This window comes from Mixophyes fleayi, chromosome 11 (assembly GCF_038048845.1).
Source record: "Mixophyes fleayi isolate aMixFle1 chromosome 11, aMixFle1.hap1, whole genome shotgun sequence".
NCBI lineage: Eukaryota > Metazoa > Chordata > Amphibia > Anura > Limnodynastidae > Mixophyes > Mixophyes fleayi.
Genome location: NC_134412.1, coordinates 14,745,793 through 14,817,881, shown reverse-complemented (window position 1 = coordinate 14,817,881; position 72,089 = coordinate 14,745,793). Strand labels below are relative to the sequence as shown.

Genomic DNA, 72,089 nt, shown 5'->3' with positions numbered 1-72,089 from the left:
TAGGTCTCTTTATAAGATATCATTTCCACTGTGGAAATGCAAAAGTAGCATCAGAAAACACAGTCCTTGACAAAAATGGGAGGTGGTTGTAAATGATCGGAAAAGCAAAACAAAAATGAGAAGAACCCAAGGAAGGTGAATAGGTCAAACGGAGGTCCAAGCTGAGAGGTTGGTCACAGTAAGGCTGATCAGGGGAATGTGAATCCATGATGCTTTTTAGGATAGTTCCAACTACTTCACCTCTTGTCATGGTGCCTTGTGGGTGTGGCTGCACGTGTGTAGGGTAACCAAGGAGGAGGAGCATTGGTGACGGTCAATTCCTCCTTGTTCTTGTTAAGACGTACTAAAAATGGCAGGTCTCCAAGCTGGATCTTGTTGGAGAGGTCTTGGTTGCAGAGCCCCCCTGAGCAGCAGGCTCCTTTGATTTCAAAGTTAACTCCTCCCATGGTTAATGTCTGCACAGCGCACCGATATCTTATGGAACAGCTCTTGATGGGTATGATTGTAGTATCGTTACCTGGGTAAAAATATAAAACGTTATATAATTATCAGCTATGATACGACCTGAGGAACAATAAATCCTAAGCAAAGTTGTTTAGACATTCTTGGAAGTAAGGCGGTATAGGTGATCCTCTAAGCCTAAGGACTTTCAGAATTTCCATGCATTGCTAACCAGATGAAATCCAATGCAGGGAAATTTATTGGCCAAGCCCCTCCCACTTGAAACCAGCCTATACATGGACATGGTCAAGTTACTGAGCTAAATTACTCTGTGTGGATAATAACATTCTAACGCTCTGATAGGCTACAGGTGTTTCTAGCTCCACCCACTTCATTTCCTGCATGTACGTGTGTACCCAGTTTTGAAGAATGAGTAGTTTGGGCGTTCTGATCCTAGTCAAATGCTTCAAGAAATGTTGTTATGTGAATGAGACCTATGGTTCTAGGCTATACTGGTCTTGAAGACGAGACTATCTTTCATATCTACTGCACTTTTTGAGACTATAAACCAGTAAAGATCAGTCATATATTCACAATTTCCTTTATGTTTTGGTCAAACAATACATATTTTTAAATTTGCTCATGTGAAATGATGTTGCCTTTTTCAGGATCTATATAAAATTCATAGGAGGATATTGAAATCAACATCCTTGAGTTTTTTAAGGATTACTAATTAATGAATGAATTAATTAATTAAACTAATTAATAGAAATAGGTGAAACAATACATTTTAATAGACTCATCATCTATGCACTTGTTTATGTCAGCAAAAGACACATATGAGGTAGCGATATGGTAAGATGGTGAGACAAGGGACCCCCTCAAATTCTGCTAACATAGGTCCATGTCTGTGAGCCATCAAAATCATAAAAGTGATCTTACAAGACTTCTCCTGAGCCTCTCCCAACCTATGGAACTCCCTGCCTTGCCTGATCAGACTTTGCTACAACCTCCAATCCTTCCAAGTCTCTCTCAAAACCCCACCTCTTCACTATAGCTTACCAAACCCCCTCCTAGACTACTCCCTATTCCTTCCACGCCTGCTCTTGTCCCAGCCGCTCCTACTGCCTCTGCTTTCCCCCTGCCCTCTAGATTGTAAGCCTTCCCCACCTTATGTCTCTTCTCTGCACAAAGTCTATCTCGATAGTACCTGCTCTTATGTTCTTATGTTTGGTTTGAGTATTACATTTTTATGTTTATTTGTACTTGTTGATTTGTACGATTTGTACTAGAAATTTGTATGTGTATGAATTTGTTTATTATGTTTGTTTATTATGTTGAATATGTGTTGTTGAGATTTGTATACTGACTGTCCGGCGCTGCGGAATTTGTGGCACCTTGATGGTGATGATTGGCCACCTGCAGAGACATATTTACCAATGGATACTGTGATATTCCCATCAAAGCAGTTGGTGTAGATATCGTAGCAGTCCATGACGGGAGGATTAAACGGCAAACAGTCTACTTTATCCTTTCCAATACAGCTGTAGCATTGCTCATTATTGGGCACGTGAGTTGTGTTGTCTGCAGGTAACAAACATACAATAACAGCATAATTAATGGGATACAATGCAAAGAAAACAGTTCAGTTCACCCTGTTCTGCCCATACACAGCATAAACTTGAAAACAGTTTTGTCAGATAAATAGATGTCTTGCACAGGAACCTGTTTTTTCTTTTGAATTTTTCAACCATGGTGGCAAAACAAACAGGTATTGACATCACAGTAGTCAATAGGGCACATATAATAGTTGTTACTGCTGGAAAAATGGGGTTGGTGGACTTTCTCTGAGATATGGCAGCAAGTAGTGAGCAAGGAAGGGCAATAAACTACAATTAACACTCACTCACACTTTATTTAACAATTTCGCTTACAATGTTGGTGGTCTAGAAGGTAGGCATTACAATAATTACCAGCAGGGGCAAGGGGGTACTTTTTCAGATCCATGTTAGTATTACACAAGCTGCTGTTGCACTGATTAATCTGTATAAATATGGACATCCCGTGGAATGAAATGGTTTCATCCAGCTTCGTTGAGTCACCCATTGCACAGCCTTTCTTCAGGATAATGTGTTGATCGTGGCCTATTGAATGACAAAACTTTGTTAGTATACTGACTCAAACAAATTCAGGTCAGCTGATTCTGTTGGATAGAACAAGGGCAGTATATTTTCTCTGAACCGTTGGCTGTCACTTTTGAATTTGTTGCACACGGCAAAAGGCCAGTTCTGACTTCCTAAAAGTGCATACCTCCCAATATTTTGAGACACTATATGAAATAGGAGGGTGGTCACACAGGGTTCCTTGGAGGAATGTCTAGTGCTTCTGTAGTGTGAGACCTCTCCAAAGACCCCCTCACCTGCCTTAAATCATACTTGCCAACTCTCCCTGAATGTCAGGGAGACGCCCTGAAATAGGGGTGATCTCCCTCACTCCCTGAAGAGTCTGGCATTCTCCCTGATGCTGAGCCAGTACAAGACGTTGTTGGCTTCGCCATCTGTGGCATGATGACACATTTCAGAAATTGTGTCTTATGTCCATGTATTGATGCCTATGGAGGTGGCCATTTTCATGGAGACCAAGATTTAATCAAAGTCTAACAGGTAAGACAACATGACTTCAGTAATGGAGACAGAAATGTAAAAGACACTTCGGTCTCTAGTGATTCATTAGCTGCTTTTCTTTAACGCATAGTTGCCTACTCTCCCGAAATGTCTTGGAGACTCCTGCATTTCTGAGAGACCTCCCGGTTCTCACCCCTGCAATAGATAAGTGGCGGGGAGCGTGGATTAATGACGCAAATATCGCGTCATCTTAGCCCCGCCACCTGCTGTAATAGGCCAAAATTGGGACAATCGTTTAGGGGGTGTGGTCAAAATGATGCAATTTGTTTTGCAGACACTCCTTAGTGGTAGGTGTTGGGGTAACATATGTAAGAGAGTAAAAAAACAATAGTAATTTAGTATGTGGCACTAAAAGTTCCAGCACAACATGGAAGCCATTAACTGGTTGTGAATGCTGGTGCTTTTAGAACTACAAGCGTACCCAATAAATAAAACATCATAGGGATGAAATGTAAAAAAAACCCCACAATCTGGGCCATATTCCCAACTGGATTTAAACATACTTGTCTTTATGGCGCTAATGACCTCGAGGCACACGTTGTGATCCGGGGGGCAGGTGACGTTCACAGCATTTTCTGGTGAGCAGCCTCCGTCACCTTGATCTGTGCAAGTGTAACAGTCAATGGGCTGAGACTGAACACCTGCAAACAAACAGAAGAAATGATGATAGTGTTTATATATCTAAACATCAATGTATACCACAACACCAACATTATAGATAAATGAGTATAGAGTAAGAACATAATCAGATTGCATAGTATATATATATATATCTAATATATAAATGCTTAGTGGCGTCTGTCTGTCTGTGTGTGTGTGGAAAAAAAAAACAAGTTGCAGCGCCACCTGCTGGGCAGAGTTATACACTGACCTACTAAATTCTTAGTGTGTGTGGGAAAAAATTTTCAAAAAGGGCTGAAATTTGGTAGGGCTCAAACTCATTTTCGTGAGGTAATTTTACCTTATGAACACACATGTGTAGAGGCGTGCGTTAGTGTGTGTGTGTGTAAAAAACTATTTTCTCAGAAAGGGCTCATCCAATTGACCTGAAATTTGGTATACTGACATTATTTGACAAAAAAATTAGAATAGTCAAGTCAGTTAACTTCCATCATCCCCCCTTCCCCCCGTGGGAGGGGTAGTAAAGGCTAAATTTACGAGTTGAGGGGTCAAACTCATTTTCGTGAGGTAATTTTACCTCATGAACACACATTAAAAAGGGCGCTTGCGTCGGGAAGTAACGATCTTCCCCTGAGGAGGCCTGGGCTAGGCCCAAATGCATGACAAGAACCTTTTTAAGACCTTAAGTATCTTGATTTGACTAGAATGCATGAGTATCATGCACGGGTTAACTTGTGTATATATATATATATGTGTATATATATATATATATATATATATATATATATATATATATATATATATATAATTTAATGCACAATAGAAGCTGCTACAGCACTATTGCTACGAGCCCCTCGCTTGCTTCAGTCCTGTCTGGTTTCACTGTTAGTTTTTACTATGTCCCTGCCTCTGAGTCACATTAAACATTCGTCTACATCTTGTCTCATACTTGCCTACTCTGCCGGAATGTCTGGGAGACTCTCGAATTTCGGGTAGGTCTCCTGGACTCCTGGGAGAGCAGGCCATTCTCGCACATCCTGTCCACTTTCACCCAGTGGTGAAATGATACATTAGCAGCATTGCATCACAGGGGATAGGGCAAAAATTGCTGAATCTTATATAGACAAATACAATTCAGTTTCCAAAATGCAACTTAAAAAAGTAGTGATCAACCACATATTCCTCAATAGCATGATGAAGGGCAGCCCATATGTCAAATAAAGCATTCTGTCACACAGAGAAGTTGAGGAGATGAGCATAAGCCCAATGAAAATGCTGGACATAGGCCTGTTTGGTATCAATAAGTTGGCAAATTCATAGTGGATCTATTAATAATAAAATTGGGTCTGAGTGACGCTCCACAGGAAAGTTGGGTCACATAGTAAAATAGGGTAGTAAATCAGGCAACATGCAAATGGTGATTGCAAACAGTGTCACAGACCACAACCCCTGGAGGTGGGGTAAGGTGTAAAGGTGTCTTTTTAAAAAGTTGAGACCAGTTACAACAAAATTGTCAGTCTTTTGGGAAAATCAATCCACATTGATAAGCTGTCCATCTTCCTAGCCAATTTCCCATGGCACAGATTATACAACTCATGTAAGTTATATTCTGAAACTTTGCCTTTTTATTTTTAAATCTGTTTTGTTATGTATGTCATATCATCTTAGTTGTTTTTTTATAACCTGTAAGCATTGTACTTTTTGTATATTAAATCTAAGAATTAATAAGTGATGTCCTTTTTGCTCTAAACAAATTCATTGTCTGTCTAGAAGAGAGAGATTGCTTGGCTGGGGTTAACTCTGTAGAAACCAGTGTGTGAAGTGTTAACTGTTTAGCTACCAGAGCGCAGAGTGTGCGCATTTGGATAATTAAGTCATTGGTTTGATACGGGCCTTATACCTAGCTGGCGGCATTTGCGGAGAGGTGTGAAGGACATATCTGTGTTGAAAAGGCACCAGCTAAATCTGTAGCCTGAAAGAGATAGGTACGAGTGAGGTTTAGGCTGAAATCGTGTGTTCCCTTACAGTAAGCTTCCAAGTCGCGAGTGCGCAGAGGGCGGTTTGTGACAGATAAAGGGGGTCAGGAGAGGTTTCCTGACAAATTGGAGGTGATATATTGTTTGACTGTGTGAATATATGATGATATTAAATCAGAGAGTGGCTAGAGTTGGCTATTCCACACGCAGTATGAAAATCTCCAAATGATGCCCACGTGTGTATATGACATGAATGTGTTCTTTCTGTAATGGAACCGATCAGTGTTTTTTTTTTACTCTTCCGAGCTATAAAATAGTAAATTATAATTATTTAATGCTGAATCCGCCACACCCTGTAATTCTACTGCCCTAGGTCTGGGTGTAGGAGGACTTTCCATAAATCTTAATGTCTCTGCCACTTCTTGTGATAGATATTGGGGTCCTGACTAGTTGTCCTCGCAGTCACCCACTCTGTGTTTTTTGACACCTGGGGGTAAATGTATCAAGCTGAGAGTTTTCCAGCGGGTTTGAAAAGTGGAGATGTTGCCTATAGCAACCAATCAGATTCTAGCTGTCATTTTGTAGAATGTACTAAATAAATGACAGCTAGAATCTGATTGGTTTTTCAATCCCGCCGGAAAACTCTCACCTTAATACATTTACCCCCTGGAAGAGGTTGGCTAGGATCATTCTATTCACTCCTGCACTTTGGTGGCTGTAGAGTAGGGTTGCTTTGTAGTATAAGTTTCATTGGGTCGTTTTGCCGATTGCTCCCGAAATAGGAATACTAAAGTATTTTTGCAGATTACAGTAGTCCTGATAATGCCTTAGCTCATGTTTCTTAAACATTTCATTTTTATTGATAGTTATTTTTAGGATGTCAATGCCTACTTCTTTAAACCGTACCATCACCTGCACACCATACTTCGGTGGCAGTCATTATTCCGACCCTGTAAATGTTAGCAGGCTAAATGCCGACACTTTTAGTGTGTAGACATGGATCTGAAAAGTAGGCAAGTATGGGGGCAATGTACATTATTCCGACTCTAAAAATGTCGACACTTAATCTGCCGACATTAAAATGTCAACACTTTCAATGTGCAGACAAAGGGAGAATGTCGTCAGTGTGATTGGTATAGACTGTTTATATGTCGGCAGGTTGAGTGCCGACATTTCTAGGGTTGGAATTATGTACCCTATTCCCACACTTGCCTACTTTTCGGGATCTCCTCTATGGGATCTCCAAGGGACAAATGTACCAACGCATTTTGCTCCATCGTGGCCCCGCCCCTAACTGTGCCATGAATCAATTTACGTCAATGTGCATCAAAATGTGTCATCATAGCCTTTCATAGAAAGGGAAGTGGGATTTTGGAGGGCATCTTACTCTGTTTTGAATCCAGGAGGACTCCCCAAAATTCAGGAGTCTCACGGACTTTGTGGGAGAGTGGACAAGCGTACGGGGACATAAATCTAGGCACACCAATGCAAACCGAGTCACATGATATCGCGAGAGACTATACTGCGCTGCGTCTAAGCCGTCATATGATCTCCAGTGACAACACTGTAGAGCTACTTGAAACACAGAGGCAAACAATTTGAAATCAGAATTCCACACGCAAAATATTGTCATGCTAAACATCAATATTGTTCATATAATTCAAACCTTTTAATACTTATTATCAACATCAATGGAATACGATTACAGGGAAAGATATTTTATTGACTTTCGGTTGCCTTGTTACTTGTAAAACGATACTTGAATTGCAACATTCTTTATAGTATTGATGAACAACTTTAGAAAAAGGAGACAATATTATATTTGTCAATTTGCAAGTTAACTATACTGAGGACAGCAGTTAAGAAAATAGCCAAGTAGCCCACAGGTGTTTGAGTACTTAGTGTCAGACGGCTACACATTTATGGGCTAGATTTACTAAGCTGCGGGTTTGAAAAAGTGGGGATGTTGCCTATAGCAACCAATCAGATTCTAGCTTTCATTTATTTAGTACCTTTTACAAAATGACAGCTAGAATCTGATTGGTTGCTATAGGCAACATCCCCACTTTTTCAAACCCGCAGCTTAGTACATCTAGCCCTATGAGTGTTTAGACCATGGTGCCTATCTGAGCTCCATTGTGTTCAGCATTGAAAAGACCAGACTTCATTTCATACAGGAATCATTGATTCCCTATGGCGATCTCAAGGGCCATTCACATGGTCGATTTGGGCAACACTGGAAGAATGCCGGACAGAACACTGATTGGATATAAAAAAATTAGCAGAAGATTGTCTCATTTTCAACCCTGGATTATTCCTGCATAGCCCCAAACGTCCATGTCAATTGCCCTTGTGATCATGGCTAAATAACACTTTTCAAGCCACGTTTGGGATGTATTCTTAACTCAGTTTAGACGGGGGAGAGGGAGCCTCATCACCCAACGTGCTTGCACCCTTACAGACACACATTAACACATAATGCAGCTTACTATACAAAGCTAATGACACCACACAACTTAATATGATACACTAGAGCTGAAAAAAGACGCTAATGAGAAAACAAGTGATAGATCCATAAGGTTCTTTAGTCCAAGGTCCAGGGAGAGAGAAAGGAATACTTAGGTCGTAATGGGGATACTGGGAGGCATATATTAAACCCCAAAAACGTGGAGTGCAAAACAAAATTGATTAATTTTCCTGAGGATATTAAATAGCAAATAACTTTACATCTAGGCAGGGAATGAATTGTAGCAGTAGGATGTAATTTGCATTGCAGACACCTGCAATATCTGCTTTGCCTTTGCCTATACTTAGATAAGTGGGGGACAGCTCACCTTTTAGTCCTGTGGTAGAAATCAAATATATGATTGTTATAGTAAACCCTCTCCAAGCTAGACGGGATATCCACTTCATCCTCGGTGCTGTTTGTCCCCCTGAGAGAATTATTCTGGTTCCAACCATTCACCTACATGGAGTGATCTGTCGCTTGTGTCTTGGTTTCATCAGCTGTACTTGGATCGAGTCCACAAATCATAGGTGCGGAAACTCCCATTTAAACATCCATCATCAACGACACAACATGCACAACACGTCAAACTTTCCCTCCAGCACTTCTTACTGTCACAGTCATTCAAACTATACGCTCAGATTAGTCACCCTCATTAATGCTGCCAAGTGGTATCATCTGTAAATCCAGTTTTATAAGCTTTACACATTGTGGTCACTGGATAGTTATTAAAGAGTGATCAACCTCTGCTATTTCATAAGACCAAGAGTCACAGCAATAATACTATCTGGTTCGCATTTGCAGACTCCTGTGCTAAATTTATTAACTGAAGTATCAAAAAAACATACATTTCATCAATTAATTAATTGAGCAGGGTAGTGGCAATAATTTGTTAAGTACACCGAAATAATTAGGCTTGATGGTTTGTGAACCTTTTAGAATTTTCTATATTTCTGCATAAATGTGGCCTTATATGTTTTTCCTAAAAGTCATAAAATAAAGATATCCCAATGAATCAATTATAACACAAAAGGATATACTTTTTCATTCATTTATTTATTACAATGATCCAACATTCAATTTCTTTGTATTTTTGAAAAAGTATGTGAACCTATGCTCTCAGTAACTGGTGTGAACCTCTTGAGCAGAAATGACTTCATTTAAATATTTAGAGAAGTTGGTGAACAGTCCCACTCCTCCTTACAGACCTGTTGATGGGCTTTCTTACATGAACACCGAATTTCAGGTCCTGCCACAAGATTTTGAATGGCTTAAGGTCTAGATTTTAGCCATTCAAAAACTATAACAGTCCTTCTGTTTCCAAGGGCAAAGGCAGGATTTGTAGAGGGGGGTTTCCACACCACGCCGCCAGTGGGCGTGACAAGCATGCATCGGGGGCGTGGCTATAATTTTAGACAGTGCTTGGCTGCTCTCCAACTCTTCCTATCCCCATAATATACATGGGCAATGATGCGTGCATTACTGAGCTGTGTGAAGTGGGAGCAGAGTCCAGCCACTTCAATTATACAGTGTCCCAGGCTTGGAGGGGGGTTTCCAGGCACTAGGAACCCCCCCCTCAGTTTGCCTATGTATTTCATACATTTTTTGTAGACTGACTTACTTGTTTGTTTAGGGTTGTTGTCTTGCTGCAAGCCATGATACTGCCACCACCGTGTTTTGTGGTTGGGATTAGGTTCTTATGTTGGAATGCAATGTTATTTTTCCCCAAACAACATTTCTCACTTAACAGAACATTCCTATGATATTTTTCTGTCTCATTCAGGTGTTCTTTAGAAAACTTTCAGAAAATGTTCTTCTTGGAGAGATCAGTGGTTGCCTGATGATGGACTCTTGATCACTGACATTAGCCTGTGCTACCATAACCTTGCTCTTAGAGTGATTTTTGGCATTGGATTGTGTCTATTTTTCACTATCTGCCTGACTATTGAAGCCCAAAATCTTCAGAGATCATTTTGTAACCTTTTCTACCCTGATGGGCATTGAGGACTCTTTTTCTGAGATCCTCAGAGATCTCCTTTGAGCAAGGCATGGCAGAGTACACAAACCTGTATGGCAAAGACTAGTCTTTGTTAGTGAAGACTCAAGTTTGTGTTACTTTTACATAGAGATGCTCAGACTTGTTTCCTCAAGAATCGAACACACCTGAACTTGGGGGTTCCGAGTTGGCTCGCGAGCCGGCTCGGTACTGTCGCGCACCCTCGGAATCGAAAACGAGGCAAAATGTCTTCGTTACGTTGTTGGATCTCGGTTCTCGTGAGTTTTGGATTCCTTTTTAAAATCCAACATCACGGGGGGTGCGAGGGAGGGCGGACCCCCATTTTTCTTTTCTGCCACTGCGGTGTGCCAATGTGTCCTAGATGTGCTAGGAACTGCCGTGTGTTTGTGTCATTGCTCTGCCGCTTACCATCCAGCCAGGTCGCTGCAGTATTTGTTTGAAAGTGTATGAAAATAATATTGTATTGTAGCAAATTTGGGAGCAGAGCGATTTGTCCTGGTGGAAGAGGACATGGTGAAGAGTCTCGATATCTTTTGCCACGTTATAACAAACGAACCATACCGCATATCAGTCAGTGTGGGTTCACTGAGCAGATCTTCAACTCAGGAACTTTGGATAACAATGCCCCTTATAAAAGCTTATCTTGTAGTTTGTCCACGCATTTAACAGAGAATTTTAAAGCTTGTTCCAAAAGCCTTCCTGCAGCATAATGGTCTACAGTATGTACAACATACAACATGGTTTAGTCCTATATATTTTTTTTTCTTGGACTTTATTTTTCTAATGAGAAATAACGGATATTTACCATGCTTTTAGAACACACATTTAAAACAGAGATGTACAAACTCAGTCTTCAAGGGCTACCAACAGTCCATGTTTTCTGGATTTCTTTAATAATACACAGGTAAGTTAATCTTTTTGGCTGGGCCAGTAATTATCACACCTGTGTTTACAGGCAGAAACCCAGAAAACATGAACTGTGGGCAGCTCTTGAAGACTGAGTTTGGACATATGAAGCTTGATATTAACGCCTTATGTATGAGGACTCTGACCATGGCTTGACTTGATAGTACAACAGGATTCACCTGGTGTCTGACTTGCCACATGACCTAAAGCAGCATGTACACCGCATGGCAGGAGCTAGGACCTTGAAGGATTCCTGGGTGCACACTGTAGACATGAGTGATTTCCAGGTCCGTCAATCATCACATCTGCCCGATTATTATTTATTTTATATTCATTTTTAATTGTGGCAGGCAAAGCAGGGCGAGTGATTATCAGGCAGCAAAATTGAATCAATCTATGTAACTTTAAAACTGATTTTCCTCCCAAAACTTTGCAAAATGAAGCTAAACTATTTATAAAAAGTAATTTCAAATTATGAATTGCTGGGGAAAAAGTACACTAGGCTTCAGAATTGTATCACTATTGTTCTTGTATTAGTAATGTTGGCATTGCATGCTTCTCGGTCTCAGTGTTGATCTACTATGTTCTCGTCAGCCCGTGAATTGTGTTTGATTGGCTGCAGTAGTGTTGGTACATACGAATGTTGTTGATGTTTTTTCCAGGCTGCATGAGGTCATAGGGATCTGTGCAAGAATTAACATGCTAGGATGTCAGGATATAGTGAATTACTTCATTGTGAAACCACTCATGGTCGTTGACCTAATTTCACTTAACTATTATTTTGTTTCAGATGTGTTTTCTCTGTGTAGTGTATCCAGATTCAGGTTACCCTAGGCAGCATGCCAAGGCATTAAAACTATAAATCTGAGAGTTTTGCTGGTTAATAATAAAGTAATATACCCAATTTCCAGACGCTCCAACATGGCCTTTTTCACCTGATCCAAAATGCTCTTCTCCCGATTTCCCAATTTACTACTGTGGTTTCTTTTGATAAATTTATTCCCCTTGACATGGAAGAGAATCAAGTCAACCATTTTTAGTTTGATTTAAAATTAGGAGTCAATCCAGCAAGATTGTCCACTTTTGCATCTTGGCAAAAGCATATGGTGTTGCAGGGTGGCGAAGGTTTAAAATTTCGAGGTGGGAGGGAAGCACCCTAGCTCATCTCTAAATCACAATGATTAATTAAAGCGGCATCTTATTTCTTTGCTACTTGCAAACGCAGACAGTTTTTTCTCTGCAAAGAAAACAAAATTTTATTTGCATCCCTTGCATCACAGTAAGGATTGTCCAGGTGTAAATTTGTGCCCTTTAGGTGGATTTGCTTCTATCCCTAAATCAGGCTCCAACTTGTGCAAGATGCCTTGTTAATGGCAGTATATTTCCATTTTACATATTACATCCAAGAAGATTTGCCATTATTATTATTATTATCGTAGATTTATAAGGCTCCGCAGTGCCATACAGTAGAGAAAACAGGAAATACATAAAACAATGACATATAAGGTAGACAAAATAAATGCAGACATGAAAACAAAGGGTATGAAGGACCCTGCTCATTAGAGAGCTTATATTCTAAGTGGAAGAGGGCACAGCTGAAACAAGAGGAGAGAGCGTGGATTGGAGTGGAGACTGGGACAGTTGGGAGGGTGCATTAGTGTGAATAGTATCATCAGGGATAAGGTAAGCATTAGAAAAGAGATGGGTTTTTCAGAGAACGTTTAAAGTTTTGAAGGCTGTGGGAAAGCCTGATTGGTTATGGTAGGGAATTCCATAAGTGGGGAGCAGCACGGGAGAAGTCTTGTAGGCGGGAGTGAGAGGTGGTTACCAGAGATGAAACAAGGCGCAGGTCAGAGGTAGATCTAAGAGGGCGGAAAGGAGAATATTTTGATATAAGATTTGAGATTTATGAAGGGGTGGTGTTGTTGATGGCTTTGTAGGTAAGTGTGAGTAATTTGAATTGTATTCTGGAGGAAACAGTGAGCCAGTGTAGGGATTGCCATCTAAGGAACGATTTTCCTCTTTCTGGTCCAGGGTGATGAACGAATTTTGGAACATTTACAGAAAGTGTTAGTTGGGTTGTAACCAGGGCCATCTTTTCCATTGGGCACGATGGGCAGCTGCCTGGGGGCCCCACAGGCAAGGGGGCCCCATAGGCACGGCTCTTAATGAGAATAAATAATCCTGCAAAAAAAAAAACCTGCAAAAAAAACCTACAAGGGTCACTGAGCAAGTACATCTATCTATCTCTATATATCTATATCTATATCTATATCTATATCTGTATCTGTATACCTCTATATATCTATATCTATAGCTAGGGGAAAATGTGCTTCTATGAGTACCTTGGTGATATCCATCCGAGGGGATTTGTTTCTTAAGTTTGAGGGAGAAATCATACATAGGTTTAGCTGAATGATATAGCATTGGCATGTTAGGTGAGTTTTATGTTGATATATTATGTGTAGTATTGGCTTCATGTTATGTAGTCACTGTCAGAAGTCTCAAAGTTATTGGTGTCCTTATAGAATTTCCTATAGAGATAACCTCCACTTATGTTATTCTAACCTTATTAAGAGTTTTTTATTTCTTTTTTAATTATATTCTGTGTATGACCTTGTTTTTTTTCCCTAAATCTAATCTCCTGGCATCATCTGACTATCATTCCGCTTCTCGACCTCTGGAATTGTCTGAGTACCCATCTGGCTCTTGATGCTTGTCTTCATTCCAGACTATTCTTCTGCCTGATCCACAAACTGCCTACCTTGGTATATACTCTAAATACTTAAGACCTTATAGGCTGACTGATAAATAACACTCCATAAATACTGTACATAGTCCTCTTTATATGACTTCTGAATGGTAAAACATCTAACTTCCTTTGGATTGTGCCAAGATAAAAACCAGATAATTTACATATTTTAAAATGGTTTAGAAGCATCTTTTTCCACAGAAAACAGCAAGCTGACAGTGTGTGCCTGTAGTGAGAGTAATCAAGCAGAACACCTGCAGAGAACTCCTTTTTAAAGGCAAGGTGGGAGTGTCACCTGTCCATCAAGCTAAGGCTGTAGGAGCAAACTTTAAGCAAATATTGCTGTAGGTTTGCACCTCACGCATTTTACCAACAGGTTGTTACAGTAAATCAATTAGACTAGAACTAACATGACATGATGGAAAAAGTAGTGTCCTCAAAGCAGAGGTCTCACTCTTCTGCTCCCACAAACAAACAAACAAATAAATAAATAGATGTTCCCCAGAAGACTGGAAAAAAAGATTGATGTGCCACACTTTAATTTCAGTACTGCAGTAATAGGTATTCAATACCCTTTATACATGAATCTGAAACACAGATACCCCACCATCATGGTATCGGAGCAGAGCTGTTTCCGGCTGAGCACTGCAGAGTGTTCTTCCCACATATCTGGGCTTTAGGGTACAAAGGTATATCATCAGGATGTTCACAGACGTTCTCCGTCACACATCCCTGGAAAGCGTTTGGCTGGCAGGTTTCTAGAGACAAAGACATAATGAATTGGTTATTGTCTACCATATCTGAACCTTGAGATCCACCTAAAACTGGTTTCCCTTTCCTTTAAATATTTACAGCAATATAAACATTTCTTGGAAGATTAGTGACCATTTATTTGCAGACTCAATCCAGATATGAGTTTAATGTTCTTCAGTCTTCTAGTGGGATCCTAGAATCTATGTTTTGTGTCCTCTGATTATAGAATGTGTCTTCTGTTATACACTAAATAATTCTACTGCGATCTGCCTCTTTTGAGTTCCCAGCACAATGGCTTGCTGACACTTGAGTTCCCGGCAAAAAGGGGATGACCATCAATGATCAAGGGTACTGTGACCATATCTGCCAGTCAATGTCACCTTAATTACTTATACCTACTGGGTTAGTCATCTTTCAGACAATCTTAGCTGCACAGATCTGAAAGTAAATGTTGTTTTTTTTTATTGACCAGTCAATAGAGGTCATTAATGTAGTTATAAGGTTTGGACTGCAACAAATATACTGTTTTCCTTCTTTTGAGATGTTAATGACCTATTTTTGAGTGATTACACCTAATTATACAGGTATGCACATGGCTGATTGCGTAACGCTGGTGTTGGCTGCAGAGGTGAAACGTAGTTCTATCTGTTAGTAAGGGCTGGGATGTTCCTTGCTATCTGCAATTAAGAAATATTTAAACTTCAAGCAATGAGGTGTGCTTTTATGAGATATTACTGGTGTAATGGGAGCAGCCACAGACCACCCACCTACATAATGACTTGATCTTTACATATCATCTAAAGCTTCGGAGATAAGGCATTGGTTTCTATACAGTGCTCTCATTGGGATGCCTTTTGCATCATCCAGGCCACTTTATACAGGAAAATGCAGTTACAGGTGCTTTACTACCCATATAATAAAAACATTAAAATGCACAAATATGATATATCAAATGATGACAAAAGCATTTAAGAGAGACCACCCTTCATGTAAGAGATGCATGAGGGGCTGGTCCCAACTTAGTAAGGGTTGTGTTAGATACAATTATCATTATTTATTTTGCATATAACAGTGTATTTTGGTGTTTGGGATCTGGACATCCTTATTCCTTTGTCAATGATCTTATGGCTTTGGGCAAACCATACATGAAATATCTAGCAGACACATTGGGGTTAATGCAGAGATGGAAGCAAATTGGGAATGTACATGAATAAAAGAACACTGAAAAGTAGAGTATTTCAACCCCATACATATCTGGAGATGTGTTCACCTCTGCATCATCAATCAGTAAGTATTTAAAGCGGCCCCTACAGCAGGTGCAAAGTGTACGCTTCCTGATAGGCGTGTAAGTGTGTTTCTGCAGGTCTGCATGAGCCTCATTTGCATAAACACGCCTTTACTGTACTCAGCCAATGTTTGAATGCTCCTTCCCACCCCTGTCCCACCTGTCCTGGGGCAGACAGGTGTAAATCCCAGAATTGCACATCTGCATAGGTGCTTCTGCATAGGTGAATCCATTGTCTGGGCATGTGCAAAGCGATTTCACACAAGATACCCAACGCAAACTGGCGCATATCCCCTTCTGCATCAGTCTTGATGTAATATTGTATGTATGTAATATAATGCCACGTATATTAAACGTTAGTCAGATCATGCCTCGATACTTAGCTTACGCTAGAAGAGTCAAGTTGCAATAAGGTTCCCAGTTCTCTGTGAGCTACAGATCGTACCAAGCATAACGTATTGTCCTGTAAACTTTAGACATTTGGTCTCAGAGCCAGTGCATCGAACGGTGCCATTGACCACACAACTGTCTACATAGATCTGGTCGCACGATGGACACTCAACACCATTTTCTGTGTCGTTCCGAGGAGGAACTGAGGATATAAATGGTAAAAATAAAGGTTAGTTGATGAATTCAAGAAATAATATTTGCAGCTCATTGAGTATTTCATTGCTTAGGGTGCAAATAAAAGGAAGTTGTACTTGTTGAAAAGATGGCTAGCCTAGTTCTGCCGCATGTATATAAATACAGGTCTCAGGCCAGTTGCTATTAAGGAATTGATCCATACAACTGAAGCTGTGGAACTAATTAATTTTGCTGTTAGAAAATGTCTCAATGAGAATGTTTAAATATCTAAGTCTTCATTGGGCACCTGTCTAAAAGAGGACATGCAAAGCACATTTACTTCCTATGGTGACTTGACAATAGTTCTCACATCTACTCCAGGTGGTAGATTTACTAAAGGTTCTAAAAAGGAAAAGTGGAGGTATTGGCCAAGGCAACCAATTAGCTGCTAGCTATCACTTTCTAGAATGTACTAGATAAATGATAGCTATAATCTGATTGGTTGCTATGGGCAGCAACTTTTCCTTTGTAGACGGATTAGTAAATCTAAGTTCCATTTCAATATGGGCGGCAAGGGACTTAGGAGGTATAAGATGTAAATGAACATTAATTGCAAGTTTACTTGGTCAAGAACACCTAAATTGGCCAAATATTGCACCAAAAGGTCTGCTCGGAATCAGACTGCTTTTCCGTGTTATAGTTTCCAGTTGTCCGGTGACCACATTGCCATGTGTTTGAGGTAATCTCCTGGTTGTTATGCCTTGAGTCTTCTGTGATCTAGTTGGAATGCCATATAACCAAATCAGTACCATTTGGCCTATCATGAGTGTCAATCATATTGACCACAGATTAGGTTGTTTGATGATCGCATCGAATAACTAGATCTGTCTCTAAGATTCTGGCAAAAATGTTTGTTGGGGATGTAGTATGTATTCTGATACTATGCTGAAAACCCTCCATTGAAGGTCTTTGTTTGAAACCGGTTCAAATGGAAAGGGCGGTGTAGGTTGTGTTGGGTGGCAACGACTTTTTTATTTTCCGCAGTTGTAATAAAAGTCCCTCATTAGCCAATTTTATAAAATATATACTGCAATATGTACTGATGTGAGAACAGGGGTATAATATCTTCCATACCCACCCATGCGGGTGCTATGGGGCCCACTGCGAAGGATGGATGGCGATGCATGTCCTTTCACTTCAGGTGCCCCCCCATTGCCCTTGTGAGCATGCAGCAGGGCATATACATGCACAGTGGAGGCCCATTTGGGATTTCAGTGCCAATATGATCATTCTTCTGAAATAGAATAATAACTGAGACCCCAAATGGGTCTCCACTGCGATCGTGATGCCCTCCATGTTCTCTCTTGAGTGTACTCAGTCTCACTTTCACAATGTTTGACAGTCAGTGATACTGGTGACTTGGTAGTAGTAATTTTCTTCTGTTTCTTTGCACTTACTTTGCTTTTTATAATAGGTTATTTAAGAGCTACTAGAGTACTATGGATGTCATTTGGTATCACTTTCATTATTGTGAAATGGTCCACGTTAAGCCACTATACAAAAACTATCTTAACTACTAATACAATCTTTATGCTCTCTCGATGTTCCTCTTACCCTGGGCAGTATTATTGTTGCAGTAGTCTGTGTCACAGCATGAAGACATGTGGTTAGTCTTAAAGTTCCCCGAAGATAAACTGTATGTCACGTTACACGTCTCTAGGTTTAAAGCACACGTTTTCTTCACTGTGTATGTTGCGTTTTCAGTTCCTGTTAGGGAGACATATGTTTTATAGTCATGGTATTATTTTCAGAGAGATGTGTACATAATTAACGGAAATAAAGAAATATTTTTGTGCTTGTGTAGATGTATAAAAGTGGTCAGTTTATAATACACCTGCTCATACCCTCAATCAGTGACAGCATGATAAGTGCAGACAGGTCCCCAAGGCTCATCTGTGTGGGCCATTTAGCAGAAGAATGGGCAATTCAGAAGCTTTAAAGGGGAAGTCAACCTTTAGAGAGTTGTTTGATCCAAACAGATTTTTTTATTTCAGTTCCCAAAAGATAAGCTCAGAACTGTGGATTGGATATAATTGTATCTACACAGCAGCTTAGTTGTAGAAATCTTGGAATTCTCTGAAAGTGGACTTTCCCTGTAAGGGACTTTGAACACGACATAGTAGGAGGCACAAGTGTATCACTAATAGCAACACTGAAGTCAACCAACAGAGGAATACGACAACAGTTGTGCTGAAAGAGGCATATTAGAATACACAACTCCCCATATCTTGCCACCGAAATGATCCCTCAGTGCACATGTGATTCAGTAATTAATTAATCTCTAATTGCTCGGCATTCTGGGAGCTTCTTCTGGAATTGGAATCCCTTTGTCCCTCAGTTTGAGAACAGACTAAAACCAATTATCTTTGTAACACATGGTAGTTAACGATCCGATCACTATAAATAATATTCCGGCAACTGATACAACGGTCAGAAGCAAGGTTTTAAAGGACCTGCCAAAATATCCACAACATTGGGACCTCACTCTCTGGGAACGGCCAAACTTCCTCATCCAAGCCAAAGATCGAATTTTCCATCCCTAATGATCTCTTCCAATAGAAGTCCTACCCTTTGGGTTGCATGGGGCACCTGCCACCTTCCAAAGGACCATGAATAAATTGCTACAACCCCATACAGCTTATGCAGCTGCTTATTTGGATGATATTGTGATCTAAACCCCTGACTGGAAATCACATCTGGCCAAAGTCGAGGTGGTCTTAGCTTCAATAAGGTCTGCAGGGCTGACATCTAATCTAATTTTGTTTGACTGTACATCATGATTCTACTTTTTCCAATCCTTCACCTCAGCTTTATCCCAATATTCTACCTTCTCCCTTCCTTTGAATTCGGCTTCATACATAACTGTTCTTGGCTGGACTTGGTGCGTCTCTGATTGCTATCCCAACCAAGTGGTTCTTTCCTGGGAGGTGCCAGCACTGTGCCAGAAGGTAGGAGAATGTGGGTTGGGCATCCAGGGTCGCTCATGAGGTGACATCTTTTGGAATTCTATTTATTATGTCTTTGAAATAGGTAGCAAAGATATAGGCTGTAAGAGAGAAAGGGTGAGGTATTGCAAGTGGGCAGAGAAGCCAGTTGATGGTGGCAAAGAGGTGACAGTGGTTAGAAAACTGGGTGGATATTAGAAAAGTGAATTAGGATACATTTATAGTGAGGGAAGTCGATACTTGAAAGAGATTTCTTCCAATGGGGCTCTGCAGTGCGCAAGCACTTTTGCAGGTAATGCGCCTGTTTGCTGTGCCACGATTGAGGTTTGGATCACTGAATTACACTGCTTTATCTAGATTTGAAGTGAATGTGTTGCAGAAAGAGGCAGCCAAATCAGAGGAGGATAAAGTATGGTGTAGTTTTAGTCTAGGTGAGAAGTGGATTGGGTCACAATGTAAGTGTTGCTGTGTGCATGTGGATTTAGGTGTGGACAGTGAAGCCAAGTTCAAGGAACTAAAAATGAGCAGAGAAGGAGAAGACAAGTGATTTGGAGTTGAGACAAAAAGTCGTAAGCAAGTAAAAGATGATTTGTGGTGGCAAGGACAATAGTGTATTTTTTTTTTCTACTGAAGCCCAAGGAGCGTGCCCCAAATCTCCCAGTGCAGTGCAAAAAGCCTGTGTTGGCTCCTTGGGTGTTTGGATCATTCCATTGAGGAAAAGGGCAAAAAAAGGTAAAAAAGTGCTTGGTACTAAGTGCTATGTGTTATTATATAAATTGTGTCCACAGGCCACAGCCCTACAGACAGTGGGTATAAAAAAAATCTGTCTTTCCCTGCTATAAGGCCAGGGCAAAAAAATAAAAGTGGTATCCAGGTCAAGAAGTGTGGGGGCTCGTCCCTTCGCTCTCCGTCCACCAGTGCATTTTCAGACACCCCACCAGACCAGATTACTTGGGGAACATACAATCTCAGGCTCCAGACACCACAAATCAGAAAATTCCCTGACCTCTCTGGAATAATAAAGAACGACATTTGATCTTAGGTCGAGAAGCGGCAAGGACATTATTATTGTCAATGAAAAATGTTGAACGCATCTAGTTTTAGAGTATGAAGATCATGGCTGAGTGTGAGTTTGCTACAATCAGATCTTGCATTCCAGGGTGAGGAAGGATAATGAAGATATCTGGATTAGGTTGGAGAGAGTTGCAGTATGAGATGGAGGGAAGTCTTGGGGTGAAAGAGGAGTGACAGCAGATAGTGGGGATTGATGAATACAGGTCTGGGTCAGCTCTGCTCTAACAAATGATACACTGCAGGATATGTCCAATACATATGTGGAATATAAAGTCAGGCACAGAAACATAATTCAGTTATTGTCACCTGTTATAGCTATTAATGACAAAACATTGAAAAATGAAAAAATATATTTTTTTTCTCTCCATAAAATACATTTATTAGGATGTTATTAATGTCTACTGTACATAAAATACATTTATTAGGATGTTATTAAGGTCTACTGTACATAAAATACATTTTTACAGTTGCTCCTGATTGCAAACACATGTTCTAGCATGTATATGAGACCATCATCGCTAGTAATCTGCACTTACACCAGACCTACAACCGGAACAAGTGAAATGACAGAAAAATACGTACCTTTGAGATGCCCAAAGCTTGAATCGGACGCTGCTGATTACGCTCTATATTGGCACACCCTTACTGTATATTGACTACATTCATACGCCGATTTCTGATCCCCTATCCACCCTTAACATTGTAGTCTGTAGTAAGGGTCCTTTGTGCTCTAAGATGAATTGGACGTTGCTGCACTCTCTGGGCATGCACAGAACAATTTGACACAAAATATGGCACGTATTGGCATTTATGTTCCTTAATGAATAAGGCCCTTTGTGGCTATCTTATAGATGATACCTGAAATTCATCACACAGTAAGGTTTCAGGTTTGTATCTAACTTAATTAAAACTTAAGTGTAGCTAACTTCAATATTTTTCTCTCTCACTAACTTCCCTAAGTGTAAGGATGCCCCAAAGGTCTCTCTTTAACCACTACCACAAACTGCCCCGAGCCGTGATTTGTCTGTTGGACAGGTGACCACACCAAAATCATCATCATCACTCTACATATCACTGGTCACCTTCCCCTCCTATAGTCCTTGACATGTACACACCCCACCACAGAGCAGAATGATTTGACACCATTGTTTCAAAGCTCTAAAGGTACCTATGTAGAAATATCAGATAATCAGATACCAAAGGCTTTTGCAGTCAGGGAAATAGAGGACTCCAGTTGTGGCTGGACTCTCTCCACTGATGGTCAAACAGAGGTTTACTGAGTTTGCTGAAACTTGCAATTCAGAAACATGGCCCATTCCTGATACAAAGTAACCGATTGAAGACACTGAGAAAAGTTTCTAATCTTGCTTAAAGAAAGAAATGGTTCAGTGGGCTACTAACCAGGTTCTTTACGTGCAGTGATAGAGGAGGCTCTGGTTTGAATCCCCTTTTTAGTTGATTGAAGACATTGAGAAAAATATAAGTTAGCTTACTTGACAAGTAATGAGGTGGCCATGGACAGTCATAGTAGAGGCCCTGCTTTGAATTCCGAGTGGCTTCATTTTTAGGACATTTCATGTTGCTACAGGCTTGATGAAGTCCATGAGAAAAGTTTCTTCATATGTTCAACAAATGTTCTAGCTTGGTGGTCTGATAGCTAGATGATATGTTTACAGTTTATAAGGATTTGCTTTTTCGAGTCCCCAGTCAGGTAACATTTACAGCTCCATTGATTTTGCTCCAGGTCCCTGGATGGCATTGATAAAAATCTCACTGCTGCTTATGTTGTGTACTGGCTCAGTGGTATAGTAGCCAGGTTGCTGACTGTGATGCTGGAGTTCCCAGTTTGAATCCCCTGACAGGCTTGATGGTCTTTCCTAAGTCATTATCCTGCTCTGTGTGCTGGTTATTGGGTTTTCTTCTGGTTGTGTTAATTTATCTAGCATTCTTTGATAAACTTGGCTGTTGTGTATAAAACTGCAACAGCCAATGTATGTAAAGACAACTCTTTCTTACATGGTTAACTTGCCACTAGACTACTCTTTTCTCAATCTTGACAGACACTCTGCTGTCAGTTGAGCACTTTACTGCTTGCCCACTAACTTATGCCCTCAATGTGAATAAAGAAAGTCCATCCTTCAGGGAAGTAGGAAGACTCTTCTCAATGTCATGAAACAGCCAGGTGCACCAACAAATGAATAAAGGGGGATCTGAAACAGGACCTCAGCCATCTAAGGTCAGGAGAGCACCTGGCTACTAGTCATCTGAGCCAACACATGGTGTAAGCAAGCAGAAAGACTTTTCTCAATGTCTTCAACAAGCCAGGTATAAAATTCAAGTTACAAATGCAACAACTGTTTGTGGATTTGAACTAAGACCTCAATCATCTCTACAAACAGAGAACCAGGATACTAGACCACTGAACCAGCTTAAGCATATGTAAGTGATTTTACTCAGTGTCATAATTCATCCTGGCAAAGAAGCCTGTCTTGGCGTTCAAACCAGAGGCTCCACCATTAGCTGTGAACAAAGACTCCAGACACAAGTCTACAGAGCCAGGTTGTTTGCTAGGTATTGGGGTGGCAGGAGATTATGATCAATGTCATCAACTAGCCTGGAGCAATATCCAAGGTACTAACAGAATGTTATCTGTGAGGCCCCAAAGGTCTCTCTTTAACCACTGCTCCCAGCTGCAATTTGTCTACTGGAGAGATGAGCCCCACCAAAATCATCATCATCATCACTCCACATATCACTTGTCACCTTCCCCTTCATACAGTCCTTGACATGTACAAACCCCACCACAGAGCAGAATAATTTGATACCATTGTTTCAAAGCTCTAAAGGTACCTTTGTAGAAATATCAGATAATCAGATACCGAAGCATTTTGCAGTCAGAGAAATAGAGGACTCCAGTTGTGGCTGGACTCTCTCCACTGATGGTCAAACAGAGGTTTATTGAGTTTGTTGGGACTTGTAGTTCAGAAACATGGCCCATTCCTGATAAAAAGTTACTGGTGAAAGACAGTGAGAAAAGTCCAGCACTTTGCTTAAAGAAAGAAATGGCTCATCACACTGGTCACTTGTCTCTTTGCTTGAAGTGATAGAGACGTCTCTAGTTTGAATCCCCTGTCTGGTTTCATTTTAGTAAATTGAATGTTGCAGCGGCTGATTTAAGGCTTCGAGAAAAGTATAAGTTAGCTCAGTTGACTAGTAGTGAGGTGCCCATGGACGGTCATAGTACAGGTCCTGCATTAAATTCCAAGTGGCTTCTTTTTTCACACATTTCATGTTGCAACAGGCTTGCTGAAGTCCATGAGAAAAGTCTCTCCATATCTTCAAAGAATGTGCTAGCTTGGTGGTGCAGTAGATAAATGGTCTGTTTACTGTCTACATGACTTCCCTTGTTCAATTACCTGGCCAGCTGACAATTACACCACCTTTGATTTTGCTCCAGGCCCCTGGATGACATTGATAAAAGTCTCACTGCTGCTTAGATTGTGTACTGGCTCAGTGGCATAGTAGCCAGATTGCTGACTGTGATGCTGAAGTCCCCAGTTTGAATCCTCACACAGGCTTGATGATTTTTCCTGTGTCATCAGCCTGGTTATTGGGTTCTCTTCTGGAAGTGATGATGTGTTAATTTGTCTAGCATTCTTTAATAAACTTGGCTGTTGTGTATAAAAGCACAACAGCCAATGTATGTAAAAGACAATTGTTTCTTTTACATTATTGATGTGACTATTCTTTTCTCATTCTTGAGACACTTCATTTTCTCATTCTTGATGGGAACTCTGTTGTCAGTTGAGCACTTTACTGTTTGCCCACTAGACTGGACTAGTCACTGGACTAGTACCCATGTGCTCTACTAACAGAGATGTTGAAGTCTTGGTTTATGTTCCCAAGATAGCATTATGTTAGTACTTTGGATGTTGCTCCAAGCTGATTGATGACATTGAGCATAATCTCCCTACCAGTCCTGTTAAACCAGTTGGCTCTGTAGACTTGTGCCCTGGTTCTCTGTTCACAGCTAAAGCTGGAGTCTCTGGTTTGAACTCCAAGTGAGGCTTCTTTTAACTACCTTGACTGATGCACCAGGTTTAATTATGACACTGAGGAAAACCACTTACTTAAGCTTAAGCTGGCTGGGAGGACTAGTAGCCTGGTTCTCTGCTTGTAGAGATGCTTGAAGTCTAAGTTCAATTCCGCAAGCAGCTGTACATTTTGTACCTTGGATTTTACACCTAACTTGTTGAAGATATTGAGAAAAATATCACTACTTTATTACACCAATTGTTGGCTCAGTTGACTAGTATCCAGGTGCTCTCCTGTTGTTAGGATGCTTCAGGTCCTGGTTCAAATCCCCTTTAGAACATTGCTGGGTGTACCTGGCTGTTTCATGATATTGAAGAAGAGCCTTACTACTTACCTGAACGGATGATCTGTCTTTAGTTAGTCCCAAAAGTCACTCAATATCTGCAATATGCGGTATAGTGCCCAACTGGCTAACACAGTTCCCAACTGGCTAACACAGTTCCCAACTGGCTAACACAGTTCCCAACTGGCTAACACAGTTCCCAACTGGCTAACACAGTTCCCAACTGGCTAACACAGTTCCCAACTGGCTAACACAGTTCCCAACTGAGAAAAGAAGAAAAGTAATTTAGTGGAAATGTAAGAAAGTAGTTCTGTTTTCATAACTTGACTGTTGTACTTTTACACACAACAGTCAAGTTTATTAAAGAATGCTAGACAATTAAGACTTCTAGAAGTGAACCCAATAACCAGCCCCTGAACAGGCTAATGACATAGGAGACACCATCAAGCCTGTCAGGGGAATCAAACCGGGACCTTCAGCATCATAGTCAGCAATCCTGGCAGCTAGCCATCTGAGCCAGTATATGAGCAAACGAGCAGCAATGAGACTTATATCAATGTCATGAAGGGGCTTGGAGCAAAATCAAAGTAGCTGTAAGTGTTACCTGACTGGGGATTCAACCCAGGAACCATATAACCTACAATCAGATCACCTATGTACTGAGCCACCAAGCTTGATTGTAGATATGGAGAAACTTTTCTCATGGACTTTATCAAGCCTGTTGCAATATGAAATGTGCAACAGGCCCATGGACAGTCGTCTACTATGACTGTCCATGGGCACCTTAGTACTCTCAACTGAGCTAACTTATACCTTTCTCAATGTCTTCAATCAGCCTGCTGCAACATTCAATGTATTAAAATGAGACCAGAGAGGGGATTCAAACCAGAGGCTCCTCGATCACTGTAAATAAAGAACCTGGCTCCTAGCCTGGTGAGCCATTCCTTCCTTTAAGCAACAACGCTTTATTGACTTGAAGTTCAGCAACATGGACCATTCCTGATGCACAGTTACTGATTAAAGACAGTGAGGAAAGACTCCACATGTTGATTAAAGTAAGGAATGGCTCACCAGGCTAGGAGCCAGGTTCTTTATTTACAGTGATCGAGGAGCCTCTGGTTTGAATCCCCTCTCTGGTCTCATTTTAATACATTGAATGTTGCAGCAGGCTGATTGAAGACATTGAGAAAGGTATAAGTTAGCTCAGTTGAGAGTACTAAGGTGCCCATGGACAGTCATAGTAGACGACTGTCCATGGGCCTGTTGCACATTTCATATTGCAACAGGCTTGATAAAGTCCATGAGAAAAGTTTCTCCATACCTACAAGAAATGTTCAAGCTTGGTGGCTCAGTACGTAGGTGATCTGATTGTAGGTTATATGGTTCCTGGTTTGAATCCCCAGTCAGGTAACACTTACAGCTACTTTGATTTTGCTCCAAGCCCCTTCATGACATTGATATAAGTCTCATTGCTGCTTATTATCATGTACTGGCTTGGATGGCTAGTTGCCAGGATTGCTGACTGTGATGCTGAAGGTCCTGGTTTGATTCCCCTGACAGGCTTGGTGTCTCCTATGTCATTAGCCTGTTCAGGGGCTGGTTATTGGGTTCACTTCTAGAAGTCTTAATTGTCTAGCATTCTTTAATAAACTTGACTGTTGTGTGTAAAAGTACAACAGTCAAGTTATGAAAAGAGAACTACTTTCTTACATTTCCACTAAATTACTTTACTTCTTTTCTCAGTTGGGAACTGTGTTAGTCAGTTGGGAACTGTGTTAGCCAGTTGGGAACTGTGTTAGCCAGTTGGGAACTGTGTTAGCCAGTTGGGAACTGTGTTAGCCAGTTGGGAACTGTGTTAGCCAGTTGGGAACTGTGTTAGCCAGTTGGGAACTGTGTTAGCCAGTTGGGAACTGTGTTGCATTTTGCAGATATGGAGCATATGGAGCAACTTTTGGGACTAACTAAAGACAGACCATCCTTCAGGTAAGTAGTAAGACTCTGCTCAATATCATGAAACAGCCAGGTACACAAAGCAATGTTCTAAGGGGGATTTGAACCAGGACCTGAAGCATCCTAACAACAGGAGAGCACCTAGATACTAGTCAACTGAGCCAACAATTGGTGCAATTAAGTAGTGAGATTTTTCTCAATATCTTCAACAAGTTAGGTGTAAAATCCAAGGTACAAAATGTACAGCTGCTTGTGGAATTGAACTTAGACTTCAATCATCTCTACAATCAGAGAACCAGGCTACTAGTCCTCCCAGCCAGCTTAAGCTTAAGTAAGTGGTTTTCCTCAGTGTCATAATTAAACCTGGTGCATCAGGCAAGGTAGTTAAAAGAAGCCTCACTTGGGGTTGAAACCAGAGACTCCAGCTTTAGCTGTGAACAGAGAACCAGGGCACAAGTCTACAGAGCCAACTGGTTTGACAGGACTGGTGGGGAGATTATGCTCAATGTCATCAACCAGCTTGGAGCAACATCCAAAGTACTAACATAATGCTATCTTGGGAACATAAACCAAGACTTCAACATCTCTGTTAGTAGAGCACATGGGTACTAGTCCAGTGACTAGTCCAGTCTAATGGGCAAACAGTAAAGTGCTCAACTGACAACAGAGTTCCCATCAAGAATGAGAAATAGAAGTGTCTCAAGAATGAGAAAAGAGTAATCACATTAATAATGTAAAAGAAAGAATTGTCTTTTACATACATTGGCTGTTGTGCTTTTATACACAACAGCCAAGTTTATTAAAGAATGCTAGACAAATTAACACATCATCACTTCCAGAAGAGAACCTAATAACCAGGCTGATGACACAGGAAAAATCATAAAGCCTGTTTGGGGAATCAAACCGGGGACTTCAGCATCACAGTCCAATGTACTAATGGGGATTTTAACCAGGACCTCAGCCATCGTAAAGTCAGGAGAGCACATGGCTATTAGTCCTCTGAGCCAACATATGGTGTAAGCAAGTAGTGAGAGACTTTTCTCAATGTCTTTAAAAAGCCAGGTGTAAAATCCAATGTACAAAAGCTACAGTTGTTTGTGGATTTGAACTAAGAACTCTCACATCTCCACAACCAGAAAACCTGGATATTAGTCCTCTGAGCCAGCTTACACTTATATAAGTGACTTTTTCACACAGTATCATAATTCATCCTGCTGCATCAGGCAAGGTAGTTAAAAGAAGCCTGCCTTGGGGTTCAAACCAGAGACTCCAGAATTAGTGCTGAACAAAGACTCTGGACACAAGTCTACAGAGCCACCTTGTTTGCTAGGTATGGGGGGTGGTGAGATTATGATCAATGTCTTCAACCAGCCTGGAGCAACATTCAAGGAATTGACAGAATGCTGTCTGGGAGAACTTCAACATCTCTGCTAGTAGCGCACATGGGTACTAGTCCAGTGACACAGAACAGTGTCTTTAGGAGGTAAGACTTTCTAAATGTCACCAAGCATATGCAATATCCTAAGTACTAAAATGATACCTGTCTGGAGATTCAAACCTGGGACTCTATTAGCTTTGGCTTGCCCACTAACTTATGCCCTCAATGTGAATAAAGACAGATCATACTTGAGGTAAGTAGGATACTCTTCTCAATATCATGAAACAGCCAGGTGCACCAACCAATGTACAAAGGGGATTTGAACCAGGACCTCAGCCATCTAAGGTCAGGAGAGCACCTGGCTACTAGTCATCTGAGCATCTATGGTGCAAGTAAAAGAGATTAATTTTCTCAGTGTCTTAAACAAGCCAGGAGTAAAATCCAAGGCACAAACGGTACACCTGTTTGTGGATTTGAACTAAGAACTCAATCATCTCTACAAGCAGAGAATCAGGCTACCAGTCCTCTGAGCCAGCTTAAGCTTATGTAAGTGCACTTCCTCAGTGTCCTCATTTATCCTGGTACATTAGACACGGTAGTTAAAAGAAGCCTGTCGTGGGGCTTAAACCAGAGGCTCCACCACTAGCTCTAAACAGAGAATCTGGACAGAGCCAGGTTGTTTGCTAGGTATAGCTGGGGGAGAGGGGGGAATATTCTCAATGTCATCAACCAGCCTGGAGCAACATCAAATGTACTAACAAAATGCTGTCTGGGGGAACCTCAACCAGTACTTCAATATCTCTGCTAGTAGAGCACATGGGTACTAGTACAATGACCCAGCACAGTATCTTGGCAGTAAGGCCTTTCTACATGTCACCAAGCATGTGCAATATACTAAGTACTAAAACGATACCTGTCTGCAAATTCAAATCTGGGACCCTACCATCACTGGCAGTGACATACTGGGCCAGCTTATGTACTTTTCTCAATGTCACAAAGCAGACTAGTGCAACATTCATGGTAGTAAGAGAGAATACACCTAAGGATTTAAGTAGCAAGCTCCATCATCACAGCCAAATGAGTACACACAGATTTTCACAACTTCAAGTAAAAAGGAAGATGTATAAAGCTGTCTTCATATTATGCTGTGTTTTGTAAGGGTTATATCCTTATAAATATTGTAAAGCAGTTTTTTATTTCTAAAAGGGCAGGAGACCCCAGCTACATTGAGATTCGCCATGGGATTCGGCAACAGTGCGGCTTGCTGGTTGAAGAGTTCATCCCACTATTAGATGTATGATTGGCTCAATTGCATCCTTGGGATGACTACAATTAATATAATCAACCAATTCCAAGAATTAGTATGCTTGTGCCCGTATGTAGACTTTTTGGTATCGTTGACATTTGTCTCCTTACACCAAGGAAAGCATACAGTAAGGGTGTGTTTACATAAATGTGACTCAACTAGACGTGGACACATACACAGATACATCTATCAAGAGGAGTATATTTTGCATTAGGGCTGGCAACAATATCAGCAATGGCGATGATTAGCTAATTGTACATTAACCCCCCAGTTTATAAAACTGAAATCATTAGCATTTACTTGAACATGCCCTTTCTGTACTCCCCTACACGTGCACGCTCTTTGCCTGCTTCGATTCGCCTCTATAGGTGTAAGGAGTCGTATACACAGAATGTGATTTGCATGGCTAACAAAGTCTTTTTGTGCACACCTGTAGTAGTGAAATTGATATTGTACTCTCAACAAATTTATTGCCTTGTGTACAGTCAGGTGAAAAAAATTTGTGTAAACATTTCGCTTATCTTTATAATGATTGGTTTATTCAAATTTAACCATTGGCTCAATAGGTAAAACTAACAATACTCTGAATGCGGAACACGTCAGAACCAGCCCATTTACCTCAAGTAATCCTAATTAACAGTGTGTTCTAAAACAATAAAGGCATTCATAAATAAAAAGGTTCAGCAAAATCTGACAAAGTTAATCAAGGCCTAATAGTAAATGAATCAGATCACAAAACAAGTTTCCTGCAGGTACGGGGTGGTGATGTAGACCGCTGGTGGCTTCCCTGGTTGCCATAGAGCGGTCTCGTTGTTTTAGAGCAACAGGCAGCCAATCGCGAGGCTGCCTGTTGCTGAGTGTTGTGGGGGCTGCGCCAACAGAGGCTGTGTGTCACTTGTGCTGTGTGACTCATGCTGTGCCAACTTCCACCCAGATCCGGACAGAGGTCAGCAGTGCTCAACACAACAGGTAGGAACAAGTTATTTTTAACAGAGGATACGTGAGAACAGGAGATATGTGACAACAGGCCCAACAAGGGATATGTGAAAATATAATATGTATGTGTGAATGGCCCGTGTGTATTAGCCTAGGGATCCGTTAATTTTTTTTACAAAAAAATTACCAACTTTTTCAATGGAGCTTATACCTTGGTGCCAGTGACAGGTAACTGTGTTTTTACTATTTGTAATTTGTCTGCTCAGATGTATGAACACTTGAAGAAAGAATAGTTATATATAACAAATCTTATACATTCCCCTTTGGCCATTTGAGGTGTTCGGAGGTATGAAAATGACCAACAGCTGATAATCACGTTCTCACACATTAACTGAACAGTTTGTCTGCACAGTTTGTTTGTATCAATAAAAATCATATTTTGCTCTCTGTATTGTGTGGTTGTCTCAAGGTTGCCCTCTGTATTGTATGGTGTTCACAAGAGTGCTATGTATTGTGTGGCGGTTGCAAGGTTGCTATTTATTGTGTGGTGGTCACAAGGGGGCTTTGTATTCTGTGATGCGGTGTGGTCTTCTGCTGGTGTAGCACATCCACTTAAAGGTTGGATGTGCTGTGCATTCAGAGATTCTCTTCTGCATATCACCCATGGTTGATTTACTATCGCCTACGTGTCAGGCTGGCCATTTTCTTCTGACGTCTCTCTTAAACATGGCGTTTCCACACACAGAATTGCTGCTCTGGTTTTGAGCACCGTTCTCTGTAAACTATAGAGACTGTTGAGTGTAAAAATTCCAAGAGATCAGCAGTTTCTGAGATACTGAAACAACCCGTATGGCACCAACACTCATCCTACAGTAAAAGTCACTTGAATCACATTTCTTCTCCATTCTGGTGTTTGGTCTGAATTACGATTGTAATTTTTGACCATGTCTAACAGGGGAAGGCAGTCAAATTTTAGCCTGGGGAGCAAGATTAGATTCAGCAGCCTATTAGGAACATTTTAAATGAAAAAAATGCAGGTGGCCCAGTGACCCAGCCCAAGGTAGCCCACTATGGACCGGGCCGGGGAACAGATACCCCACTGTTCCACAGACCAGTCAGCGCCTGATAACTGCATGCTTTTATGCATTGAGTATCTGCCACATGATTGGCTGATTAGATATTTGCATTAACTAGCAGGTGTTCAGTTATACTTAATACAGTGGACAGTGAATGTTTATATATTAGGATCAATATAGATACATACAATATACAGTGTTTTAACTTCACCTCTCAACTGTCCCGATTCCATCAGGATAGTCCCGATTTTAGGGGACTATCCTGATTAGCCAGGAGCTTGTCCCAGCATGAGGAACAGCTGGGACGTATTCCCACTCTTCACTTTACATACATGCTGTGTGATCCAGTTAGTGGCACACTCTTTATATAAGGGAGGATGGGAGGGAGATGTAGGTAGTTGGAGGGAAGTGCAAGCTGTGCCCTCCATGGTGATGACCACGCCCAAACACAGATGGCCACACCCACACATCACTGGCCCCACCTCTGGTGGGATGGCACTTCCCCTAATAGGCACTTTATTATTTTCAGCTCCAGGCCCATGTGGCCCTTAATCTGGCCCTGACTGCGCATTACCCGGGTTTAGGTAGGATATCACTAGCAGCTATGAATAGCAACAGACCGAAAAAGTGGACAAGGGATGATTATTTATGGCTGTGAGGTTTGTTTCTGTCTGTGTAGATCTGTGCGTGAGTTGGATGAAGAAAAGAAAATAGTTTTATGGGTGCAAGCTAGCGGTGTGGAAAGTAGGGAGTAATGAATGGGGGTAAGAAGAGCTGGTGAGCAAATTGGAGTTTGTAGAGAAGTGTGGTGAAAAGAAGGTAAATTGAGAAGGCATAGAATGTGTATGTATTTGGAGGTGTGTTTGCATGTAAAGTGTGTTTTGTGATTGAGGATAGGAGGTATTAGGGGGACCAGATATGCTCTATAACTAGAGATCTCCTATCCCTCTACTGGTTACCAGGAGAGTTCTGGGTTGTCCTAGGTTCTTCACAGTGATGGAGATGAAGCTACAACCATAAATACTTAAGTTAACATATGACAGGTGTGTATTAGCCAGAGGATGGCAGAAAAACAGGGCATGAGGGCACTCAGGTTTTTAGAAATACGAGCTGGCACTGGAGAATGGCCAGATTTGGTGGCATTGGGTTGTTATGGGTGAACATGGATCCAGGCTACCACTGTCAAAACAAATGAATAGTCTCCTAGGAAGCACAGGCAGGCTCCCAATCTAAGACTGGTCCACACATTCATCTTCTGATACCCAACAGACATACTCTTGTTTCTCCCTGCAGTTACCTGCCAGAGCTCTACCATCCAGACAAATTCCAGCTAAAGAACCCAGGATTCTTGTTCTTCTGTAATGGTTTGGAGGAACCCTCATTCCTTCATTGCAGCATGAGGATCAAACAATAGCTATGCTCCTAAGGACAATTTGCAATGACCCACTGCGCAGGAGTGGTTCACCGTCTCTACGTAAGTAATAGATACATTATGCAAAAGTGTTCACTGGCTCTGGAGAGTCTCATGGTCACACTTTCTGACTACTTGTTACAAGGCCTGTACGGTCACCGAGATGACAGCAGGAACATATTTCCTGTTGTTGTAACTTACTAATAAAACATAGAGATGAAAAGTAGCCTCAGCTAATGGTAGGTTATGTTGAGTGTATTACTTACCGTTTATTTCCATGGTGACATTTGTCATACAGGTTCCACAGGTCACCAAGTTACCCACGCAATCCAGACCATAGTTGTTAGAGCACTCTACACATATTATGCAGTTACCTGGAGAGGCAGGAAGCAGAGCAATTATAATGTGATAGGAACCTGGCCATTCCTTCCTATGTCTCACTTACAAATGTAATTTTTATTGTAGATATCTATTACCTATAGCAAGATTAAATATTTTATAGACCCTCCAACATGACCCCTTAAACCCAGTAGACAATGATCTGCTCCCAATCTTTCCACTTAATTTACTATTGATTTTACCAGTGCTGCATTAAAAAAAGAAATAAAAAAATTTGGCAATTAATTAATTAATTCAGCCCATGTAACTGCAATGGTAAATTAAGTTGGAAGTTTGGTATCAGAGTTGTCCACTCTGGACATAAATGCATGGATATAGTTCCAACAATCCGCAGCACTTCAAAATCACATAACTTTATTCAGTTACATAAGTCCCTGCCTCAGTGGAACGTACAGCTTGCAGTTTAGAAAATTATAGCACTCATGTCATTGGCTGCTATGGCCAATTCCCCATTTCTACACAATGACATGTGAAACTGTTTTCATAAATGTACCTCATTTGAAATTGTATAAACACATAACTACTACACAGAAAAAACTGGCAGGGGTGGCACTATCTAAGGAAGTGGAATATCCAAATGTAGACATGCCCATTAATGTAGAATATGAAGGAGTACAGTGTTAAGTTGATCTGTCTAAATATAGTTACAATTTCTTATTACATAGCACATTAAAACAACCCATGTGCAACACAGTTGATAGCAAATGAGCTTCCATTTTGTGTTTGAACACTACATTTATATTTATATATTATTCTACTTTTATTTAAACAAGCAGGATGTTTTTGCTAAGAAGGTTAGAGAAAGGTTTTTAGGCAGTGTGAGTGAAAAATCTGTGGTGGGAGACATCCTGTGGAATTGATTAAGATAGTTATGCAACTGAAACGGATAGTCCATTAAATTGCAAAGGTAAGCAAAAAAGCCAATAAGATATACATTTTGCTTAACCAATCATATCCCGCCGTGATGACTGCATAGACACACATTTATTTTAGAAGGTATGAGAAGCTACCAGGATGCTGTTTGTGTTCTATCGTTCCTTAACACAATTTCATACCTCTCAACTGTTCCAATTTATGTGGTATAGTCCAGATTGGGAGATATGTCCTGCTCACTGCTGTTCTGCAAATCAGAGCAGCTGTGAATGGGTGGTGCGCGAACCTGCCACAGGTGTGTGCTAAATGGAGATGAGTTGGGGGGCGTCAGAAGCATTAGACAAGCGTCTGGGGGATGTTGCATGCATCCAATGTGAAACTACCACATCCTCCTTACGGGTGGTATCCCAATTCCCAAAGATACTGTGACGCTGGCATCTTGTATACTGAATTTTTGGCAATATACACTCTGCTGTTGCGGTAGCTCAGAGAAAATAAAGTTTCACATAGGATATCATCTGTTTTCTTCATTTAAATGTAACCTTCTAATGATAATTTGTGCCTCAGTATAGTTCCTATTTAATCTGAGTTATCCCTTGTCTGTGGACAGCCTTTTCTAATGCCAAAATATTTGTGTAACCCTCGGTGCTCCCTGTACATATGTGGCATTGGGAGTTTTAAAACCTTCATGTAACATCCTTCTTTCTCTTCAGCACTGACCAGAGACAAAGAGGGAAGACAGGGGATTGAGCTCACCATGTAGAGCATACTGGCCCACGTAACAGCTGTCAATACTGAGCAGAAGCACCTGAAATCGAGATTTCCCTTGCTCTGGGAATGTCAGAGCTGATGCTGAATAGGTGTGAAGGAGAGAGGAGAAGCACGGGAATATGGTTGCGTAAGTAGGTGTGACTATTGCTTGGACCATGGCAGCACATTGAGAGCCACTAGAGAAGGAGAGGCAACACACAAGAGACTTAGCACAGAGGAGGGTGCAATTGCAGACAGAGGGGAACAGGCAGAAGGAGAGCTATTACTACAGAGGGGCTGTCTGCCATAATAATTGTCATATGCTAACATCTCATCGTCATTGTAATTATGAGCTGTGATATTTTCACCTTCAAAACTTATGCTGATGTATACCATTTCATTGCTGATTGTAATGTAAATATATTCATGTTAATCTTTGGTACCAAATCTCTTATTGTCATTTGGTTTGTAACCTTCTATTCTTCTGAAACCATAACCTAATTCACCTTCAATTATTTGAGGGTTAGTCCCTCTTTTCCATCGTTATACATCGATTTGCTGGTTTTCTCACTTCTAGACCTAGTAATGAATGTGCCAAGTGGCCTGCCCCTTTTGTTTGGTGTGTGTGTGCCGAAGTAATCACCAGATATTTCCCTTTGAGTTTGAGAGGAGTTTCCTGAGTCAACTCGTGTTTGACATAGCTAAAAGCTGTAATCCCGAAGAGTTATTGTCTAACTTGGCTGGAGTCACTCCGTCAGAGAAGAAGTGACATGTTGTCACTCACCGGACTGTGAGTGCTTCTTCCCGGACATTTAGGAACCGTGGCCGTCCTCCATCCTGAGGGACTGCGCATGCGCAGCCCTTTCTATACCTCCAGTGTATGTTCCTTTAACTTAATTGGCAGATCAGGCAACCTCCCTATATTAAGCACCTGTGGTCAACACCACGTGGCCTGATCTTGGAGTCTCATTCCCCATGAGTCTCTGAAGGTGTTCCTGTGTTTCCTCGTTTATTCAGCCCAGCTGTTTCCTGTGGTTTCCAAACCACTTCTACCTCTGTGGTTTCCAAACCACTTCTACTACTGTGGTTCCCATACCACTTCTACCATCTACTGTATCATCGTGACTGTGAGCTGATTCCTATCCGCTGCCTCCGTGCACTACAGTCTTCTAACCACTTCAACTCTACCTTGTATCATTGGGACTGTTAGCTGATGCCTATCCGCTGCCTCCGTGCACTACAGTCTTTCATTCACATCCACTCACCTGTTCATGATTGTGACTGCCAGCTGATTCCTATCCGCTGCCTCCGTGCACTACAGGCTTCAACCTGCAACTCGTCTGTGTTTCATCATCGTGACTGTTTGGCTGATTCCTATCCGCTGCCTCCGTGCACTACAGTCTTCAACCTGCAACTCGTCTGTGTTTCATCATCGTGACTGCTCGCTGATTCCTATCCGCTGCCTCCGTGCACTACAGTCTTCAACCTGCAACCCGTCTGTGTTTCATCGTGACTGTTTGGCTGATTCCTATCCGCCGCCTCTGTGCGCTTCAGTCTTCAGTCCTTGTCAACTCTCCCGTGTTTCCTTGAGTCTGCTGCCACTATTGCTACCCGCTACTCTCCGTGATCAACTGTTCCAGTTCAACTCTGCTCCGGTGTCCCATCGTTACTGCACCTGCTGGTTGCTATTGGCTACCTCCGTGTTCCCGCAGAGACCCGCTGCTGTTACTTCTCAGCGCTACGCATCCATCTACTGCTGATCCGCTCTCCACGCCTTCCTGGGTTCCCTGCTGGTCTACCTACCTGTGCGCTGCACCTGCTAGACCACCGCTTCACCCATCCAGGGACTTTGCATCCTGCCGGCCTCCTGCCGTTCAGGTATCTCTGCACTTCTGTCTGACTGCCTTCTCCTGAACCACGGTATGCATACTTCCCATTGACTGTGCTGTGTATTGCATACCTTGCTGGACTGTGTTGGTTCTCCTCTGGAGTGTACTATCCGCTGAGTCTATTGCCATCATTGACTGTGTTATCTCATGCTGGATTTCTTCAAGAGACTTTCTATATTGGCAGTGTTGTTCAGTCATTTATACATTTATATTGTGCATATTACTGTGGATCAAAGTCAAGGTGCCCGTGTATATATTGTGTTGCAGTCTCTCCCCGTGCACCTCCTCACATATATATTCAGTGGTTCAACTTGCTAGTGGCAGACCACTGACCCCTGTTTACAGTTTCACCTGTTCCAGTATCCTCTCACATAGCAGTGGTACAACTTGCTAACGCAGACCACTGACTCCCCGGATACCTCCACTTGGATTCCATTCCTTCACTCAGACAGCGGTACAACTTGCTATCCGCAGACCGCTGACTCTCATCACCTCCTCGTTTCTGTTGGACATTCCTCCTCACTATAGCAGTGGTACAACTTGCTACCGCAGACCACTGACTACCTTCACGTGTCCTTTGTCCATACAGTTCCTCGTGTATTACTACCTCCATATTGCCAGTGCTGCTAGTCATAGACTTTCCTGAGCATCTCATCATCTGCTATTTCCTGTTCCGTGATCACCCTGCTACCAGAGTACCATATTACCACCTATCCTGCTCTGGTAAGCCTATCACCTGGTGATCCCTGGGTAAAGACTCCTAGTGCCCGTGACAGTAAGATCAGGCCATGACAGACCCAGATACGGAACCTACAGCCAAAGAGATGCTGCGGCATCTGGTTACCCGTATTGAGCAACAGGAAGTTCGCCAACGGCATTTACTGCGGTGTTACCAGGCGTTAGCCTCCCAAAGACCGTCTGTGCAAGATGCCACAACTACTGTTGATGCTCCTGTGCCTTCCTCCGTTTCCCCAGTGCCATCCCGGGTGTTTACAGCTTCCACGCTTCACCTGCCTACTCCGTCAAAATACGATGGAGACCCCAAAACTTGTAGGGGTTTTCTTACTCAATGCTCAGTTCATTTTGAGCTCCAACCTCAAAATTTTTCTACCCATCGTTCCAGAGTGGCCTATCTTATTTCATTGTTTTCTGGACAAGCTCTCGCATGGGCTTCCCCTCTGTGGGAAAGAAACGATCCATTGTTACAGGATAGTGCCGAGTTTATTTCCACGTTCCGAAGTGTATTCGATGAACCAGGTCGTGTTATTTCCGCTGCATCTAGCATTCTCCGTCTTCGCCAAGGATCTCGCACTGTGGCTCAGTACGTCATTCGATTTAGGATCTTAGCCTCTGAACTTCAGTGGAACACTGAAGCACTAGTTGCCGCCTTCTGGCAGGGGCTTTCCGATAAAATTAAAAACGCACTGACTTCACAAGAACTACCCTCCTCTTTAGAAGATTTGATCTCTCTTTGCCATCGGGTAGACCTGAGGTTTCGTGAAAGAGAACCTGAGAAAACAACTTCGGTTAAAACACCTCTTCTCTCAAATCCTCAATTTCACCCAGCTTCATCTCCGGGGATACCCATGGAGATAGGTCGCTCCAAATTAACTTTAGAGGAGAGGGACCGAAGAATAAAGAATAGACTTTGTATCTATTGTGCCGATTCTACGCATATGCTCAATTCTTGTCCCAGGAAATGCCGGGCTCTAACCAATACTGGGGAGATAAGGTTAGGGTTCCTGGAGTCCTCTCCATCTTCTACGAAATTAAAAGCCTGCACTTTTGATGTTACGATTTCCTCTGCTACCAAAGCCTTTGAGTCACAGGCATTGATTGATTCCGGAGCAGCAGGAAATTTCATTTCCAAATCATTAGTGAATCAATGGTCCCTACCAGTGATTACTTTGAAAACACCGATTACTGTGACTGCTATGGATGGATCACGTCTCATCAATGGTCTCATCACCCAGAGTACGTCTCCAGTAACGCTTCAGATTGGTGGGTTACACCATGAAGAGATTTCGTTTTTAATTCTTCCTGTTACGACAAGTCCGATTGTCTTAGGCCTTCCATGGCTTCAGTGTCATTCTCCCCAGATTGACTGGCGCACTTCTCAAGTTATATCTTGGGGAGCTGAATGTCATCATCGTTGCCTCTCTCAAGTGGTTTCATTCAAAAGACAGCATTCGTCTATTCCACCAGGGCCTCCTCCACAGGATCCTTCATCTACGGATCTGTGTGATAAGGTTCAGTCTGAACGCCTTCCTCCTCATCGGGCGTTCGTGACGTCATCGGACGTTGAAGATGGATCTCAGGAGTCATCTTCAAAAAGTCAAGTGCTGGTGGTTCACGGTCACCATCCGTCTTTTCCGGAATTTCCTGCCCTCCCGCCCACCCAAGTTCCTGCTGTGGAGACTGCTTGTCAGACCTTCAAAAATATCTGGTCTCAGGTCAAAACCTGTTTAAAGAAGACATCTAATAAATATAAGTCTTTCGCAGATAAGAAGAGGCGGGCTATTCCACCACTAAAAATTGGAGATCGTGTCTGGTTATCTACCAAAAATATTCGTTTGAAGGTTCCATCTATGAAATTCGCCCCTCGTTTTATTGGTCCATATAGGATCATTCAAGTTATCAATCCAGTATGTGTTAAACTTCTTCTTCCTAAGAATCTTCGGATTTCCAATGCCTTCCATGTGTCCTTGCTCAAACCTCTCATCATCAACCGTTTCTCGACTCCTCCCTCAGCACCGCAGCCAGTTCAAGTTCATCAGGAGGAGGATTTCGAGATTACTGAGGTATTGGATGCAAAAATTTCGCGAGGAGTCCTCCGTTTCCTCGTTCATTGGAAGGGCTTTGGTCCTGAAGAGCGTTCATGGATCAAAGCTGAAGATCTTAATGCTCCTGCCCTTCTGAAGAAGTTTTATTCCAAAAATCCGGACAAGCCCGGTTCCAGGCGTTCTGTGCCCACCTTTAAAAGGGGGGGTACTGTCACTCACCGGACTGTGAGTGCTTCTTCCCGGACATTTAGGAACCGTGGCCGTCCTCCATCCTGAGGGACTGCGCATGCGCAGCCCTTTCTATACCTCCAGTGTATGTTCCTTTAACTTAATTGGCAGATCAGGCAACCTCCCTATATTAAGCACCTGTGGTCAACACCACGTGGCCTGATCTTGGAGTCTCATTCCCCATGAGTCTCTGAAGGTGTTCCTGTGTTTCCTCGTTTATTCAGCCCAGCTGTTTCCTGTGGTTTCCAAACCACTTCTACCTCTGTGGTTTCCAAACCACTTCTACTACTGTGGTTCCCATACCACTTCTACCATCTACTGTATCATCGTGACTGTGAGCTGATTCCTATCCGCTGCCTCCGTGCACTACAGTCTTCTAACCACTTCAACTCTACCTTGTATCATTGGGACTGTTAGCTGATGCCTATCCGCTGCCTCCGTGCACTACAGTCTTTCATTCACATCCACTCACCTGTTCATGATTGTGACTGCCAGCTGATTCCTATCCGCTGCCTCCGTGCACTACAGGCTTCAACCTGCAACTCGTCTGTGTTTCATCATCGTGACTGTTTGGCTGATTCCTATCCGCTGCCTCCGTGCACTACAGTCTTCAACCTGCAACTCGTCTGTGTTTCATCATCGTGACTGCTCGCTGATTCCTATCCGCTGCCTCCGTGCACTACAGTCTTCAACCTGCAACCCGTCTGTGTTTCATCGTGACTGTTTGGCTGATTCCTATCCGCCGCCTCTGTGCGCTTCAGTCTTCAGTCCTTGTCAACTCTCCCGTGTTTCCTTGAGTCTGCTGCCACTATTGCTACCCGCTACTCTCCGTGATCAACTGTTCCAGTTCAACTCTGCTCCGGTGTCCCATCGTTACTGCACCTGCTGGTTGCTATTGGCTACCTCCGTGTTCCCGCAGAGACCCGCTGCTGTTACTTCTCAGCGCTACGCATCCATCTACTGCTGATCCGCTCTCCACGCCTTCCTGGGTTCCCTGCTGGTCTACCTACCTGTGCGCTGCACCTGCTAGACCACCGCTTCACCCATCCAGGGACTTTGCATCCTGCCGGCCTCCTGCCGTTCAGGTATCTCTGCACTTCTGTCTGACTGCCTTCTCCTGAACCACGGTATGCATACTTCCCATTGACTGTGCTGTGTATTGCATACCTTGCTGGACTGTGTTGGTTCTCCTCTGGAGTGTACTATCCGCTGAGTCTATTGCCATCATTGACTGTGTTATCTCATGCTGGATTTCTTCAAGAGACTTTCTATATTGGCAGTGTTGTTCAGTCATTTATACATTTATATTGTGCATATTACTGTGGATCAAAGTCAAGGTGCCCGTGTATATATTGTGTTGCAGTCTCTCCCCGTGCACCTCCTCACATATATATTCAGTGGTTCAACTTGCTAGTGGCAGACCACTGACCCCTGTTTACAGTTTCACCTGTTCCAGTATCCTCTCACATAGCAGTGGTACAACTTGCTAACGCAGACCACTGACTCCCCGGATACCTCCACTTGGATTCCATTCCTTCACTCAGACAGCGGTACAACTTGCTATCCGCAGACCGCTGACTCTCATCACCTCCTCGTTTCTGTTGGACATTCCTCCTCACTATAGCAGTGGTACAACTTGCTACCGCAGACCACTGACTACCTTCACGTGTCCTTTGTCCATACAGTTCCTCGTGTATTACTACCTCCATATTGCCAGTGCTGCTAGTCATAGACTTTCCTGAGCATCTCATCATCTGCTATTTCCTGTTCCGTGATCACCCTGCTACCAGAGTACCATATTACCACCTATCCTGCTCTGGTAAGCCTATCACCTGGTGATCCCTGGGTAAAGACTCCTAGTGCCCGTGACACATGTAGCTATAACTACAGTAACCCAAGACTAGTATGCGCAGGTATTAGGGGCTACATACAAACAGTAGACTTTGGGCATAAACTTAATGCTTTAAGTCCATTTCCTTGTACCCTGATCGTAGCATTCAAAGTACGTTCTATTTGCTTCTTCCTCGTTTCAGAAAAAAATCCTGTGACATCATTGCAGTTTTTAGGGCGGTGGATCTGTATAGTTTCTGTATACAGATCCATCAGTTCTTCAGACTTAAAATAACCTAGATATATTAGGTATCACTATACACGGGAGAGCTGATTACATTTGTTGGCATATTAGTTAGTTGATGCTAATAGTGGAAAAGGTAAACAAAACGGAATCATATTTTGCCTATATTGTTTCATATATAATGTAATTTAAAGTTATATATTTTTATTCTAATATGATGCTAAAAAAGCCCCATACCAAAATCCCTAACAATATATCACGATAAATGATAGCTGGAATAGAAGATTACAAATACTATTTATAGAAGGTTTGATAAATTTACCCCAAAATCTTGCTACCCCTGACAAACCTACTGCACCCCACGGGGGTAGGAACCTTCTGATCATGAAGTGGTTAACAAATGTCCTTCACCTTTTCATGCCCCCATTACATATATATATGTCTATTCGCTCATTTGCCATCTACAAGAACCAGAGAGGTCTCACCTGAACTGATGGAAGCGGAGATGATGCAGATGATGCGGAGGACCGTCCTCATGGTGTCACAAAGACCTTGGTGCTCCTTGTATTAGTATGTAACAGTCTTTGTCTGATAAAACTCTCTTTGCATTTATACTCAGATAAAAGGGAGGACAATATTTACAGCAAGTTCTATTAATTCCTGTTCTCTTTTTAAACATCACTTTCAGAGTACAATCTAGGCGGATACCACCAAAAGTATTTCGTAATGATTCCCTGCACCAGGTTTAATTACTGTTTGCCCAATAAGTCCGGTGGGACAGCTTTTGGGATGATAAATGTAGAGAACATTTAAAATTCAGAGATGACATCTGAGCAAGTAACATATAATCATTATTTGCATCTGTATAAGATTTTTTCTATTCTTCTCTTTAAATAATAAATGAGATATAATATTTCTATTCTTTATTAAAAGAAATTATGCATAGATACAGCCATTACTGGACGAAGCAGACATACGCCCAGGGTTTCAAATACCAATTGACAATCTATATTTGATTAAGTCATTCTTTTATAGAAAATGTTACTTATCATTACAAAAACCACACTACCACACCACCTTTCCAGCTTACATCACTGCTGACACTCTAAGGGCTAGATTTACTAAGCTGCGGGTTTGAAAAAGTGGGGATGTTGCCAATAGCAACCAATCAGATTCTAGCTTTCATTTATTTAGTACCTTCTACAAAATGACAGCTAGAATCTGATTGGTTGCTATAGGCAACATCCCCACTTTTTTCAAAACCGCAGCTTAGTAAATCTAGCCCTAAGTCTCTATCATTAATCTTCATTAAAGTGACATGTTCTTGGAGGGGCCTTTTGGAAGGGTCTTCTTGACCTTATTTGGAGCAAATATGTCTTTGACCTTATATTGTGAAATGAAGAACATGTGACCATTATATAACTTGTTCTCTGTTTGTGCAATATGTAAGAGAAAGGTCAGTACTTTTCCTCTTAAAAGCACAGACACATAAAATTCAAGTTCATTAGTTCATTCTCTTGAACTAATTGGTAATATAGGGTTTTTGTTAATTATTACTTCGACATATCACACTGTTTTTTTCCACACAACAACACTTTATTTTACTCTCCAAGTGCAAAGTTATTTTGTCTCACCATAAAATACACAAATGCAAAGATCTACTGTTGTCACTGATAGAGGAAACGTTTCATGAATGAGGCTCTGGGTGTAAGTAGTAATGTTTATTACTGGAAGTCAAGATCATAAATGTTATCTAGTTTAAAAGAAGACAAAAGTATCAATGTTAATCAGGTTGTTCACATTTTTCTATTTCTGAAATGCATACAAACCATTTGGGACAATCATTTAACTGCTTGGGGTACAGATAGAGACATTTTGGCGGCATTTATAAAAATAGAAGCACAAAAAAACAGAATAGAAGAAAATGAATGGGCAAAAAAAAAATTTCTACATTTAATAAATGTATTGTTTTAACTTAAAACAATACATTTATTGACACAAACAAACACCTATCTCTATCCTTAGCCATTTTAAACAAGTGTTACAAGCTGTAACAAACAAATCTGACAATAAAGTAGGAAGGAGCTGGAGTCGCCGGTGACGTTTCGGATTGCCGTATGCAGCTTTAATGCCGTCTGTTGCCCATCGCTGCACTAGATAGACCAGTCTGTTCTTTACCTTCTTCATCTATATTTTTACGTTTTTTTTAAGAGATTCTGATGCATACTGAATCTCATGGGTCACCTGTTACTAGTAAATAGAGAGGCTGCATGCGTACGATAATATGTGCAACTCCAAAAATTGGTCTTCTGTCTTCAGATCCTCTTAGGTCATTTAGAGGTCACCGTTCCGCCAGAAAAACATCCTCTGCTGCCTCCTAAAACAGGAGCGAGGTTATCCTTCAACGTCACGTTAATTTCTGTTTCACAAAACCAGAACAAAAAAGTGGTAGACCTAGAAAAGGAGGAGGTAGAAGAAAAAGAGGAAGATCTGCAAGAAGTAGAGGTGGAGGAGAAGGATGAAGAAGTATCTAAGGAAAATAAAACACTTGGACACCAACCAACATCACCACCAGCTACTACCCTACCAACGGATGACAATTTGTCCTACATTAGTGAGTATTACGCCATTGTTGCCAACATTTGAATATAATTTCCACAAACTGGTCAGATACACCTGGTTATGGGGGCACTACACCCCCCTTGATATTAAGAGCTATTCTTGAACCTGGCAGAACATTAAGTGACATTTTTAACATCAAAAGATGTAAATGTTGGTTTTCAGCAATTTATGATAGTTCCAAATGTGATGTTATTCACTGTCATATTTTGCAAAAAAAAGTGGGGAAACAGTCCTTTAATTATTATTATTATCGTAGATTTGTAAGGAGCCATAGTGCTCCGCAGCGCCGTACAGTAGGGAAGACAAGGATATACATAAAACAGTACATACGTAAATCAAAAACAGACAAGGCAGACAAAATGAATGGAGACATGAAAACAGAGGGTATGGAGGACCCTGCTCATTAGAGAGCTTACATTCTAAAGGGAGGAGGGCACAGCTGAAACAAGAGGAGCAAGTGTGGCTCAGAGTGGAGATTGGGATCAGGGCTGCCTAGAGGAATTGAGGGCCAAGTACAACAACTTCATGGGGCCCCCTTATAGTTGAGCATGGTAAAAAATGTTACAGCGGCACAAAAGTAGCTATGGGTGTATTCAGACGATTGGGGTGTGACTATGCATCATTGGGGCGTGGAAAAAAAAACTGTATTGTTGTGCACTCCAGACTTTCAGGACATCTAGCACCATAGTGTAGTATATAAACAATGCAGTGTGTATATAAAGAGTTAACAAGAGTTGGCCTACCCCTTACATTGGGCAGAACACTCACCACCTGTGGCTGCTGGTCTCTTTAGTTGCGGCTTGTCTGGATCCTGGAATGTTGGGGGCCGTATTTAGAAAAAAAATTGGGTACATTTAGAAAATTCCAACCAGCCTCGGCGTTAAATCAATAGCACCCATGAGTAATAATTAGGCCTTCCTCCTGCCCCAACATTAAAATAATATTATTCCCATTTAATAAATTAACCTATTTCCCTCCCTCCAAACAGCCCCTACAATCAATTAATAGTATTTACATTCCATAAATATACCTATTTCCTACATGCATCACTGCCATTAAATAATACATAGTCACATTTAATAAAGAGATCTCATTCTCCCTAAACTCACCCCCACATTCAATAGCCCCCAAACCACTCCATCTATAACATGTTTATTACTCCTCAAGATTATGTCTGAATTTAAATAGTTTTATTTAATTGGGGATAAGTCTTTCTTATTCAGGGGACCAGACTTCTAGGATATGCTGTTGTCATGGCAACCTCTGGCCTCACTGCTTCACCTACTGGATATTTAGAGTATGACAGGTTAATGCAGAGAGATCTACAGATACGCTGCTTTGTCCTTATTGAGGCTCATCACTGCAGGTTCAATTAGCTTTAGAACAATGACAAAGGTTATGGAGAGTTCCACTATTCCTTACAAGCAATATTGAAATAAGCCGCTCCCATTCAGAAGACCAGACTTCACGGAAATAACATTTATATTAATTGTGTACAAACGTCTGTATTCATAAGATATTATAACTCAAATGTCATTAATCAGAAAGGATGGGTACCTGAAAGCCTTCTTTTCACCCCAAAATATGATTAGTAAGAAGCACACAAGGGGTTAAATATATCAAGCTGCAAGTTTCCGGCAGGTTTGTAAAGTGGAGATGTTGCCTATAGCAACCACTCAGATACTAGCTGTCATTTATTTAGTACACTCTACAAGATGACAGTTAGAATCTGATCGGTTGCTGCAGGCAACATCTCTACTTTTCACACCCACCGGAAACTCACAACTTGATACATTTACCCCCGAGACTCAAGACTGCGCTGCAGTGATATTTGCAATATGAATCACCCAGTTGCAATTTTATTGTTTGAAGAAAAATGTTGCAATACTTTTCTGCATTTATAAATATATAAATAATTGAGCGACAGGATCAGACTGAGATTAAAAGGCAGTAACCACTCTATTGCCTATTGCATATAATCATAAAAATACTAAAAGCCGTAACGAGTGATAAAGTGAAGTGCTGGAAGCCTTGTAGGGTGCAACACTCAATGAACGTTAGCAGAGATACCTTCTTCTTTCAATTATGCAAATGTAATTGCAAAATAAAATGTGTTGGCATAAATGGCCGTTTACTGTGATTTCCTGAAATGTATTGGATTTATTGGAATGCTATACTTTACTTTTATTGGTGCTTTATTTGGAGTTCAGAGGCTTTGCAGCAGTGTCGGACTGGTCTAACTGTGTACAAAGGAAACAGCTGGAAGCTCTAATATGCTTACAAGACGGAAACAAAGGGCTAGATTTACTAAACGGCGGGTTTGAAAAAAGTGGAGATGTTGCCTATAGCAACCAATCAGATTCTAGGTTTCATTTTGTAGAATGCACTAAATAAATGAAAGCTAGAATCTGGTTGGTTGCTATAGGCAACATCTCCACTTTTTCAAACCTGCAGTTTAGTAAATATACCCCAAAGAGTGTCTGTCTGTTTAACTCCCTCTGTCTACCTCTGCAAATGTATTTCTTGGCGTACATGTCTATGAACAGTTATAATTCAATAATTCAGGATGCACCAATGTTCTGGAGTCATTTGCATACTAGGCAGTTTGAGCAAGATTCCAGCTCTGCAGAATCCAGAGAATCAGAACACCCGAATCCTGGAAATTTGGATTTGATCCAGTATTTAGGTGCATCCATATTATAAGGTGCAGACTGTGGCGGAGAGCTTACGTCATCGGCTTTCTCTTCTTATTGCCAGTCTGATTATGTCCTAAAACATTACTACCCTAAACAAGCAATAAAAACCTAAAGACAAATCTTTTTGTGTACTGTATTGTATCTTAGCATGTAAATAAAAAAGTGCTATAAAAAGCTTCATCACGGGCTGTCACTATAGTAAAGCTAGATATTAAAATGGCATTTATGTATACCTTGTTATAAAACGAAACTGCACATGGTAGATTCTAAGGATAAATACACAAGTGTTAATTTGATGCATGAAACATAAAACAATAGGATCGCTGTGGGATTTTAGCCAGGGGCTGTTGCATGAGCTTACAATGCTGATCGTTTTTGTGAATGCAGCCGTGCACTATTTTTAGGCATTTAACTGCTTAGCCCAATAGTCATACAGTAATAACAATACCTTGGGCTTGGATCGTACCACGACACATCCTGTATCCTTATTCATTTCATTTTAATGTCCGTGTGTATGCAGCCTGGGCCGTGTATTGTCCGTCTTTTCTGGATTATCCCCTCTGGATAAATTGTTTTCTGCTAGTCCGTTAACACTTTCTGTGTCTCTTCATTACACCCTATCGTATGGCTCTTGTCTTCTCTAATCCTTGGACCTTCTCTAGTCCTTGAACCTTTGAACTGTCTCTTACTGTCCATTGTGATTTAACGCCCGGCTCATATGTCAATTTGTGTCTCCATTCCTGCCACCATGTTCTTTGGGCCCTTTTTTGAACGATGTTCCTATTTCTTTTCCTCTGTCCTTAAGTGTGCTAATTTTATCTTCCTATATCTGTACCGTCCCCAGTATGTGCGTTATCCCCATTGCTGATCTGCTGGCTACCTAGCATCTAACCTATACATAATACCCGCTCTGTTTCCCACATGACCAATTTGGCTTATTAAACCCTAGTCGTCATTTGACTACTCTAGTGTCCATCTGTGAGCGTGGCGACATAGACTGTTCCACCAATCCTACTGTAGTCCCTATGCATGAGTTCCATCTCTAGCCCGAAGGCACTGAATCATCATTATCATTTATTTATATAGCGCCAACAGATTCCGTAGCGCTTTTGAATACACTTCTGGTTGTAGATCACTACCAGAAGTACGCTTTAAACAAAAATATTGCCACATTTTGGTACCTTCACCTGTGTCACGTATACAGACGTCTGTACAGATCTACATGCATGTCCTTTTTAATTAAAGTTCACTTAGAATGACCGGAGAGCTTCATAGTCCTTACCTAGAGAAACATTGATTACTGCTTTGATCGCTGAATTTGCAAATCTAATATTAAAATTAAACAAGCACTACATGTATAAGTTGGTTGACGACATGGCCTCCCCCTCCCCTTTTCTATGCCCACTGTACCAATCCCCAAAACCCAGATAAAGACTAAAGACATATGTGTGGTGAAAAAGTGGTCACAGCTATAGTTAATAGATTTCAGCATGATGGTGTTAAAGAAACAGCACTGCAAGCCAGCTCCAGCCTAGGCTGTAACCATAACCACTTGGAGTTGGCAACCTGTCCCCCCCTCACGCTTAGAGAGATCCCACCACCTCCACCTGGCTTTACAAAAGGGACCCCAAGACAAGGGTGGTTTTGTGCGTTCAGCTGCAAGCTTAAGACGGTCTCTCAAGGGCTGCTCCAATGGCCGCTGACTGCAGTGATTTCCCCGCTGTGACTTGTTTGCATGCCAAAAAACATGTTTTTTAAAATGCATAAACATTCCTCCATTTCGGTGGAGATCCATCTAAGAACCAACAATAATTGGTCCACGTGCTTGCACTGTTGCTTCTCCTGCAGCTGAAAACATTAGCATCTATGACAAAACTAATGGGAGGAGAATTCAGTTTATTCCACTTGCAATCTGCATAATCTTGCAATATGATCACGCCCCCATTGTGACATGGTCACACCCCCTGTCTCGATTCCCAGCACTTCAAAGTCGGGAGGTATGTCAGGGATTTACTTATACCAATATATGAAGTGGGTCACCTCCAAGGCAGTTTATTTGAACATCTATTTATCATTTAACACTTTTTTGCCCTTTATTAATGAGGTTGCCTGACTCTTAACACTCCAAAGTTTTAATTTATCCTTCTTGCGGAGAGGTGTCAAACACTTTCCCCCAAATTTAAGGCATGGTAATACTGTGTTTACGTGACAAGCATGTGTTTATACTTTTTTGCAACATAGTTTAGTTGCCTTTCATGCCACTACCTGGTACTGTGCTGCTCTAACTACCATTCCTAAGTCCTTTCCCATCTCAGCTCTCTCCAATTGGATAAACAACCTGGGAACCCTCATCCCCAAATGCCTCAACAAATATTTTAACCTTGTATTATTAATGTCCCACCAAAAAAGCTGAGTTTTTTTTTAAAAAAATAATATTTTACTATTATGACACATTTAACAGCCCCACCCATATTACAGCACTAACCAAGAGTATTGCCACACCCACCAGCCAAACCCACTGACCACACCCATTTCATCACAAATGGCTGACATAAGGAGGGTCATTGTGACATGCTGATCCCTTGCCTCTATAAAAGAAGTATCTGGCCATAACTCAGTCACAACTACAGGAGGAAAGCAGCAGGACTGGAAAGCATGAAGGCTCTGAAGGAAATGAAGCACTCACACTACAGCAGTTACAAGAGAAACGGTACACCTTGTATAGTTAAAATCTTATTGGTAACGTATATTTACTCTATATATAATTCTACCTCCAGGCTCTAAGTTACAAGCACAGAATGTCTCTGTATAGTATGGTGGTCGCTATCATTTGCATTGCACCATAGAATGTTCTCAACTTGTATGTATCTGAGAAGTAAGATGGAAATTAATTCATCACAACAATATGTGCCTTTCTCTGAAAGTGAAGAAGGCCGAAGAAGAACATTACTAGGATGCTCTCGGCATTCTATATAAAATGATTGAAAGCCATCCCTGCCCCCAAAAAGAGGTACAGAGGGATTTGGGTGGAAGGAACCTCTACTAGAGGGCAGGGAATTCCCACCACTATATCTAGGATGACCTAATGTCTCGGGTGCATGGGGTAGGCAAAAATGTGATTTTTCCTTTAGACTGCTAGTGAGAATTTGCACACTAGTAAGCGGTCTCCCATATTTCCACGTGGCAGGACTTCACATCGCAGCAATGCGTTCCTAGAATTAGTGCAGAGTCGAATGGATTCTTTAGAAGCATGACCTGCAAAACAGTAATGAAGAAAAGCTTGAATCAAATAACCAAATTAACTTCTACTAACAAAATCCAGAAAGAGTACACTAAGGAAAATTGAACACGTGGAATTAAGAATTGTACAGCCTATATATAGTGGCCAAGTGGCCTTCAGAAAAAGTAGGCCTAACAGTATGGAATCTGAAGAGAACTATCCCGTAGCAACCAGGTAACATCAACACCATGATCCCATGGTATGATACATTATAGTTATAAAGAAAATTCAAAAATCCTGCAGAGAAGTTAACTAAATTTCCTAGATCTCCAGATGGAAGGTGGATAAACAACTTAGGAAGCTTCACCCCAAAAGGCCTCCTCATAGACATCGACTTAGGGAGGTCTCACTGTTATTACGAAGAAGCTGAGCTACAGCCCACTACCAAGAACACAAACCACAGACAACCAATTACGCCTTAAATCATAATGTGCCTTTCTCTTAAAGTGAAGAAGGCTGAAGAAAATTACTAGGATGTTCTCGGCATTCTATATAAAATGATTGAAAGCCATCCCTGCCCCCAAAAAGAGGTACAGAGGGCTATAGGTGGGTGGAACCTCTTCTTGGGGGCAGGGAATTCCCACCACTATATCTAGGATGCCCCACCCATATCACAGCAACTAACCAAGAGTATTGCCATGCCCACCAGTCACACCCACCGACCACACACATTTCATCACAAATGGCTGACATAAGGAGGGTCATTGTGACATGGTGATCCCTTGCCTCTATAAAAGAAGTTTCTGGCCATAACTCAGTCACAACTACAGGGGGAAAGCAGCAGGACTGGAAAGCATGAAGGCTCTGAAGGAAATGAAGCGCTCACACTGCAGCAGTTACAGGAGAAACGGTACACCTTGTATAGTTAAAATCTTATTGGTAAGGTATATTTACTCAATATATAATTATACCTCCGGGCTCTAAGTTACAAGCACAGAATGTCTCTGTAAAGTATGGTGGTCGCTATCATTTGTATTGCACCATAGAATGTTCTCAACTTGTATGTATCTGAGAAGTAAGATGGAAATTAATTCATTACAATATGTGCCTTTCTCTTTGAGTCAAGAAGGCCGAAGAAGAACATTACTAGGATGCTCTCGGCATTCTATATAAAATGATTGAAAGCCATCCCTGCCCCCAAAAAGAGGTACAGAGGGCTTTGGGTGGGTGAAACATCTTCTTGGGAGCAGGGAATTCCCACCACCATATCTAGGATGCCCTAATGTCTCGGGTGCATGGGGTAAGCAAAAACAATGCGATCTTTCCTTTAGACTGCTTGTGAGAATTTGCAAACTAGTAAGCGGTCTCCTCCATATTTCCACTTGGCAGAAATTCACGTCACAGCAAAACGTTACTACAGTTAGTGCAGAGTCAAATGGATTCTTTAGAAGCATAACCTGCAAAACAGTAATGAAGAAAAGCTTGAATCAAACAACCAAATTAACTTCTACTAACAAAATCCAAAATTCAGAAAGAGAACACTATAAAGAAAATTCAAAATTCCTGTAGAGAAGGTAAAAACATATCCTAGATCTCCAGATGGAAGGTGAATAAACAACTTAGGAAGCTTCACAACAAAAGGCCTCCTCATAGACATCGACCTAGGGAGGTCTCACTGTTATTACTAACAAGCTGAGCTATAGCCCACTACCAAGAAAACAAACAACAGACGACCAATAACGCCTTAATTCATAATGTGCCTTTCTCTTAAAGTGAAGAAGGCTGAAGAAAAAAATTACTAGGATGCTCTCGGCATTCTATACAAAATGATTGAAAGCCATCCCTGCCCCCAAGAAGAGGTACAGAGGGCTTTGGGTGGGTGGAACCTCTTCTTGGGGGCAGGGAATTCCACTATATCTATATCCACTATATCTAGGATGCCCTAATGTCTCGGGTGCATGGGGCAAGCAAAAACAATGCGATCCTTCCTTTAGACTGCTAGTGAGAATTTTCAAACTAGTAAGCGGTCTCTTCCAAATTTCCACTTGGCAGTACTTCAAGTCACAGCATATTGTTCCTACAGTTAGTGCAGAGTCAAATGGATTCTTTAGAAGCATAACCTGCAAAACTGTAATGAAGAAAAGATTGAATAAAGTAATCAAATTAACTTCTAATAACAAAATCCAGAAAGAGAACACTATAAAGAAAATTGAAACCTCTTTGAGAAGGGAAATAAATTTCCTAGATCTCCAGATGGACGGTGGATAAACAACTTAGGAAGCTTCACCCCAAAAGGCCTCCTCATAGACATCGAACTAGGGAGGTCTCACTGTTATTACTAGGAAGCTGAGCTATAGCCCACTACAAAGAACGCAAACCACAGACGACTAATAACGCCTTAATTCATAATGTGCCTTTCTCTTAAAGTGAAGAAAGCCGAAGAAGAAAATTACTAGGATGCTCTCGGCATTCTATATAAAATGATTGAAAGCCATCCCTGCCCCCAAGAAGAGGTACAGAGGGCTTTGGGTGAGTGGAACCTCTTCTTGGGGGCAGGGAATTACCACCACTATATCTAGGATGCCCTAATGTCTTGGGTGCATGGGGTAAGCAAAAACAATGCGATCCTTCCTTTAGACTGCTAGTGAGAATTTGCACATTAGTAAGCGGTCTCTTTCATATTTCCACTTGGCAGAACTTCACATTGCAGCAAATTATTCCTACAGTTAGTGCAGAGTCAAATGGATTCTTTAGAAGCATAACCTGCAAAATAGTAATGAAGAAAAGCTTGAACCAAATATCCAAATTAACTTCTACTAACAAAATCCAAAATCCAGAAAGAGAACACTATAAAGAAATTTCAAAATTCCTGGAGAGAAGGTAAAAACATTTCTTTGATCTCCAGATGGAAGGTGGATAAACAACTGAGGAAGCTTCACCCCAAATGGCCTCCTCATAGACATCGACCTAGGGAGGTCTCACTGTTATTACTAAGAAGCTGAGCTACAGCCCACTACAAAGAACGCAAACCACAGACGACCAATAACGCCTTAATTCATAATGTGCCTTTCTCTTAAAGTGAAGAAGGCTGAAGAAGAAAATTACTAGGATGCTCTCGGCATTCTATATAAAATGATTGAAATCCATCCCTGCCCCCAAAAAGAGGTACAGAGGGCTTTGGGTGGGTGGAACCTCTTCTTGGGGGCAGGAAATTCCCACCACTATATCTAGGATGCCCTAATGTCTCGGGTGCATGGGGTAAGCAAAAACAATGCGATCCTTCCTTTAGACTGCTAGTGAGAATTTGCACACTAGTAAGCGGTCTCTTCCATATTTCCACTTGGCAGAACTTCACGTTGCAGCAAAGCGTTCCTACAGTGAGTGCAGAGTGAAATGGATTCTTTAGTAGCATAACCTGCAAAAAAATAATGAAGAAAAGCTTGAATCAAATAACCAAATTAACTACTACTAACAAAATCCAAAATTCAGAAAGAGAACACTATAAAGAAAATTCAAAATTAGTGGAGAGAAGGAAAATAAATTTCCTAGATCTCCAGATGAAAGGTGGATAAACAACTTAGGAAGCTTCACCCCAAAAGGCCTCCTCATAGACTTTGACCTAAGGAGGTCTCACGGTTTCTACTAAGAAGCTGAGCTACAGCCCACTACAAAGAACACAAACCACAGACGACCAATAACGCCTTAATTCATAATGTGCCTTTCTCTTAAAGTGAAGAAGGCTGAAGAAGAAAATTACTAGGATGCTCTCGGCATTCTATATAAAATGATTGAAAGCCATCCCGGCCCCCAAGAAGAGGTACAGAGGGCTTTGGGTGGGTCGAACCTCTTCTTGGGGGCAGGAAATTCCCACCACTATATCTAGGATGCCCTAATGTCTCGGGTGCATGGGGTAAGCAAAAACAATGCGATCCTTCCTTTAGACTGCTAGTGAGAATTTGCACACTAGTAAGCGATCTTTTGGATATTTCCACTTGGCAGAACTTCATGTTGCAGCAAAGCGTTCATACAGTGAGTGCAGAGTGAAATGGATTCTTTAGTAGCATAACCTGCAAAACAGTAATGAAGAAAAGCTTGAATCAAATAACCAAATTAACTACTACTAACAAAATCCAAAATCCAGAAAGAGAACACTATAAAGAAATTTCAAAATTCCTGGAGAGAAGGTAAAAACATTTCTTAGATCTCCAGATGGAAGGTGGATAAACAACTTTGGAAGCTTCACCCCAAAAGGCCTCCTCATAGACATCGACCTAGGGAGGTCTCATTGTTATTACTAACAAGCTGAGCTACAGCCCACTACTAAGAACACAAACCGCAGACGACCAAAAACGCCTTAATTCATAATGTGCCTTTCTCTTTAAGTGAAGAAGGCTGAAGAAGAAAATTACTAGAATGCTCTCTGCATTCTATTTAAAATGATTGAAAGCCATCCCTGCCCCCAAAAAGAGGTACAGAGGGCTTTGGGTGGGTGGAACCTCTTCTTGGGGTCAGGAAATTCCCACCACTAAATCTAGGATGCCCTAATGTCTCGGGTGCATGGGTTAGGCAAAAACATTGCAATCCTTCCTTTAGACTGCTAGTGAGAATTTGCACACTAGTAAGCGGTCTCTTCCATATTTCCTCTTGGCAGAACTTCACATTGCAGCAAATCATTCCTACAGTTAGTGCAGAGTCAAATTGATTCTTTAGAAGCATAAACTGCAAAACAGTAATGAAGAAAAGATTGAATCAAGTAACCAAATTAACTTCTAATAACAAAATCCAAAATCTAGAAAGAGAACACTATAAAGAAAATTGAAAAGTCTTTGAGAAGGGAAATAAATTTCCTAGATCTCCAGATGGACAGTGGATAAACAACTTAGGAAGCGTCACCCCAAAAAGCCTCCTCATAGACATCGACCTAGGGAGGTCTCACTGTTATTACTAACAAGCTGAGCTATAGCCCACTACAAAGAACACAAACCACAGACGACCAATAACGCCTTAATTCATAATGTGCCTTTCTCTTAAAGTGAAGAAGGCTGAAGAAGAAAATTACTAGGATGCTCTCGGCATTCTATATAAAATGATTGAAAGCCATCCCTGCCCCCAAGAGGAGGTACAGAGGGCTTTGGGTGGGTGGAACCTCTTCTTGGGGGAAGGGAATTCCCACCACTATATCTAGGATGCCCTAATGTCTCGGGTGCATGGGGTAGGCAAAAACAATGCGATCTTTGCTTTAGACTGCTAGTGAGAATTTGCAAACTAGTAAGTGGTCTCTTCCATATTTCCACTTGGCAGAACTTCAGGTTGCAGCAAAGCATTCCTACAGTTAGTGCAGAGTCAAATGGAGGCTTTAGAAGCATAATCTGCAAAACAGTATTGAAGAAACGCTTGAATCAAATAACCAAATTAACTTCTACTAACAAAATCCAAAATCCAGAAAGACAACAATATAAAGAAAATTCAAAATTCCTGGAGAGAGGGGAAAAACATTTCCTAGATCTCCAGATGGAAGGTGGATAAACAACTTAGGAAGCTTCACCCCAAATGGCCTCCTCATAGACATCGACCTAGGGAGGTCTCACTGTTATTACTAAGAAGCTGAGCTACAGCCCACTACAAAGAACGCAAACCACAGACGACCAATAAAGCCTTAATTCATAATGTGCCTTTCTCTTAAAGTGAAGAAGGCTGAAGAAGAAAATTACTAGGATGCTCTCGGCATTCTATATAAAATGATTGAAATCCATCCCTGCCCCCAAAAAGAGGTACAGAGGGCTTTGGGTGGGTGGAACCTCTTCTTGGGGGCAGGAAATTCCCACCACTATATCTAGGATGCCCTAATGTCTTGGGTGCATGGGGTAAGCAAAAACAATGCGATCCTTCCTTTAGACTGCTAGTGAGAATTTGCACACTAGTAAGCGGTCTCTTCCATATTTCCACTTGGCAGAACTTCACGTTGCAGCAAAGCGTTCCTACAATGAGTGCAGAGTGAAATGGATTCTTTAGTAGCATAACCTGCAAAAAAGTAATGAAGAAATGCTTGAATCAAATAACCAAATTAACTACTACTAAAAAAATCCAAAATCCAGAAAGAGAACACTATAAAGAAAATTCAAAATTCCTGGAGAGAAGGAAAATAAATTTCCTAGATCTCCAGATGGAAGGTGGATAAACAACTTAGGAAGCTTCACCCGAAAAGGCCTCCTCATAGACATCGACCTAAGGAGGTCTCACGGTTTCTACTAAGAAGCTGAGCTACAGCCCACTACAAAGAACACAAACCACAGACGACCAATAACGCCTTAATTCATAATGTGCCTTTCTCTTAAAGTGAAGAAGGCTGAAGAAGAAAATTACTAGGATGCTCTCGGCATTCTATATAAAATGAATGAAATCCATCCCTGCCCCCAAAAAGAGGTACAGAGGGCTTTGGGTGGGTGGAACCTCTTCTTGGGGTCAGGAAATTCCCACCACTATATCTAGGATGCCCTAATGTCTCGGGTGCATGGGGTAAGCAAAAACAATGCGATCCTTCCTTTAGACTGCTAGTGAGAATTTGCACACTAGTAAGCGGTCTCTTCTATATTTCCACTTGGCAGAACTTCATGTTGCAGCAAAGCATTCCTACAGTGAGTGCAGAGTGAAATGGATTCTTTAGTAGCATAACCTGCAAAAAAGTAATGAAGAAAAGCTTGAATCAAATAACCAAATTAACTACTACTAACAAAATCCAAAATCCAGAAAGAGAACACTAAAAAGAAAATTCAAAATTCCTGTAGAGAAGGTAAAAACATTTCCTAAATCTCCAGATGGAAGGTGGATAAACAACTTAGGAAGCTTCACCCCAAAAGGCCTCCTCATAGACATCGACCTAGGGAGGTCTCACTGTTATTACTAAGAAGCTGAGCTAGAGCTCACTACAATGAACGCAACCCACAGACGACCAATAACGCCTTAATTCATAATGTGCCTTTCTCTTAAAGTGAAGAAGGCTGAAGAAGAAAATTACTAGGATGCTCTCGGCATTCTATATAAAATGATTGAAAGCCATCCCTGCCTCCAAAAAGAGGTACAGAGGGCTTTGGGTGGGTGGAACCTCTTCTTGGGGCAGGGAATTCCCACTGCTATATCTAGGATGCCGTAATGTCTCGGGTGCATAGGGTAAGCAAAAACAATGCGATCTTTCCTTTAGACTGTTAGTGAGAATTTGCACACTTGTAAGCGGTCTCTTCCATATTTTTACTTGGCAGAACTTCAACTCTCAGCAAAGCATTCTTACAGTGAGTGCAGTGTCAAATGGATTCTTTAGAAGCATAACCTGCAAAATATTAATGAAGAAAAGCTTGAATCAAATAACCAAATTAACTTCTAACAAAATCCAAAATCCAGAAAGAGAACAATATAAAGAAAATTTTAAATTCCTGGAGAGACGGTAAAAACATTTCTTAGATCTCCAGAAGGAAGGTGGATAAACAACTTTGGAAGCTTCACCCCAAAAGGCCTCCTTATAGACATCGACCTAGGGAGGTCTCACTGTTATTACTAAGAATCTGAGCTAAAGCCCACTACCAATAACACAAACCACAGACGACCAATAACGCCTTAATTTATAATGTGCCTTTCTCTTAAATTGAAGAAGGCTGAAGAAGAAAATTACTAGGATGCTCTCTGCATTCTATTTAAAATGATTGAAATCAATTCCTGCCCCCAAAAAGAGGTACAGAGGGCTTTGGATGGGTGGAACCTCTTCTTGGGGGCAGGAAATTCCCACCACTATATCTAGGATGCCCTAATGTCTCGGGGGCATGGGGTAAGCAAAAACAATGCGATCCTTCCTTTAGACTGCTAGTGAGAATTTGCAAACTAGTAAGCGTGCATATTTCCACTTGGCAGAACTTCACGTTGCAGAAAAGCATTCCTACAGTTAGTGCAGAGTCAAATGGAGGCTTTAGAAGCGTAATCTGCAAAACAGTGTTGAAGAAACGCTTGAATCAAATAACCAAATTAACTTCTACTAACAAAATCCAAAATCCAGAAAGAGAACACTAAAAAGAAACTTCAAAATTCCTGTAGAGAAGGTAAAAACATTTCCTAGATCTCCAGATGGAAGGTGGATAAACAACTTAGGAAGCTTCACCCCAAAAGGCCTCCTCATAGACATCGACCTAGGGAGGTCTCACTGTTATTACTAACAAGCTGAGCTACAGCACACTACAAAGAACACAAACCACAGACCACCAATAACGCCTTAATTCATAATGTGCCTTTCTCTTTAAGTGAAGAAGGCTGAAGAAGAAAATTACTAGAATCCTCTCTGCATTTTATTTAAAATGATTGAAAGCCATCCCTGCCCCCAAAAAGAGGTACAGAGGGCTTTGGGTGGGTGGAACCTCTTCTTGGGGGCAGGGAATTCCCACCACTATATCTAGGATGCCCTAAAGTCTCGGGTGCATGGGGTAAGCAAAAACAATGCGATCCTTCCTTTAGACTGCTAGTGAGAATTTTCAAACTAGTAAGCGGTCTCTTCCATATTTCCACTTGGCAGAACTTCACGTTGCAGAAAAGCATTCCTACAGTTAGTGCAGAGTCAAATGGAGGCTTAAGAAGCATAATCTGCAAAACAGTATTGAAGAAACGCTTGAATCAAATAACCAAATTAACTTCTACTAACAAAATCCAAAATCCAGAAAGAGAACACTAAAAAGAAAATTCAAAATTCCTGTAGAGAAGGTAAAAACATTTCCTAAATCTCCAGATGGAAGGTGGATAAACAACTTAGGAAGCTTCACCCCAAAAGGCCTCCTCATAGACTTCGACCTAGGGAGGTCTCATTGTTATTACTAAGAAGCTGAGCTACAGCCCACTACCAAGAACACAAACCACAGACGACCAATAACGCCTTAATTCATAATGTGCCTTTCTCTTAAAGTGAAGAAGGCTGAAGAAGAAAATTACTAGGATGCTCTCGGCATTCTATATAAAATGATTGAAAGCCATCCCTGCCCCCAAGAAGAGGTACAGAGGGCTTTGGGTGGGTGGAACCTCTTCTTGGGGGCAGGAAATTCCCACCACTATATCTAGGATGCCCTAATGTCTTGGGTGCATGGGGTAAGCAAAAACAATGTGATCCTTCCTTTAGACTGCTAGTGAGAATTTGCACACTAGTAAGCGGTCTCTTCCATATTTCCACTTGGCAGAACTTCACATTGCAGCAAATCATGCCTACAGTTAGTGCAGAGTCAAATGGATTCTTTAGAAGCATAACCTGCAAAAAAATAATGAAGAAAAGCTTGAATCAAATAACCAAATTAACTACTACTAAAAAAATCCAAAATCCAGAAAGAGAACACTATAAAGAAAATTCAAAATTCCTGGAGAGAAGGAAAATAAAATTCCTAGATCGCCAGATGGAAGGTGGATAAACAACTTAGGAAGCTTCACCCCAAAAGGCCTCCTCATAGACATCGACCTAAGGAGGTCTCACGGTTTCTACTAAGAAGCTGAGCTACAGCCCACTACTAAGAACACAAACCACAGACCACCAATAACGCCTTAATTCATAATGTGCCTTTCTCTTTAAGTGAAGAAGGCTGAAGAAGAAAATTACTAGAATCCTCTCTGCATTTTATTTAAAATGATTGAAAGCCATCCTTGCCCCCAAAAAGAGGTACAGAGGGCTTTGGGTGGGTGGAACCTCTTCTTGGGGGCAGGGAATTCCCACCACTATATCTAGGATGCCCTAATGTCTCGGGTGCATGGGGTAAGCAAAAACAATGCGATCCTTCCTTTAGACTGCTAGTGAGAATTTTCAAACTAGTAAGCGGTCTCTTCCATATTTCCACTTGGCAGAACTTCACGTTTCAGAAAAGCATTCCTACAGTTAGTGCAGAGTCAAATGGAGGCTTAAGAAGCATAATCTGCAAAACAGTATTGAAGAAACGCTTGAATCAAATAACCAAATTAACTTCTACTAACAAAATCCAAAATCCAGAAAGAGAACACTAAAAAGAAAATTCAAAATTCCTGTAGAGAAGGTAAAAACATTTCCTAAATCTCCAGATGGAAAGTGAATAAACAACTTTCGAAGCTTCACCCCAAAAGGCCTCCTCATAGACATCGACCTAGGGAGGTCTCACTGTTATTACTAAGAAGCTGAGCTACAGCCCACTACCAAGAATACAAACCACAGACGACCAATAACGCCTTAATTCATAATGTGCCTTTCTCTTTAAGTGAAGAAGGCTGAAGAAGAAAATTACTAGAATGCTCTCTGCATTCTATTTAAAATGATTGAAAGCCATCCCTGCCCCCAAAAAGAGGTACAGAGGGCTTTGGGTGGGTGGAACCTCTTCTTGGGGGCAGGGAATTCCCACCACCATATCTAGGATGCCCTAATGTCTCGGGTGCATGGGGTAAGCAAAAACAATGCGATCCTTCCTTTAGACTGCTAGTGAGAATTTTCAAACTAGTAAGCGGTCTCTTCCAAATTTCCACTTGGCAGAACTTCAAGTCGCAGCAAATCGTTCCTACAGTTAGTGCAGAGTCAAATGGATTCTTTAGAAGCATAACCTGCAAAACAGTAATGAAGAAAAGATTGAATAAAGTAACCAAATTAACTTCTAATAACAAAATCCAGAAAGAGAACACTATAAAGAAAATCGAAACCTCTTTGAGAAGGTAAAAACATTTCCTAGATCTCCAGATGGAAGGTGGATAAACAACTTAGGAATTCACCCCAAAAGGCCTCCTCATAGACATAGAACCTAGGGAGGTCTCACTGTTATTACTAACAAGCTGAGCTACAGCACACTACAAAGAACACAAACCTCAGACGACCAATAACGCCTTAATTCATAATGTGCCTTTCTCTTAAAGTGAAGAAGGCTGAAGAAGAAAATTACTAGGATGCTCTCGGCATTCTATATAAAATGATTGAAATCCATCCCTGCCCCCAAAAAGAGGTACAGAGGGCTTTGGGTGGGTGGAACCTCTTCTTGGGGGCAGGAAATTCCCACCACTATATCTAGGATGCCCTAATGTCTTGGGTGCATGGGGTAAGCAAAAACAATGCGATCCTTCCTTTAGACTGCTAGTGAGAATTTGCACACTAGTAAGCGGTCTCTTCCATATTTCCACTTGGCAGAACTTCACATTGCAGCAAATCATTCTTACACTTAGTGCAGAGTCAAATGGATTCTTTAGAAGCATAACCTGCAAAACAGTAATGAAGAAAAGCTTGAACCAAATAACCAAATTAACTTCTACTAACAAAATCCAAAATCCAGAAAGAGAACACTATAAAGAAATTTCAAAATTCCTGGAGAGAAGGTAAAAACATTTCTTAGATCTCCAGATGGAAGAAGGATAAACAACTTAGGAAGCTTCACCCCAAAAGGCCTCCTCATAGACATCGACCTAGGAAGGTCTCACTGTTATTACTAAGAAGCTGAGCTACAGCCCACTACCAATAACACAAACCACAGATGACCAATAACGCCTTAATTCATAATGTGCCTTTCACTTAAAGTGAAGAATGCTAAAGAAGAATATTACTAGGATGCTCTCGGCATTCTATATAAATTGATTGAAAGCCATCCCTGCCCCCAAAAAGAGGTACAGAGGGCTTTGGGTGGGTGGACCCTCTTCTTGGGGGCAGGGAATTCCCACCACTATATCTAGGATGCCCTAATGTCTCGGGTGCATGGGGTAGGTTAAAACAATGCGATCCTTCCTTTAGACTGTTAGTGAGAATTTGCACACTAGTAAGCAGTCTCTTCCATATTTCCACTTGGCAGAACTTCACGTCACAGCATAGAGTTCATACAGTTAGTGCAGAGTCAAATGGATTCTTTAGAAGCATAACCTGCAAAACAGTAATGAAGAAAAGCTTGAATCAAATAACCAAATAAACTTCTACTAACAAAATGCAAAATCCAGAAAGAGAACACTATAAAAAAAATTCAAAATTCCTGGAGAGAAGATAAAAACATTTCATAGATCTCCAGATGGAAGCTTTACGCCAAAAGGCCTCCTCATAAACATCGACCTTGGAAGGTCTCACTGTTATTACTAAGAAGCTGAGCTACAGCCCACTACCAAGAATATAAACCACAGACGAGCAATAACGCCTTAATTCATAATGTGCCTTTCTCTTAAAGTGAAGAAGGCTGAAGAAGAAAATTACTAGGATGCTCTCGGCATTCTATATAAAATGATTGGAAGCCATTCCTGCCCTCAAAAAGAGGTACAGAGGGTTTTGGGAGGGTGGAACCTCTTCTTGGGGGCAGGGAATTCCCACCACAATATCTAGTATGCCCTAATGTCTGGGGTGCATGGGGTAAGCAAAAACAATGCGATCCTTCCTTTAGACCACTATTGAGATTTTGCACACTAGTAAGTGGTCTTTTTCATATTTCCACTTGGCAGAACTTCACGTTGCAGCAAAGTGTTCCTACAGTTAGTGCAGAGTCAAATGGATTTTTTAGAAGCTTAACCTGCAAAACAGTAATGAAGAAAATCTTGAATCAAATAAGCAAATTAACTTCTACTAACAATCTAAAATCCAGAAAGACAACGCTATTAAGAACATTCAAAATTCCTAGAGAGAAGGGAAAAACATTTCCTCGATCTCCAGATGGAAGGTGGATAAACAACTTAGGAAGCTTCACCCCAAACGGCATCCTCATAGACATCGACCTAGGGTGGTCTCACTGTTATTACTAAGAAGCTGAGCTACAGCCCACTACCAAGAACACAAACCACAGACGACCAATAATGCCTTAATTCATAATGTGCCTTTCTCTTAAAGTGAAGAAGGCTGAAGAAGAAAATTACTATGATGCTCTCGGCATTCTATATAAAATGATTGAAATCCATCCCTGCCCCAAAAAAGAGGTACAGAGGGCTTTGGGTGGGTGGAACCTCTTCTTGGGGGCAGGGAATTACCACCACTATATCTAGGATGCCCTAATGTCTCGGGTGCATGGGGTAGGCAAAAACAATGTGATCCTTCCTTTAGACTGCTAGTGAGAATTTGCACACTAGTAAGCGGTCTCTCCCATTTTTCCACTTGGCAGAACTTCACGTCACAGCATAGCGTTCATACAGTTAGTGCAGAGTCAAATGGATTCTTTAGAAGCATAACCTGCAAAACAGTAATGAAGAAAAGCTTGAATCAAATAACCAAATAAACTTCTACTAACAAAATTCAAAATCCAGAAAGAGAATACTATAAAAAAAAAAATCAAAATTCCTGGAGAGAAGATAAAAACATTTCATAGATCTCCAGATGGAAGCTTCACGCCAAAAGGCCTCCTCATAGACATCGACCTAGGGAGGTCTCACTGTTATTACTAAGAAGCTGAGCTACAGCCCACTACCAAGAACAGAAACCACAGACGACCAATAACGCCTTAATTCATAATGTGCCTTTCTCTTAAAGTGAAGAATGCTGAAGAAGAAAATTACTAGGATGCTCTCGGCATTCTATATAAAATGATTGAAAGCCATCCCTGCCCCCAAAAAGAGGTACAGAGGGCATTGGGTGGGTGGAACCTCATCTTGGGGGCAGGGAATTCCCACTATATCTGGGATGCCCTAATGTCTCGGTTGCATGGGGTAGGCCAAAACAATGCGATCCTTCCTTTAGACTAGTGAGAATTTGCACACTAGTAAGAGATCTCTTACATATTTCCACTTGGCAGAACTTCACGTTGCAGCAGAGTGTTCCTACAGTTAGTGCAGAGTCAAATGGATTCTTTAGAAGCATAACCTGCAAAACAGTAATGAAGAAAATATTGAATCAAATAACGAAATTAACTTCTCCTAACAAAAACTAGAAAGAGAACTTTGCAGATTGTTAATAATTAAGCCCTTAAGCTGAATGCAGATAAATGCAGCTGCTTGTCACGAAGCAGGCACTGACATTACAGGGTTAATTTTGGAAGGTTGCTACTCCTGGATGTAGGGGGGTGGAGTGAAGAGGAATTTTTATATATATCACTGCTCAGGCAGTTCAACTTCCTCTAGTCACCAGGATTTCCCTCCCACCCTCCCCTTTTTTCTTAAGTTAGAAGAATTCAAGGAAAAGGTTGGCAGGCAGGAGAGCTTTTACAATCAGCAACTAATTCATACGGCGCTACCGCTGATTGGCCGCACGTCACTTCTCCTTTCGAAGCACCCTGGCTCTTGGTACCTCTGTGTGAGAAACCCTTGACCTGCCGTGTGCGCATACGTCTTGAGGAGCCCAAAGGGTAGTGGTCACACTGACGCCAGATTTAGCACCGGACGATCGTAAAGGAATGGGTCCTGGAATCAGTGGTTAGTGCCTGTGGGCCATACACTGTTCGGTTTCACTATTAGTTGTTAGCTGATTGGATCGTTCTAGCCGCCACCCTTTATAGGTTGATAATATATAAAAGAGTTAATAAATAAAAAGTTTACTTTTATTTGCCACTACAAAGTTGTCACTGTCTTTATTTGTAGTTAAGAGTTTAGAGTGTTAAGATTAACTTTATTAAGGTATGGTGTAATGCTGAGGGAATCAGCAATATGCAGTTTATATAGTGTCCATGTGGCCTTCAGAAAAGTAGGTATAACAATAATGAATCTGAAGAGAACTATCACTTAGCATCCAGATAACATCAACACCATGATCCCATGATATGATCCTTCATAGCTATAAAGAAAATTCAAAATTCCTGGAGAGAAGGTAAATAAATGTCCTAGATCTCCAGATGGAAGGTGGATAAACAACTTAGGAAGCTTCACCCCAAAAGGCCTCCTCATAGACATTGACCTAGGGAGGTCTCACTGTTATTACTAGAGATGCTCACTGACCCCCGTGAAGTGGGTTTTTTTGGGCAAAACCGCCCTCCTGTGTTTTGATTTTGGTTTTGTATTTTTTGGGAAAAATTGCTAAAATCTCATAATTTTGCACTTTTTTTTAATCCTACATTATTATTAACCTCAATAACACTAATTTTAAGTCATTTACAGTCAATTTTGACCACCTCACAGGTCACATTGTTATTTTCATATACTTTCGGACAAATACTGCAGCGACCTGACTGGATGCACACATTGGCACCCAGCAGTGGCAAAAAAGAAAAGTCAGAAGAAAAGCCTGCCAGCACTAATATTTGTATTTTTGTGCAATGAGAATTACCAACGCAGCTCTCCTTTTTGTGTGTTACCTATATAACACAGTAGAATATGACTGCAAAATTACACCAACCCTGACAGCACTATTATTTGTATTTTTCTGCTTTGAGCATTACCAATGGAGCTCTCCTGAACGTCACTGTAGACTTTCTTGTACACCGCTACCCCTCTTCTTTCAATTCTATCTACTTGGATGGCCAACTGCTGTACACAGTGTGCTACCCCTTCTGTGTCTCTTTCAAATGGCGCTAGATCGCTGCAGAGGGCGGTATTTATAGATTCCAAAACTCGCGAGATCCAACAACATAACAATGATGTTTTGCCTCATTTTTGTTTCTGAGAAAGCGCGAAAGTACCGAGCCGGCTGGCTCGGTTCTAGGATCCCCCGAGTTCGGGTGTGTTCGGTTCCCGAGGAACCGAGCCTGAGCATCTCTAACATTTATACAAACTGCATTGAGCAGTGTTTGTTAATGGCCCATGAATAGCAGTTTGCTCTTTTTCTACCCCAGTCCTGACATAGGCCAAATATCTTAATTGGTAACAGGTTTTTTTTCAGTGCAAGTGCTAAAATTCTTTCATAAATGTTTTTTTTTTTTTTTTTTTAAAATAAAACCTGTCCAGTCTGCAGTAAGCAGGAAAGGACACCCTACTTCATAGATGAGAGCAGATTTAATTTGCCTTATTGTGGTTTGTACCTGTGTACCTTGATAAAGATATTTCCACCAGTGTTACCTGTATACTGACCAGGGCCTGATTATCCAATAGGCTGAGTAGGCTGTAGTCTAGGGTGCAAGGCTCTTGGGGGGGGGGGTGTGCAAAATTGTGGCAATGAGAGGTATACGCTGAAATCCATTTTAAAGGATAAGAGAATAGCTGTAAAAAGACGACATGAAAGAATAAAACACAGTAAGGTTTTAATTTTGACGTATTCCCAGGGTAAAGGCTGTAGAGAAGAGCCAGCCGCAGGTCTTGATTTATAGGTCTAGATATCAAGTGTTATAAATTTACATACAACGAGCACGTGCATTAAAGAGGACTAATTTGTAAACGTGGGTGCAATTGATTTAACGTAGGAGCTGATTGGTGGAGGAAGGGCTAGAGTATTCACATCTCACTTACCTATAATTTTTTTCCCCCCAAACAAAACTCCAACATTCTAGAATCCAGACAAAACAGCAACTGATCTTAAGACACCTGCAGCAGCAGCAGGTAGTGAAAGCTGCAAGAGCAAGTAGGAGAGAGCAGGACAGTCTTGCCAACTGTTCCGATTCTTGTGTGGCAGATCCGCTTTTGGCCAGACTTGGTCTCTTCTGCAGGGTCAGTTGTGAGATATGTCTGTTGCACATTGCACTATGTGAGGTGGGGCCCAACAGTAGGGCAATTCAACATTGTATGTATATTTAATGGGCATTGTAAAGGGTTTGAGAGTTGCCCAGTAAGGTCTAACCCCTTGAACGCTGGTCATGCCCAATCTGGCAGTGTAGTGTAGATATCCCCCCGCTTGAAATCCTGCATTTGCCCCTGTGAGGCTAAAGAACAAGTACAAGACTACCAAGAATAAAAAAAATCCACTTTCCAGCCATCAGTTTTCCCAGAGTGAGGTTTAAATATTTTATTTCGTTCATAAGACAGATTTTATTCAAGTTTCACATATGTACAAAAGACAACACTTTACAATTACAAAATAATCCCAAGACAGTGCTTGGAGAAACACAGAATAAAATTTCAGTAAGAGACTCAGTCAGGATAGAGGACTGGTTTCACTCGAAGAATTAACCAGCTTTTCAATAGCATTTTATAACAGCGATAGCTGTAGAAGCCAAGACTCGATCCTATGATGCCTTGTGACAACTAACTCTTTCAAAATAAATAGAAGTTTATAGACTATTGCAGACTCCTTTTTCTTACTTGGATGACCTTAAAGCCAATATTTACAAGGGCTGAAGAGCGATGGTCACCTGACCAAGAAGCAGAACATGAAGTAAGACACTTTGATATCTCAGATGACCGCTGCCACCCTTAACGCATTTTGCCTCTGCTGCTATGATTTTGCCATCGACAAGCTTCTGACTTGGAGCCGTGTAGCAGAAGCTCTTAGTGGCGCAACCCAGGATTATGGTTCTCTCTGTAAGACATGTTTAAACAAAGCACTCACAGTATACTCGTTTTATGCCTAAAGTCAGAACACATTTCTGATAACTCTTCCAGATGAAGAGGGCAGTTACCTATAACAAGACATTCACCTACATTTTTCTAATTTGAAACTTAAAAAGGTTGTTACAAGCAACACCAACGTATCAGTTACCACAGATGCCCAGAACACATCCAAGGGAAATATTAGTCTACAGGTCAGCTAATATGCAGTATTATGTAAAATATACCTTTTACCAAGTGTTGTCTACTACAAACCAATTATAAATCCCAACATTTCATTTTTGAGTCTTTATAGTCTATTTCGGAGGCACAATTTAGAACATTAGAAATCACAAAAACCTTTCCTGAAACTTTGGGTCAAGTTAACATGGGTAATCAAGGCTTTAACATTGTATAAGCGGTTGGTGGCAAATATTAACAGCATTTGGCCAGATTATCCAGGTCCCAGTCCCAAGGTCACTGGTTGGAAAGGTGGTCTTCTTGGGTAGGTGCCAATTGAAAGCATCAAATTGGAAAGGTCAAAGAGAACTTCACCTCTCGTTGTCTACTTGATGGTAACCATGATATACATATACACACACTTATATTTTAACATAAATATATGACTGGCTGTTATTTGTGCTATTCTCATTTAATGAAGATTTTTCCTATTCAGCAAAATTATATTTTACAAAATAAGGTGCCGATTTAAGATGCGAAGGACATGATAATATCTACTGTGGTCTGTGCTCCTTAAATCTCTCTCACTGTTAATAACACCATAGTTTCCTCAGTCTCCCAAGCCCGCTGCCTTGGTGTCACATTTGACTTCGCCTTCTATTAGCACATCTAGACCCTCTCCCAGTCCTGAGCACATTGACAGAATATGCTTTTAGTACCCAAAATGCTACCAAAACTCTTATACATTCTCTCATCATCTCCCGTCTGGAGTACTGCAACCTCCTGCTATCTGGCATTTCCGACACCCATATAGCCACACTTCAATCCATCCTAAATGCTGCTGCAAGTCTGATCTTCCTCTCGCACCGCTCCACATTTGTTGCACCACTTTGCAATCCCTACACAGGTTTCCTGTGTCCTCCAGAATCAAATTCAAATTACTCATCTTTACTTACAAAGCCCTCAACAACGCCACCCCTGCATACATCTCAAATCAAAATACTCTTTCTCCTGCCCTCTTAGATCTACCTCGGACCTGCTCCTTGTCTCGTCTCTGGTAATCCCCTCTCACTACCGCCTACAGGATTTCTCCCGTGCTGCTTCCCACTTATGGAATTCCCTACCACACTCAGACTTTCCCCCAGCTTTCAAATCTCTAGACGCCCTCTGAAAACCCATCTTTTTTTTTTTTTTTTTTTAGAGCTCACCTTATCCCAGACAATACTACTTATACTAAGGCTTCTTCACAATTTCCCAATTCCCACTCTGAGCAAAACCCGCTTCTCTTGTACCAACTTCCATTTAGAATGTAAGCTCTCCAATGAGCAAGGTTCTTTGTACCCTTTGTTTTCATGTCTGCATTTATTTGGTCTACCGTGTATGTCCCAGTTTTCCCTACTGTTTGGCGTTGGGGAGCACTGTGGTGCCTTACAAATCTACGATCATATCATTATCCTATATTGTTAATTGGTCCATTAATAGCAGTTTATTTGCATTATGGTGTCACCATGTCATTTTTTTTTTCTGGATCCACCCCTGACCAAAATCAACTTTTCCTGGTAGCGTTACTTCACACTCACCATTGTCACTTGTCTCCTTGTATTCAATGCAGTATCTCTCATCGCCAGTGCAGTTTCTTACATTTGGGTTAGAACAATGTTTTGTGTCATGTGCAAGACAGACTGGACATTGGATGTGATTTTGTACTTTGCTTCCATTGATTACTAAAAAATATAAAATACATGATTAAATGTACATTACTCTTCAAAAACTAATGAGATCTAGATTATACCTCCAATCCGAACATCCATTGGCTGAATTACCATGAAAAATGTAAAGCTTCATTAAGGTATATAAAACAAGGGTACATCATCTACTTATCTGTACTCTCTTTCAAGGTCCATATAGTTGAATAGATTTCACTCTAAGAGGAGACATGCTGGGGTGTCCTACACAAAGCGTTTGTTCATTTCCTTACACTTTCCCCGAGAGCAATTAAACACCACAGTTGAAAAACCTCTGATGCTGCCAATAACTAACTTCACCTGCTGCACTTATTCCATGTTCCTGGACCTTGTGACTTATAATTATATCTTCATTTCCTCTCCATTTCCCCGTTTCATCCTCACCATCCGGCTGCTCAGCTACCTCGCTCTCTCTGACCCATACCCCGTTATTAGACTTCCTGTCTGTATTCCAGTGAACACACAAATCTGTGAATTAGCAGCTCCAACATTTTGTGAGTGACAGCAATCTCACTGCTGAACCTGCAGGATGTGATGGCACGCCATGTCTGTATTGTGCAAGCAACATGTCCATTAAGGCTTTGCCTTAATCATCATAATTGCATTGCTTTTTGGAGTTTGAATGGAAGAGTTTCAATAGTTTTCTTTAATTTTAGATTGTGTAAGGAGCCTTAATTGGACATGTTAAACTAACATTTTTAGTCTGTGGAATTTCATAGTTTTTTTATAAAGTTAAAATATTTATAATTTCAAATTTAGAAACGTAGAATTTGACAGCAGAATTGGCCCATCTAGTTTACCTTATTTTTAGTAATCCATAATAGCCATGCATGATTAAATTGATTATATTAGTCTCTTCCATATCAGTTAGGTGCCTTGTCCACCTATCCAGTATTTGTTTGCTAAAGTAATTTTTCCTCAGATATCATCTAAACCTAGTACCCTCCAATTCCAGTGCATTTTCTTTTCTCACACATGCCCTGATTTCCACACATGCAACCACATCACCATCTTTTCACTCACATTACCACTCTGTCCACCAGTTTTTTCCTTCCGTTTCATCCATGGGAGAGACAAATACATTTGGGAAAGATATGCCCATAGCCAAGCCTTGGAACAGGGCATAGGTGTTAAAAAATTCCCAAAGGCATAACTCTAGCTTGTCTAGTGGCCATACATGTGCCAATGCTTTGGTGCAGCATGTGTGGTACAGGTTCAGTAGATGCATTAGCCACAAGGAGGAAAGGGGGGGGGGGGGTGTTTCAACTATAACAATTTCCCTGCCTGGTGAAGGTCATTGGCTTGGTGCTCTGTGCAACTGATGTAGCCATCTTTTTCCCCACGGGGCCAAGTGGGTGTCTACCCTCACATGCCCCTCCTATTTGCCACCTTCTTGTTTCTCATATTTCAACCTATGCCTGCCGGATTTTGCCTCATGTTAGCCCATATGCCAATCAGATTCTCTCATATTACCCGTTGAGCACCAGTTTCTCTCACATCACAAAATGTGCGCAACTTTTAATAGGACAAGATCATTAAATTAATTGTTCACTCATTATCACAAGTTACCTCTCCTTTCTGCTACACTCACTTGGATGGCTGCTGGCCTATTAGTAATCATACCGTCGGGCTGTAAAATTGACCCTTTGGCTCAATAAAAATACATGTGGAGTACTGCCGGTCATCTTTGACAATGGACACCGGACAGGCAATGGCTGAGATATGGGCAATAGATGTACTGCATTGGTCCATTTATTGTAAAGGCAGTAAGGGCCCCGTGAAATGTCTCTCTGGGGTCCTGATATTCCATAGTTGGCAGGTGAAGGGAAGCAGGGTCTTTGTGCATGGGTTTACAGTGCAGGCTTTCGGGGATTGTGGTTAACAGTGCACAAGGCACAGCCATTCCAGCAGGGGTTAGTTTGACCTAGTTTGCTGCACATTACAAGCCTGTTGGGACCAGGCATGATGACCATCTGCCTGCTCTACCTAACCTGTCAATAAAGAGGAATCTAACACTACGTTACCTGTTGGATTCTCAGTTGCTGTACGTTATAAGAGTCAACTATTTGGATGGGGTATTGACATCTGAACTACTAGCATCTAGTAAGCGGCTTCTGAATGATTTTTGGAATTGAGATTTTCAAGGAAAGACCAAAACTTCACTCCATTAGCATATATAATAAAATAAAATAAAAGATTAATAATTTTGAGGACAGAGGGTTGATATCCTCCAAAAAAGGCTGAGGTCCACTTGCTTCACAAACGTCTTTTACACGACTATCTCTCTAAACACATCTGCAAACTCATACA

General features: G+C 41.3%; 3 protein-coding genes across 3 annotated transcripts in view; all 3 read right to left on the bottom strand.

Annotated features, from left to right (window-relative positions):
• The window catches only part of LYPD3 (LY6/PLAUR domain containing 3), a 9,443-nt gene extending 715 nt beyond the window's left edge, over nt 1-8,728 (bottom strand). The window contains exons 1-5 of the mRNA XM_075191687.1: nt 8,557-8,728; nt 3,629-3,766; nt 2,415-2,585; nt 1,879-2,025; nt 1-517 (exon numbers count right to left, since the gene is read on the bottom strand). The exon at nt 1-517 is cut by the window's left edge and continues 715 nt beyond it. Of these exons, the coding sequence (XP_075047788.1) occupies nt 237-517; nt 1,879-2,025; nt 2,415-2,585; nt 3,629-3,766; nt 8,557-8,683 (864 nt within the window). The 5' untranslated portion in view covers nt 8,684-8,728 and the 3' untranslated portion in view covers nt 1-236. The remainder of the gene's footprint in view (nt 518-1,878; nt 2,026-2,414; nt 2,586-3,628; nt 3,767-8,556) is intronic.
• Nucleotides 8,729-14,420: 5,692 nt separating this feature from the next.
• On the bottom strand, nt 14,421-42,640 carry LOC142107885 (uncharacterized). The gene is made up of 5 exons (XM_075191528.1): nt 42,501-42,640; nt 33,286-33,393; nt 18,120-18,272; nt 16,387-16,533; nt 14,421-14,661 (listed from the first exon to the last, which is right to left on the bottom strand). The coding sequence occupies exons 1-5, from the start codon at nt 42,550-42,552 to the stop codon at nt 14,513-14,515; spliced, it is 609 nt and encodes a 202-aa protein (XP_075047629.1). The 5' UTR covers nt 42,553-42,640; the 3' UTR covers nt 14,421-14,512.
• A 24,674-nt stretch (nt 42,641-67,314) lies between these two features.
• Nucleotides 67,315-72,089, bottom strand: part of LOC142107234 (phospholipase A2 inhibitor NAI-like) — a 7,833-nt gene continuing 3,058 nt past the window's right edge. The window contains exons 4-5 of the mRNA XM_075190502.1: nt 69,615-69,758; nt 67,315-67,846 (exon numbers count right to left, since the gene is read on the bottom strand). Of these exons, the coding sequence (XP_075046603.1) occupies nt 67,653-67,846; nt 69,615-69,758 (338 nt within the window). The 3' untranslated portion in view covers nt 67,315-67,652. The remainder of the gene's footprint in view (nt 67,847-69,614; nt 69,759-72,089) is intronic.

What these genes read in the sequence shown, in the direction of transcription:
- LOC142107885 (XM_075191528.1), bottom strand. Translation starts at nt 42,552, where the DNA reads ATGAGGACGGTCCTCCGCATCATCTGCATCATCTCCGCTTCCATCAGT. An exon ending in CAACAATAATACTGCCCAGG is followed by an intron (nt 16,534 to 18,119) that starts GTAAGAGGAACA and finishes TTATATCCTCAG; the next exon opens with TTCCTCCTCGGAACGACACA. An exon ending in AGGACAATACGTTATGCTTG is followed by an intron (nt 14,662 to 16,386) that starts GTACGATCTGTA and finishes CTTTGTCTCTAG; the next exon opens with AAACCTGCCAGCCAAACGCT.